We start from the raw sequence: 71,311 nt of genomic DNA on the forward strand, positions 1-71,311 counted from the left end.
TGGAAAGAAGTGAAATGACCATTGGGAGGGAATGGGTTTAATAAAATTATGGTGAAGTCATTCAGTGGAATATTATGCAGCCCCCTAATGACATGAGGCAGTTCCCAACAATAATGACAAAAGTACTAGGAAAATCCTTCCTCCATATGGAAAACGTTTGGTTGATAATTTAATTTGGGGGCAAAAATGAAGATTACCGCTCACATTGCTATAATGGACCAATTCCTATTCAAACTTGTCTGATATTTTTATGGTACTTAAATATGATGATCAAACATCCCAGTTCACCCAGAACTGAGGGGTTTCCCAGGACACAGGATGTTAAGTAGTAAAACTAAAAAAATCTCAGGCAAGCAGATGAAGTCATTCTCCTATACTCAGCAAGTTAAGACTGTTTTAGAAAGAATAAGATCTTTACTAATTTTAGCCCCCAGTATATTCACAAATAAAATTGAACCAATATTTGTTTTATAAATAGAAGGGCAAAACTATGTGGATTAATATGGAATGTGGAATCATTGTAAGATGCTGTGAAATGCAAAAAAAAGCCAAAGTACAGAACATTGTGCTAAGTATGTTCCCATTTTATATGTTTTCTCTCTTTTTCTCTTTTGTTTTTCCTAAAGTTCAGGGTCAGAGAGCAGTAAAGGATTTATCTGTATAATATAAAAATGAAGTTTATAACTTCTTGTCTATTTGTGTACCCCATTGTAAAATGGCTGGACTGATTCTTACCAAGTTTTGAGAATATATTTGGGAGGGTCTGACTTAAAATATACGCTTCCCGGGTGACTTAAAATACAGGTTGCTTGGCATACAAAATTTTCATTCTAGGGGTCCTTGGTGGTTTGGTGGTTGTCACTAAGTTGTGTCCAACTCTTGTGACCCCATGGACTGTAGCCCACCAGGCTCCTCTGCCAATGGGATTCTCCAGGCAAAAATACTAGAGTGGGTTGCCATGCCCTCCTCCAGGGGATCTTCTGACCCAAGGATTGAACCTGCATCTCCTGCATTGCAGGTGGTCTCCTGCGCTGCAGGCAGATTCTTTACCAATAGCCACCAGCGAAGCCCCAGGGGTCCTTGGGGGGGATGTCACAGAGACAAGCAGTCTCCAGAGAAGCTGACTCTGGTTAACAAGAGAGGCCCACAAAGTCACTAATTGGAAAAGATGCACCAGATGGGTTCAGATCCACTGACAGAACGAAAAGCGGCTTCCAGTCAATGTCCAAAGTAAAGAGCCACAAGGTAGACTCTCCACGTGGAAGGCCGTGGTGTGCAGGCTGCTTCCCATATAAGGAATGGGATCTGATGTCCATGCATGTAAGGATGATTGTTCCCAGTGGAGTTACTCTTTTGGATCTTAAAGCCTGCATTTGCAGACTACTCCTGAAAGACGCTTATGAAATTGGTGGTGATCAGTGTCCCCAAGGAAGAGAACCACAGATTTAAGATGAACTGGATGCTCATTTTTCATTGTATATCCTGTTGAACTGTTGGCAGTGTTTTCCATGTTTATATATCATCTTTTTTCTTTTAATTTATGAGCTATTACAAGCACACAAAGAAAGTTTAGAGAATAGTAAATCAACATCTTTGTATGTACCTGCTGGCTTTAACAAATTTAATGTTTTGCCATATATGGTTGTATAGAAAAGCTTATAGTTTTCTTCCTGTGTCTTTCTCCTTTACTGTCACACAGAACACTTTCTTTTTTTTTGCCAATTTATGTTTGAAATATAATTGATTTACGATGTTGTGTTAGTTTCAAGTCCACAGCAAAGTGATTCAGTTATATAGATATATATATTCTTTTCCAGGCTCTTTCCCACTATAGGTTATTACAAGATATTATTGAGTATATTTCCCTGTGCTATACAGTCAGTCCTCGTTGTTTACCTATTTTTTTCTATGTATAGCGGTTTGCATCTGCTAATCCCAAACTCCCAATCCCTCATTCCCACACCTACCCTCACCCTTGGCAACCGCATATCTGTTGTATATATCTGCGATTATGTTTCTGCTTCATAGATATGTTCATTTGATATTCATTTTATTCGTATATACTGTTCATTTTAGATTCCACATGTAAGTGATAGCATATGGCGTTTGTCTTTCTCTTTCTGATTTTGCTCAGTATGATAATCTCTTGATTCCTTTATGCTGCTGCAAATGGCGTTATTTCATTTCTTTTTATGGCTGAGTAATTTTCTGTTGTGTATATATTCCTCATCTTCTTCATCCATTCATCTGTCTATGGACATTTAGATTGTTAGAATATGTCTTGGCTATGACTTGTGAATAATACTGCTATGAACATAAGGGAACATGTATCTTTTTGAATTATAGTTTTGTCTGGGTATATGCTCAGGCGTGGGATTGCTGAACCATATGGCAACTCTGATTTTTTGAAGAACCTCCATGCTTTCTCCAGAGCTACACAAATTTACATTTCCACCAACAGTGTAGGAGGGTTCCATTTTCTCCACACTCTCTCTAGCATTTGTATGCTTTTTAAAAATAACATTTATTTATTTATGGCTGCATTGGATCTTTGTTTCTGCACGTGGGCTGCTCTCTAGTTGCCATGTGCAGGCTTCTCATTGCAGTGGGTTCTCTTGTGGAGCATGGGCTCCAGGGCTTCAGTATTTGTGGTTTGCAGGCTCTGGAGCAGAGGCTCAGTGGTGTGGTGCATGGACTCAGTTGCCCCATGGCATGTGAGTTCCTAGTCTGGGACCAAGGATTGAACCTGTGTCCCCCGCATTGGTAGGCAAACACTGGACCACCGGGGAAACCTCTGTACTGTAGACTTTTTAATGATGGCCAATCTGACTGGTGTGAGGTGGTTAATCTTAACAAATAAGAGGATCAGTCATTTTTTATTTTATTCTTTAGTTTCATTGTAGCATGTGGGAACTCAGTTCCCTAACTAGGGATTGAATCCATGCTTCCTGCAGTGTAAGCATGGAGTCTTAACCACTGGACTGCCAGGGAATTCCCGAGAGAATCAATCTTGATAGCAAAGTGCTGGGGGCCTGGAACCTCACCATCTATTTCTCTTTCCCCTGAAGCACCTGTAGGAACCTTGGGTTTCCATAGAACACAGTGTGAAATTACTGATCTAGTCCATGGACTGATAAAATTTCTCTGCAAAGGGAAAGATAGTAAGCATTTTAGACTTTGTGACAATCTCTGTTGCAACTATCCAACTCAGCCATTGTAGTGAAGAAGCAGCCACAGATAATACATCCAAGATGAAAATGTGTCCATGGAAACTACTTAGTGAAAGAAGCAGGTTACAAAACATCAGCACCAATAAAATTATTAAAATGATTATTGAGGGCTTCCCTGGTGGCTCAGTGGTAAAGAATCCCCTTGCCAGTGCAGGGGACATGGGCCTGATCCCTGATCCGGGAAGATCCCACATGCAGCAGGGCAACTAAGCCCGTGTGCTGAAATTACTGAGCCTGTGCTCTAGAGCCCAGGAGCTGCAACTACTGAGCCCACAGCGTCCCAGAGCCCACGCCCTGCAACAAGGGAAGCCACTGCAATGAGAAACCTGTGCACTGCAACTAGAGAGGGTTAAATAAATAAACTAGTGGGTTAAATAATTTGCCAGTAAGATATGGAGCTGGGATTTAAACGCACACAGTCTAATTCCAGAGCCTGAGTTTTGAAACACTACAGTATATTGCCTTTTATGTTTATATATATATGTATATGTTTATGGGGCTTCCCTGGTAGCTCAGTGGTAAAGAATCTGCCTGCAATGCAGGAGATGCATCAGATGTGGGTTCGATCCCTGTGTTGGAAGGATCCACTGGAGGAGGATTTGGAAACCCACTCCATTATTCTTGCTTGGAGAATCCTGTGGACTGAGGAGCTTGGTGGGCTACAGTTGCAAAGGGCTGGACATACTGAGCAATTGAGCATGCATGCACATAAATATTTACATAAGCACCAAAAAGATGTAGAAAGAAATACACCAAAACGTTACACAGACTTTCTTCATCATGTAGAGATTATAATGCAGGGATTGATTTATGAATAGGATGGTTTTATTTCTGTATCATCATCATAACTTAGATATTTCCATTATGAGGCAGTAGGAGTTTTTCTTTCTAAAGAGCTGTCCAGTTCTAACATTCTAGAATTCCTCAAGGCCTCTGCTACCTCTGGAGTTTGGTGTGTGGAGGAGGCAGAGGCAGGAGGTGGTGATGGAAGGGTCTGGGAAGCTTGTCTCACAGCGCTGGAGGGCATTTGAAGCTCTTAGAGGTTCTGGGCTGCTTCCCCAGCCTCTAACCTTCCACCTCTCCTTCTAGCCCTTCCTACCATCTCAGTGGCTTTTCTGGCCTCTGTAATTGCCAGGAACACAGAGGGAACCACAGCTTCTGTTTAGACCAGAAAAAAAAAAAAAAAAGGAGTTAGATACCCACCAGTGGCTGCTTAAGGGAGGATGGTTTCCAAACTGGGCCCTGGGAGTGGCAGTGACTGAGCAGGGGAGGGGTCAGGTCTGAGATGGGCAGCGGCCTGACCGGGTAGCCTCAGGCCTGTTATGGAGCCATAGGATTCAGGAACCCACTCCCCAAAATGTCAAGTGGAGTGGGGTAGGGGATCCGCTTCCACATGTGCCGGGTGCCAGGAACCGTATGGGTGGGCCTAGGAGCAGTGGGGGCCCAGGGCTGCTTGGCCCTCTTGTGTTTTCTTGGCTTCCACTATCAAAAGGGCATCAACAAGGACTTCCCTGGAAGTTCAGTGGTTAAGACTCCGTGCTTCCACTGTAGGGGGCGCAAGTTGGATCCCTTGTCAGGGAACTAAGATCCTACCTGCCCTGAGGTACAGCTAAAAAAAAAAGGGGGGGCATTAACAAGGAGGCTGGTGACCAGGTGGTCTGATGACTCCAGCTGTGTTCCGGAGGAAGAGCTGAGGGGGTGGGCCAGGTGCCACCATGGGGGTGCTGGACTGACGCCTGAGTATCATGATAAACCTAGCCTCCATTGTGAGAAGTGCCAGGGAGGTGCATGTGGGCTCAACACCAGAATTTCCCCGCCGCCCAGAGCTGTCCGGAGTTGAGCCAGTTGCTTGTAGAGCTCTCTCTCAGGGCTGGTGTGCAGGCCAAGACTTGGGGGCCCACCACTGGGGGGAGGCAGGGTGGGGGGTTGTGTGGATATTGGACTGGACAACCAGCCATCTTCTTCCCCAAAACCCTGCAGTGATGATAACAGTAGCCAGGCTGAGCACCCACTGTGTGCGTGCATCACCTCATTTCACTGTGAAAAAAGGCATAGTTATTATTTTACAGATGAGAAAACTGAGATCCCGAGGACAGTTAAGCAACCTGCCCAAGCCCATGCCATCAGGAAACAGCCAGGCTGGCACTGAACCCATCTGTTTGTCTGCAGAGCCTGCATTCTCATCTAAGATCCAGCTGGCTTCTAGCTGTCTGGGGATTTTTAGTCCTAAAAGGACTAGGATGCTAGGAGCCCAGGAAGAGCAGACCAGTGGGGGATAACATCCTTGTTTCTAGAGGCTTTGATATTCTCTTTCAAAGTTCTGACTGGCAGTCATGAGACCTGCAGACCTTTCCCTTCCTGGGGAGCAGATAAGCACTCTCTCATCCACTTAAACGAAGTGACCACAGCCCCGAAAGACATGGAAATCTAAAAGCAGCTCTGCGGGACACTCCCCAGAAATTACAGGCTTGTGTTTTTGAAGAGACCATCCCTAATTAAAGGAGAATGCCACGGAGAGGGCTGTGACCTGAACAACCACCGCTCTCCTCCTACTCAGCGCAATGCTTGAGGGTCCATTTTTCCTTCTCGTAGTCTGCAGGGTTGAAAGGACCCAGATCTGTAGGTCTGCAAATTCTAGTTTTCAAACTTCAAATTGTATAATGGTGAAACTTTTTGTTCAAAAGACTTGATTTGTGGAATGCCACCATCAAGTATTAGGCATTCTTATTTCAGTCTCAGAATCTTACGTAAGCCACCTTATATAATCTCACAATAGCCAGCTGAGGTAGATATATCATGATCCCCATTCTACAGATGAGGAAGTGAGTTGCACAAAAGAATCCGTTACTTTCCCCTCAAGGCCATGCAGTTAGTACGCAGTGGAGGTAGAATTTGAACCCAGATCTGCTCAAGTCCTGAGTGTGGCTCAATACCTTGGCTGTAGGAGGGAGCTGGGTAGGTAAAACTGTATGTCAAGCTGCCTTGGTTTGGCATCTGCCTTGGTTTGGCATCTGCCTTGGTTTGCACACTCCTGTGTCCTGTGGAGCCGCTGTGGAACCTGGCCAGCACCAGAGAGTAGTTTAAAAAACTGGAAACAAGTCCAGTGTCCATCAGTGTTGAATGAATAATACTTTGTGGTATGGCCATACAACGGCATACTACTCAGTGATAGGAAGAAATAAACTATTGAGACCTCAATAACATGAGTGAATTTCAAAGTCACTGTGGTGAGTGGGAAAAGCCAGACAGAAATGAGTCTATTCTGTATGACTGTATTTATATAAAAGTCTAGGAACTGAAAACTGATTGATAGTGGCAGAAAGCTGATTGGTGGTTACTTGCGGGTGGAGGGAGGGGTGGAAGGATTACCAAGGAGTCTGATGAGTGTTTCCCAGGTGATAAACATCACTCTCTTGATTGTGGTGATAGGTCCATGAGTGTGTCTACATATCCTTCAACAGTATATATAGGCTTAAGTTGTGTGCCATTTATCAAATGAAGTTATACCTCATTAAAGTTGTTTAAAAAAAAAAGTCAAAAACTTGTATTTAACAGGAGACATGGATAGGAGATGACTTGTTCAAGCTCGCTCAGAGTCGAGGGGCTCCCTCTGTGGACTCTCTGCTGCCCTCTCCCAAGTCCAGTCACTGGACTCTGCTGGGGCTCTGCCTCCAGCACCATAGGGCCTGTGTGGCTTCTCTCCAGCCCTGGGGATGTCAGCACTGGAAAAGGTAAGGCTTTGGCCATGGAGGACATGGGGGGAAGGTGCACAGAGGCAAAGGTGACGGGAACCTGGAATAGTGAGCCCCAAGAGGGGCTCCAGACTGCTGTATTCACACAGGGACCTTTTACAAAAATATAAACCTGCTAAAAGGATCAGATCAGGTAATTTCTGCCTCCGTAAGATTAACTCAAAGAATGCCTCCCACACATCTACCATGTCTGAGTCGAGTCTGTCCTGGTCCACTGTCTTACAGGGACCAGATAAAAATGAATGTCATATTATTAGAGACATGCAAATCAAAACTACAATGAAATATCACCTCACGCCAGTCAGAACGGCCATCATCAAAAAGTCAACAAGCAATAAATGCTGGAGAGGGTGTGGCGAAAAGGGGAATTTCTTGCACCATTGGTGCAAATGTGTATTGATACAGCCACTATGGAAGACGGTATGGAGATTCCTTAAAAAACTAGGAATAAAACCACCATATGACCCAGCAATACCACTCCTAGGCATATACCCTGAGGAAACCAAAACTGAAAAAGACACATGTACCCCAAAGTTTATTGTAGTACTGTTTACAATAGCTGGAACATGGAAGCAACCTAGATGTCCACTGACAGATGAATGGATAAAGAAGCTGTGGGATATATTCACAATGGAAGATTACTCAGCCATAGAAAGGAATGCATTTGAGTCAGTTCTGATGAGGTGGATGAACCTAGAGACTATCATGCAGAGTGAAGTAAGTCGGAAAGAGGAAGATAAATATCGTAAACGAACACATGTATATGGAATCTAGAAAGACGGTACAGATGAATCTATTTACAGGGCAGCAGTGGAGACACAGAGAACAGTCTTATGGACACAGGGAGAGGGGATGGGAGGGAGAGGTGTATGGAGAGAGTAACATGGAAACTTACATTACCATATGCAAAATAGATAGCCAATGGGAATTTACTGTATGGCTCAGGAAACTCAAACAGGGGCTCTGTATTGACCTAGAGGGGTGGGATGGGATGGGAGATGGGTGGGAGGTTCAAAAGGGAGGGGACATAAGTACATCTATGACTGATTCATGCTAATGTTTGACAGAAAGCAACAAAATTCTGTAAAGCAATTATCCTTCAATTAAAAGATAAATTAAAAAAAAAATGAATGACATAAACATAAGGGCAGGATGCACAATAAACGGCCCCCAAATAGCAGCCATTACACATCCAATCAAATATCCCCACTGTGCCTGCTTTCTGCACTGAGGGAACAGATGTGTGGCCTGATTGTTGAGGACAGGAAAGACACGTGGATGAAAAGCTTTGCCTCAGCCCTGAAGCTAGGAGGATAAATGCTGGGAGGGCCAAGAGGAGAGATAAATTACTTCCAGTTGTGGAGGTTTCCTGGAGGCTGTGGTATGCAAGGGAGGGAAAGGAATTTGTACGTGGAGACAGGCAGCAGGGGGAGGCGGGCGAGATCATTCCATCTGGAGGCAGTGTGAACAAAAGCAAGGCAGCTGGGAGATGCAGCTGGCTGCAGAGAGGGCTGGGAAGCCTGGGCAGGTGGGCTGGGGTCAGGCACTGGGGCAAGCACGGGGTGACATGTGGACACATTTGCTCCCCACCCCCCAACACACACACACACCCTGCTGTGAAATCTCATTGGCTCCCGCTGCTTGCGGTGTTTAAGAGCAAAACCTAGGGTCTCAGCTGGAAACCTGGATTCCAGCAGGGAGTGATAGGGTGGAGAAGAATCAAAGGAAAGGAACTCCTCCAAGGACCATTCGCCCCAAGAGGCACCAATGTCTCCATCCTTGGGCGTTCCCAGTGGGCCAGCCAGCATCAACCAGGTCTCCTGGGAAGCTGTGAAAATGGAAAAACTCAAGTTTGTACTCCCAGAGTCCACAGAAACGGTCTTCATCTCCATGGATGGTCAAAGCCAATGAAGAGCGCCATCTTGTGGCCAAGACACCTAGATACCTTGAAGGCTGGGAGAGGCCCTGTGCCCCTAAGGGACCACAGAGGCAGAAATGGATGAGACTTGTTTTAAAACTCTCATAATGGGGCCAGAATTACACCAGCACACAGTTTAGAGCTGGCAGAGTTTTACTTAAGGCCCCTGAGGTGCAGATATTGTGCACTGCACGGACGAGGAAACTGCTTCTGGGAGAGATGAGGTGACTGGTCCAAGGTCACAGGTGGCTGAAGGCAGAGCCAGGTCTCATCCCAGGTCACTGATCAAAGCAGTGATGTGGTTCCCAAGACTTTTCAGTAGGAATGCCAGGTCAAAACTGCTCCCACCAGATGCCTTTTTTTTCTTTCTCTTACAATCACGCAGTGAAGTTTCCAGGATCTAAATGCTGTGCGATGACCTCATCTCGCCCCAATGGCTCATGGGAGATGTGCTTATGTATTCTTGCGTTTCAAACATTTGTTTTAATTTCTAACATGGCATAACCCACATAACCATAAACTCTTTGAGACACTCAGAAATGTTCAAGCATGTAAAAGGGTCCTGAGATCAAATAGTTTAAGAGCTGCTGCTTTAAAGTATTTTTAAAAAGTAAATAAAGCTATACAAATGAAAACATCCCCTTTGTTTTGATATAACTGAATCAACTCCGTGAGGCATTAACTTTTAGGTTGACTGGGATTCTAGTTGCCATCTCTATAGATATTTGATTAATTAAATACACACCAAAAAAATGTACGTGAATAGAGAATGTTTACTGAGTGATTTCTAACTGGCAAGCACTCTCTAAGTGATTTACATGAGTCATTTAATCCCCACAACCACCATTTGCAAGAGATGCTGTTACGTTTTATGCCTGTGGACATCAAGAGATTACTGGGAGATGTGGAGCTTAGACTGTATCCCAGACAGTCTCTCTCTTCCCATTATTATGATACACAAGCACATCTTCCCATTATTATTCCCACTACCATACAATTTTACGTCCCTTAAATGCATTCACTTGACAGACAAAAGTTTTTCAACATATGGAGTCTAAGAAAGTAGTGAAAAGAAACAGGATCACCAACCTAACCCAACACCTTCACTTACAGATGAGGAAAAGTGAGGCCCAGAGAGGGTAAGTGATCTGCAAAAGCTCACACAGCCAAGATTCAGGATCCACTGGACCTGGGAGCTGTCAGAACGCCAACCCAAGGAAGCACTGTAGTTATTTCCTTCACAGCAACATGTGAGCGGCACAGCACAGCACGTAAGCAAGTGACAAGACCAGGCGAGAGACAGTATCGCCAGCAAAATCGGCTTGACTTTATTGCAGGGAAGCTACAGAGGAGCAGGGCAAGTGAGGGTCTCCGCAGGAACTACCATTGGTGAGCGGGATTGCCAGGTCCTAGGTCTGTCTGGAAGGCAGGAGAGGATCAGCGTCCTGGAAGAAACGAGAAGTGAGGTGGAACACTGGTGCCATCTGCTGTGCACATGGAGACACTACAGAAGCAGTAAAGATTCACTAAGAGGCAGTTGCAGGGCGGAAAGTGGGAAACCCACGTGCTGAGTAGGACTAAGAACCCCATGTCCAGGCCTGCACGCCGCTCCTACAAGAATGCCTTGACCTTGCTAAGCCGATCACTGCTGAAGCCCTCTTCCAGGCTCTCCCAGGGCTGCTGGAGCTCTTCCTCTGTCTTGTTTCAACTTATACTGGGATGGCAACAGAAAAAAGCCATGAGCAAACAAATCTGCTAAGAGCCAGATGATCAAGGAGACCTCATAACCAATAAACATTCATCGTCTGGTTCCTGAACCTGGCTTCGAATCAGTCACTGGGGAGCCTCTTAAAACAGATTCAGGGGCAGATGCTGCCTGGTGTGTGGGAGTAAAACTGGCTTGATCAGTGATCCTCACCCAGCACTGTGGCATGAACCTCCAGGAGCCCCTTCATACTACACATCGTTACTGACAGGTGTGCAGACCAAACTCTATGATGCCTGAATTTGCTGTGAATACAGGGGTGGTGAGAGTGGGCCATGGATGAAATGATGCCAATGACTCGATAACTGATCTGGGAGGTGGGCATGTGGAGATTCATTTTACGACTCTACTTGTATAGTTTTGACAGTTCCTATAATTAAAAAAAAAAGCTAAAATAGATAAATTAGTGAAAACTACTATGAGAACTATCTAGTCATTGAAAGGAATGAAGTACTGATACATGCTAAGCTTGAGTGAATCCTGAAAACATTATGCTGAGTGAAAGAAGCCAGACACAAAAGGTCACGTAATGTTTCCTTTTATAGGAAACATCCAGAATAGGTGAGTCCAGAAGGGCAGAAAGCAGACTTGTGGTTGCCAGGGGATGGAGAGAGGAGGCAGTGGGGAATGAGTGTGAGCTTAAATGGGTACAGGGAGTCTTCCCAGTGGGATGAAAGTTTTGAAATTAGAGTGGCGGTACAACACTCTGAATACACTGTAAAGGCCCATGAGTGGCACATATGACAATGGTCAGCTGAACGTTATGAGAATTTAATCTCAATTTAAAAAGAGCCTACTATGAGAAAAAACACACATTAAGCTATACATGGTTTACAACTGGCAGGTATTTTTATTTATTCATTTGGCTGTGTTGGGCTGTCTTGGTTGCAGCATGAGGGATCTAGTCCCTGACCAGGGACTGAACTTGGGCCCCCTGCATTGGGCATGCAGACTGTTAGCCACTGAACCACTGGACCATCAGGGAAGTCTAGGTATTAATTTTTTAGTTAAAATTTACATGCTCAAGTCAGGAGTTTCCAATTCAGTGTGTCTACACTGGGGCTCCCCCATGTGTGGAGCCACTGAGTAACTTTTCCCTTCCTCCATCCATCCTTGTCATAGAGACTTTTATAAACACAATCTTATACCCAATATAAAATAGGGCTACTTAGGTTAGATGGAGGGGCCCAGGGTCCCACCCTCCCTCCCAAAACCGCAGGGACACAGGAACCCCCATGATGAACACTGGTATGGTGGAAACGTTGCTCTCCCTTTAAAAAGCATCCTTCATATTCAGAGGGACGTCATAGCAACCCCCACAAGGCAGGAAAGCAAGGTAGAGGTTACAGCCCCATTTTACAGGAGGGAAGACTAGGTCTCAGGAATAAAAGAAAAATGTCCAAAGTCAGAGTGTGAACTGAGGGCAGAGCTAAAACCAGACTCCTGGAATACCGATTATTCACCCTGGGCTCATTCCTGAACATGGCTGTATCTGTGGGCAGAAAGGGGAAGAGGAGACAGGCACACCTGGCATCTTGTGATCTGCGTGTGATGTCACCAGACACACAGGACATCACCACAGCGCAGATTCCAACACCTACCCTTAAGAAGGAGGCTGCGGCTGAAGGTCACTGCCCTGGCCCGCCAGGCAGTTGGACACCTGACTTGCAGCCTGCTCCTGGCACTCATCTGTGTGAAGCTTTGGTCAAGTCACTTCCCTTCTCCAGGCCTCGTGTTTCCTGATTACAGTGAGAGCCCTGGCCGACATTAGGGACGTCATGATTGTTGTCATCCACGCGTTAGAGATACTCAGGGCCGGTGAGCCCTAGGAGGGCTGTGCTCTGAAGGGTTCTGAGGCTGGGACTGGGCACAGAGGGAAGGAATGCTGCACGGATGACTGAAGTCTGCCCTGGCTCCACAGTGAAGGGTGCTGGCACAGTGCCACTGGCCTTTCTGGATCATGTAAAATCAAAGGGAACAGCCAGCTTAAACACGCTGCTGTGGTTTTTGTTTTCACCTTGACAGCTTTATTGGGGGTACACTGTCATGTTATACACATATTTTAGTGTACAATGTGATGACCTGTAACATATCAGATGAATACACCCACATGGAGAAGGAAATGGCAACCCACTCCGGTATTCTTGCCTGGAGAATCCCACGGACAAAGGAGCCTGGTGGGCTACAGTCCATGGGGTCGCAAAGAGTCGGACATGACTGAGCGACTAACACACACACAGCCACATACCCTCACCAGACTAGTTTTCATTTTTCTAGAATTTCCATAAATGAAAGCATACAGTATGTTTCCTTTCCTTGGCTTCTTTCACTCACTCCTTTTATATGTGAGATTCACTGGAGTTGTTGCGTGGACAACAGTATTCAATTATATGGCTATACCACAGTTTGTTTACTCCCCTAGTGATGGACACTGGGTTGTTTCCAGCTCTGGGCTATTACAAGTCAAGCCACTACCAGTATTTACAAGTCTTTGTATGGACAGTGCTTCCCATTTCTCTTGTGTAAATACTAGGCAAGGAATGGCTGGGTCATATGGTAGGCTTTAAGAAGCTACCAAACTGATCACACTGTTTTTGCACCAGTCTGGGCAAAGGGCATGTTTGGGAAGCTGACAACAGTTCCAAGTGGGGTTGGAAGCCAAGGTGAATTCACTTACCTGGTCAGTGAACAAAGCTTAGGGAGTATGTGAAGTATAACACCTCTGAAGGGACCATTATATGACCAAAGTAAAAGACACACTGCCCAGGCCCAGATGCTTACACTTAAACCCTGTTGATCACAAACTATGGCCCAAAGTCACAGTGGGGTCCCCGGGATACATCGAGCAGCGCTCGGTCTGCTCATGGGAGACTGGAAGGAGTCCCTGAGCTTGTGGTTTGCATTGGGTAATGACATATTTGGTGGCCATGTCAGGGCCTCACCCACCTGCCCATGCTGGTCCATCCTGCAGGCTGCTGGACGGGGCCTCTCTACTTGGGGCCAAGGTAGGAGACAGCCTTTCCTGTTTTCCCCAGGGTCTCCAGCAAAGTGTCCACGCTGTGCTCAGAGTTGATGCAGACCTTTTTGTTGGGCAGGTCAATGTCAAATTGAACTCCTGCAGGAAGTAGGGTGGGGAGGACAGACATGTACCCTGTCAGGCTCTTAAACTGTTCACCCCACTCTTTCCCTCTCCTCTAGACCAGGGATTGGCAAACTTCTGTAAAGGGCCAGAGAGCCCGTGGTTTAGGAACTGTGAGCTGCACAGACTCTGCCCCATCGTCTTCTGTAGATTGTTTGGTGGTGTTGTGGCTTCCCTGCTGGCTCAGGGGGCAGGGAATCTACCTGCAATGTGGAAGACCTGGGTCTGATTCCTGGGTTGGGAAGATCCTCTGGAGAAGGGAAAGGCTACCCGTATTCTGGCCTGGAGAATTCCATGAATTGTATAGTCCATGGGCTCACAGAGTTGGACATGACTGAGCGACTTTCGCTTTTGTGTCTGACTCTTTTGCGAATGCATGTATTGCAGCCTTGCCCATGGGATTTCGCAGGCAAGAATCTAGAGTGGGTTGCCATTTCCTTCTCCAGGGGATCTTTCCGACCCAGGGATCAAACCCATTTCTCTTGTGGTTCCTGAATTGGTAGGCAGATCTTTACCACTTGAGCCACCTGGGAAGCCCCCCATATTGTTTTATAAGCCTGAAAAAGTGTAAAAGCCATTCTCAGCTATGCAATAACAGACTGTGGGCCCAAAGGCTATAATTTGTCCATCTCTCCTCTAAATAAGGGCTGTAAAAATGTTTTTTCTTCTTAATTGCAAAAGTAATACAGACATACCTTTTTTTTTTTTTTTTTTTGCCACATTCTGTGGTTTGTGGGATCTTAGTTCCCTGACCAGGGATCGAATCTGTGCCCCTGCAGTGGAAGCATGAAGTCTTAACCACTGGACTGCCTGGGAAGTCCCTAGATACACCATTAAAAAAAAAAAAAGACAAGCATTTTTGAATATAATTTGAAATTGTAAGGGCTCCTACTATTTCCTGCCTCTAAGAATCACTGAACAATAGGACCCATCCAGTGTTTCTCCTAATGGACAAATGAAAAGTCATTTTCCAAAGTGGCATCATACTCTGTAAACAAGTTACTTATATGTCACTTTCCAGTGTCCAGGACACCTTGCCATATAGAGACGTACTTCATTCTTTTTGACAGCCACACCATATCCCACAGTGTTACTGTATCACAGGGCTTCCCAGGTGGCCCAGTGGTAAAGAATCTGCCTGTCACTGCCGGAGATAAAAGAGACTCGGGTTTGATCCCTGAATCAGGAAGGTCCCCTGGAGGAGAGAATGGCAACCCTCTCTGGTATTCTTCCCTTGAGAATCTTATGGACTGAGGAACCTGTAGGGCTACGGGCCATGGGATCACAAAGAGTTGGACACAGCTGAGCAACTGTGCACACACACCATCCGTCTACTCAGTCCCCCTCTAAGAGACACTGAGGTTGCTTCCAATTTTTCACTATGATGAAAACAATGCAGACATACTTGAACATATCTTATAAAACTTGTGAAAATATTTCTATAACATGAATTCATAAAATGGAAAGTGTGGGGCAAAATACTGGTGTACTTTAAATGTTCACAGATATTGCAGAACTGCCCTCCTAAAGAGCTGTGTCCATTTAAGGACCCTTGCTGGCATATGTGAGTAGGTACAAACGGGTCTTGTTGAAATAACAAAGGCAGAGTCCCAGGCTTGGCTTCACCACTGATCGGCTGGTCCTGCCCATCACAGGCCCCAGTCTCCCCATTGGAACATGAAGGAGTTGGGGCCCTTGTGGGCACTCCAGGTCAAGTATGCCACTGATCTGTGATTCCTCACGCCCAGCACTGCTCATCTGTGGCCTGACTGACTCAGAAAACCCTTCTGACTCTTAAGTGGCCACCCAAGTGGGAACAGTAGTGAAAGGTGGGAGACACCTGCCCAAGCTCAGAGGCAGGTCCTCAAGCACCAGTGAAGGGGCCTCAAAAAGCACATGGCACAGGATTCAGTCCTAACCTCTAACTCTGGACCTACTGGTCACCAGGGGCTGAGGGCAGTGCATCCTGGCTACACTCTGGGTTTTGTCTTTTGCTTCAAAAGGGCCTCCCTCCTCTTTAGAGAAAATATTCTGGTGGCATCATAGAGCTGGAAAACACTCGGATCATCCAACCCAGTGGATTTCAAAGCTGTGTTTCTGGCAGCCCAGGTCCCCAGGCAGGTGTTCTGGAGCTGGCAAGAGTGAAAGCAGGCCGGCCCTCACTTCATCCAGACCTGCAGCTTGTATACAGGGGCTTCCGAGCAGGGTTTCACTCTTTTAAAAAAGAAAAAAAATTATTTATTTTTGGCTGCGCTGGAACTCCGTTGCTGTGCACGCTTTTCTCCAGCTGTGGTGAGTGTGGGCCACTCTCCAGTCGCGGCGCCCAGGCTTCTCACTGCAGTGGCTTCTCTTGTTGCAGAGCACAGACTGTAGGGCACATGGGCCTCAGGAGTTGCGGCACGTGGGCTCAGGCATTGCAGTTTTCGGGTTTTAGAACACAGGCTCAGCAGTGCACGAGCTTAGCTGCTCAGTGGCACGTAGGACCTTCCCAGCCCAGCCCAGGGATTAAACCCATGTCTCCTGCACTGGCAGGCATAGTCTTTACCCCTGAGCCACCAGGGAAGCCGTGGAGTTTTACCTTAAAGCATCCAGAGCAAAGCTAAGAGACTGACATTGCCATACCACAGCTGGGGAAAGCCAGGCCCCAGAAGAGGAGGCCATGGTCCCACAGGAAGTTAGTGGTCAAGTTCTTTCCATTGTTTCAGATTTTTTCAAGTTCAGGTTCCAGTTTACAGTCCAGAAATTGCAGAAATTAGCCGTGGACTCACTATGAGACTCTGGGCAAGTCACTTCCCCCTCTGGGGCCTGGTGTCAACATCCCCATTCCACAGATGGAAAGTATAGCTAAGAGGACTGTTTTAAGTGCTAACAAGATGACAACCCCATGAGAGCCCTTGGAAAACTGAGTGTTATTGTTGTGGGAGGTCTGATTCAATGGACATGAACTTGGGCAGGCTCCCCGAGATGGTGAGTGACAGGAAGGCCTGGTGTGCTACAGTCCATTGGGTTGAGAAGAGTCAGACATGACTTGATGACTGAACAGCAATAGTGGGAGTTGGGAGGAAAGTTTAAGAAGGAGGAGCCATATGAATACCTGTGACCAGTTTATGTTGATGTATGGCAGAAACCAACAAAATATTATAAAGCAATTATCCTTCAATTAAAAATAAATTAAAAAAGAAAGAAAACTGGGTGTTTTATTATCCAGGGTTTTAGAAATGAAAATCTTAAAAGACAGATTGCCCCCAGGACCCTGATCACAACTCTGTCGTTATCTCATGGAACCCCAGGACCAGACCCTAGCCCACTCTGGGCCTCAGTTTCCGCAGATGAGAATTGAGGGGACTGGAGAATGGTTTTCTAAATAGACCCAAAAGGGGTGCTTTAGAAGTTCTGCCTGGAAAATCCCATGGACGGAGGAGCCTGGTAGGCTGCAGTCCATGGGGTCACTGAGGGTCATACACGACTGAGCGACTTCACTTTCACTTTTCACTTTCATGCATTGGAGAAGGAAATGGCAACCCACTCCAGTGTTCTTGCGTGGAGAATCCCAGGGACGGGGGAGCCTGATGGGCTGCCGTCTATGGGGTTGCACAGAGTCGGACACGACTGAAGCGACTTAGCAGCAGCAGCAGCAGCAGTTCTGCCAGCATGACTGATTGAAAGTTTGTTTCTTAGAATGTTACAACTTTTAAAATCTTAATAGAAGATGATACTCCAATGTATCACATAACAAAAATTACCACAGTGGAGATGAATGTAACATAGTAACTAGTCCTGCAAGGGCGCCTCCAGGCCAGATTTACTGGCTGAGTCATTTACTGGCTGTGTGATACCAACAGATCATTCAACCTCTTTGAACTTCAGTTCCCTCCTGCTGGCAACAGAGATGGTCAAAGAAACTACCTGAAGTTGTTGTGGTGAGGATTAAATGACATGATCCACAGAGGCCATGAGGCAGAGTACCTGGCACATGCTAAGTAACTCAGTATGTTTTGGTTTCACTGTTATTATCAGCTTAAACTCAAGATTCTCCTGCTCCATGCCTGCATTCATTTAATATAAGTGTACCAGTCTCCCCACCCCACCCCCAACCCAGGGCCACTCACTCACCTCCTAGCTTGTTGAGGACTCGAGTGACTGCGTTAGAGCAGCCTTCACAGGTCATATCCACGGAGAACTCGTGCTTCTGAAACAGACAAAGGGGACCATGAGCCAGGTCCTGCAGAGGGACCCCCACACCCACTAGCATGCAGGCCCATTCAGGGCCCCAAGACAGAGGGCAGAGAGAAAGGCAAGATCGGGCTGTCATCAGACTCATCAGGAGCCTGAGTCTCACTCTACTAAATTGTATAGTGGAGTAACTCAGGGTCTCTGTATCTCAGAGGTGGTTGTGTTAAAGGACAGAATCCCTAGAAAATTTTTAGCAGTATCTGGCACACAAGTATCAAATCACCTGGGAAGGAAGTTGAAAATGCTGGTTTCTAGTCTCACCTTCAACATCCTGATTTTTCAGTTATGCGGTTGCCTCAGGATCACTAGTAACTCTGGTCGGGGGCGAGGGGCATGCTCTGAGCAGTGCTGATTATCACTCTCTGCGTTAGAATCACCTGGGAGCTTATTAAAAACTAGAGGTTCTGGTCAGCAATCCAGAGGGCTGAGGTGTCTATTACCGCCAATAAGCTTCCATGGTGATTCTGAAGTACAGAGACCATTGTCACATTCCAAGTGCCTCAGAGGCAGCGCCTAAGCCCTAGAAAGGGAGAGAATCTGCCTGGGTTCCCAGTGAGCTAAAGCTGGGCCAGTAGAAGAACTCAGGTTTCTGGACTCTCCATGTGGGCTCAGTCATGGCTACAGTCACCATCTGCAGTGATTTTGAAGCCCTCCAAAATAAAGTCTGTCACTGTTTCCCCATCTATTTGGCATGAAGTGATGGCACCAGATGCCATGATCTTAGTTTTCTGAATGTTGAGTTTTAAGACAACTTTTTCACTCTCTTCTTTTGCTTTCATCAAGAGGTTCTTTAGTTCCTCTTCCCTTTCTGCCATAAGAGTGGTGTCATCTGCATATCTGAGGTTATTGATATTTCTCCTGGCAATCAGGATTCCAGCTTGTGCTTCTTCCAGCCCAGCATTTCTCATGATGTACTTTTCATATAAGTTAAATAAGCAGGGTGACAGTAAACAGCCTTGATGTACTCCTTTCTCTATTTGGAACCAGTCTGTGGTTCCATGTCCAGTTCTAACTGTTGCTTCCTGACCTGCATACAGATTTCTCAGGAGACAGGTCAGGTGATCTGGTATTCCCATCTCACTAAGAATTTTTCACAGTTTGTGGTGATCCACACAGTCAAAGGCTTTGGCATAGTCAATAAAGCAGAAGTAGATGTCTTTTCTGGAACCCTCTTGCTTTTTTGATGATCCAATGGATGTTGACAATTTGTTCTCTGGTTCCTTTGCCTTTTCTAAATCCAGCTTAAACATCTGGAAGTTCACGGTTCACGTACTACTGAAGCCTGGCTTGGAGAATTTTGAGCATTACTTTACTAGCGTGTGAGATGAGTGCAGCTGTGCAGTAGTTTGAGCATTCTTTGGAACTGCCTTTCTTCAGGATTGGAATGAAAACTGAGCCTTTCCAGTCCTGAGGCCACTGCTAAGTTCTCCAAATTTGCTGGCATATAGAGTGCCACACGTTCACAGTGTTAGCTTTTAGGATTTGAAATAGCCCAACTGGAATTCCATCACCTCCACTAGCTTTGTTTGTAATGATGCTTCCTAAGACCCACTTGACTTTGCATTCCAGGATGTCTGGCTCTAGATGAGTGATCATATCATCATGATTATCTGGGTCATGAAGATCTTTTTTGTACAGTTCTTCTGTGTATTCTTGCCACCTCTTCTTAATATCTTCCGCTTCTGTTAGGTCCATACCATTTCTGTCCTTTATTATGCCCATCTTTGCATGAAATGTTCTCTGGGTATCTCCAATTTTCTTGAAGAGATCTCGTCTTTCCCATTCTATTGTTTTTCTCTATTTCTTGACACTGAGCACTGAAGAAGGCTTTCTTATCTCTCTTTGCTATTCTTTGGAACTCTGCATTCAAATGGGCATATGTTTCCTTTTCTCCTTTGCCTTTTGCTTCTCTTCTACGATCTCTGCCTCTTGGTATTTATGCCCTTGAGTAGTCTCATCCCACAATGTCTCAGGGTTAGCCTGTATGTCTTGTAGAACATGGCTGAAGTGATGTTAGGGGACCTTGGAGGCTAACTCATAAAAGACATGTGTTGTCTGCCTTACTCTCTCTAGGATCATTCACTCCAGAGGAAACTGAGCCCTTCAGCCAACAGCCATGTGAGGGAGCCCTCTTGGAAGCTGATCCTCCTTCAGAGGGCCACAGCCCTGGACAATACGGTTACTGCACCTCCCAAGAGACCTTGAGCCAGAAACACCAGTAAACTGCTTCCAGAGTCCTGACTCTCACAAACTGTAAGTTAATGAATATTTGTTGCCTTAAACCACTAAGTTTGGGGGGTAATTAATCAGGACTGATAGATAACTAGTATGTTAGGTAAAGAGATTGAAGCCTAGTAGTAGGTTCCACTGGGGTAAAAAGTTAGCTATCAGGGACTTTCTTGGTGACCCAGTGGCTAAGACTCTGCAGTTTCACTGCCAAAGGCTGGGGTTCAATCCCCAGTTGGGGAACTAAACTCTGTGGTGTGGCCAGAAAAAAAATAAAAAAAGAAAGTTAGCTATTCTGATTATTATTGTTATTACTTTATTCCACTTCCCTCTTTTCTATCCCTTAAAAAGAAGAAAAAAACAAAAAACTATGGCTACATTTTTCATGGAGTATTTCAAATCTGTTACCTTAATAGGAATTCTGGGCATAGCACTGTATCTTACTGGAAGACCTCAGGCAAAATCCTTGCCCTTAAGGGCCCCAGTTCCCTTATCTAAACCATTAACCAATTAAGTTTTCTCAGCCTCAGTGCACATAAGAATCACTTCGGACCTTGGGGACCAGGCAGGTCTGCAGGCTGCCTCAGTGGGCACTGTGGCTCTGGGTGGGCCCTGGGACCCTCCATTTTTAACCCACTGAGGAGAGACAGACAGAATGTGGTCCACTGGAGAAGGGAATGGCAAACCACTTCAGTATTCTTGCCTTGAGAACCCCATGAACAGTATGAAAAGGCAAAATGATATGATACCGAAAGAGGAACTCCCCAGGTCAGTAGGTGCCCAATATGCTACTGGAGATCAGTGGAGAAATAACTCCAGAAAGAATGAAGGGATGAAACCAAAGCAAAACGAATACCCAGCTGTGGATGTGACTGGTGACAGAAGCAAGATCCGATGCTGTAAAGAGCAATATTGCATAGGAACCTGGAATGTCAGGTCCATGAATCAAGGCAAATTGGAAGTGGTCAAACAAGAGATGGCAAGGGTGAACGTTGACATTCTAGGAATCAGCGAACTAAAATGGACTGGAATGGGTGAATTTAACTCAGATGACCATTATATCTACTACTGTGGGCCAGGAATCCCTCAGAAGAAATGGAGTAGCCATCATGGTCAACAAAAGAGTCCGAAATGCAGTACTTGGATGCAATCTCAAAAACGACAGAATGATCTCTGTCTCCAAAGCAAACAATTCAATATCACAGTTATCCAAATCTATGCCCCAAACAGTAACACTGAAGAAGCTGAATGGTGCTATGAAGACCTACAAGACCTTTTAGAACTAACACCCAAAAAAAGATGTCCTTTTCATTATAGGGGACTGGAATGCAAAAGTAGGAAGGCAAGAAACACCTGGAGTAATAGGCAAATTTGGCCTTGGAATGCGTAATGAAGCAGCGCAAAAACTAATAGAGTTTTGCCAAGAAAATGCACTGGTCATAGCAAACACCCTCTTCCAACAACACAAGAGAAGACTCTACACATGGACATCACCAGATGGTCAACACCGAAATCAGATTGATTATATTCTTTGCAGCCAAAGATGGGGAAGCTCTATATAGTCAACAAAAACAAGACCAGGAGCTGACTGTGGCTCAGATCATGAACTCCTTATTGCCAAATTCAGACTCAAATTGAAGAAAGTAGGGAAAACCGCTAGACCATTAAGGTATGAACTAAATCAAATCCCTTATGATTATACAGCGGAAGTGAGAAATAGATTTAAGGGCCTAGATCTGATAGATAGAGTGCTTGATGAACTATGGAATGAGGTTCGTGACATTGTACAGGAGAGTGGGATCAAGACCATCCCCATGGACAAGAAATGCAAAAAAGCAAAATGGCTGTCTGAGGAGGACTTACAAATAGCTATGAAAAGAAGAGAGGCGAAAAGCAAAGGAGAAAAGGAAAGATATAAGCATCTGAATGCAGAGTTCCAGACAATAGCAAGTAGAGATAAGAAAGCCTTCTTCAGCGATCAATGCAAAGAAACGGAGGAAAACAACAGACTGGGAAAGACTAGAGATCTCTTCAAGAAAATTAGAGATACCAGGGGAATATTTCATGCAAAGATGGGCTTGATAAAGGACAGAAATGGTATGGACCTAACAGAAGTAGAAGATATTAAGAAGAGGTGGCAAGAATACACGGAAGAACCATACAAAAAAGATCTTCAAGACCCAGATAATCACGATGGTGTGATCACTCATCTAGAGCCAGACATCCTGGAATGTGAAGTCAAGTGGGCTTTGGAAAGCATCACTACAAACAAAGCTAGTGGAGGTGATGGAATTCCAGTTGAACTATTTCAAATCCTGAAAGATGATGTTGTGAAAGTGCTGCACTCCATATGCCACCAAATTTGGAAAACTCAGCAGTGGCCACAGGACTGGAAAAGGTCAGTTTTCATTCCAATCCCAAAGAAAGGCAATGCCAAAGAATGCTCAAACTACTGCACAATTGCACTCATCTCACACGCTAGTAAAGTAATGCTCAAAATTCTCCAAGCAAGGCTTCAGCAATACATGAACCGTGAACTTCCAGATGTTCAAGCTGGTTTTAGAAAAGGCACAGGAACCAGAGATCAAATTGTCAACATCCTCTGGATCATGGAAAAGGCAAAAGAGTTCCAGAAAAACATCTATTTCTGCTTTATTGACTATGCCAAAGCCTTTGACTGTGTGGATCACAATAAACTGTGGAAAATTCTGAGAGAGATGGGAATACCAGATCACCTGACCTGCCTCTTGAGAAATCTGTATGCAGGTCAGGAAGCAACAGTTAGAACTGGACATGGAACAACAGACTGGTTCCAAATAGAGAAAGGAGTGTTTCAAGGCTGTATATTGTCACCCTGCTTATTTAACTTATATGAAAAGTACATCATGAGAAATACTGGACTGGAAGAAACACAAGCTGGAATCCTGATTACCGGGAGAAATATCAATAACCTCAGATATGCAGATGACACCACCCTTATGGCAGAAAGTGAAGAGGAACTAAAAAGCTCCTTCATGAAAGTGAAAGCGGAGAGTGAAAAAGTTGGCCTAAAGCTCAACATTCAGAAAAAGAAGATCATGGCATCCAGTCCCATTACTTCATGGGAAATAGATGGGGAAACAGTGGAAACAGTGTCAGACTTTATTTTTTTGGGCTCCAAAATCACTGCAGATGGTGAATGCAGCCATGAAATGAAAAGACGCTTATTCCTTGGAAGGAAAGTTATGACCAACCTAGATAGTATATTCAAAAGCAGAGACATTACTTTGCCGACTAAGGTCCGTCTAGTCAAGGCTATGGTTTTTCCTGTGGTCATGTATGGATGTAAGAGTTGGACTGTGAAGGCTAAGCGCTGAAGAATTGATGCTTTTGAACTGTGGTGTTGGAGAAGACTCTTGAGAGTCCCTTGGACTGCAAGGAGATCCAACCAGTCCATTCTGAAAGAGATCAGCCCTGGGTGTTCTTTGGAAGGAATGATGCTAAAGCTGAAACTCCAGTACTTTGGCCACCTCATGCGAAGAGTTGACTCATTGGAAAAGACTCTGATGCTGGGAGGGATTGGGGGCAGGAGGAGAAGGGGACGACAGAGGATGAGACGGCTGGATGGCATCACTGACTTGATGGACGTGAGTCTGAGTGAACTCTGGGAGTTGGTGATGGACAGGGAGGCCTGGCGTGCTGCAATTCATGGGGTCACAAAGAGTCGGACACGACTGAGCGACTGAACTGAACTGAGGAGAGACAGAAGGGTAAGGCCACACACCTGAGAAAAACTGGTCTAAGTGGCTTCTCAGGCTCTCTCCAAGTCTCAAACCATCTTGGGTCTGGATTATCATCATGCTGTACAAGGGAAACTGAGGCCAAGAGTGAAGTACTTCGGTTTTTCAGTGCTGAGTTATATAATCATCATTTGCACCATCATTACACAACCAGCAAACCACTATTTTACTGAGGCCAAATCTGCAAAACTTGCCTTAAAGAAATAGTCTTCCTTTTCTTCTAGTTAAACACATTTGATTCTTTCAGCTAATTTTGTGACCATTCAGCAACAACCACAACAAATTCTGGAAATAAGGATTTCTAGTGGGGACTCCAAAATCTTGCCTTTAACAGGTGGCTTTCAGTATCAGCATCATCTGGGAACATGCCAGAAATGCAGACTCTCAGGTCCTACCCTCAGGCCTCCTGAATCAGAATCCTCGGTTTTTAACAAGACACCCAGCTCATTCCTGCCCACATAATAGTTTAAGATGCTGCTCCAGCACACAAACTGGCAAACTACAGCCTGCCTGCAACCTGGCTTTGTAAAGTTTTACTGAAACACAGCTAAGCTCATTCATTTACTTTCACACTAGAATGGCCGAGTTGAGGACTTGTAACAGACCATATGGTTCATGAAGACTTAGGTATTTACTGTCTGGCCCTTTAAGAAAGTTTGCTGACTCCTGCTCTAGAGTACGGAGAAGGCAATGGCACCCCACTCCAGTGCTCTTGCCTGGAAAATCCCATGGACAGAGGAGCCCGGAAGGCTGCAGTCCATGGGGTCACTGAGGGTCAGACACGACTGAGCAACTTCACTTTCACTTTTCACTTTCCTGCACTGGAGAAGGAAATGGCACCCCACTCCAGTGCTCTTGCCTGGAAAATCCCATGGACAGAGGAGCCTGGTGGGCTGCAGTCCATGAGGTCACTGAGGGTCGGACATGACTGAGCAACTTCACTTTCACTTTTCACTTTCCTGCATTGGAGAAGGAAATGGCACCCCACTCCAGTGCTCTTGCCTGGAGGATCCCAGCGACAGGGGAGCCTGGTGGGCTGCCGTCTATGGGGTCGCACACAGTCGGAGACGACTGAAGCGACTTGGCAGCAGCAGCAGCAGCAGCTCTAGAGTAACTGGTAATCAAGATTAGTCGGTGGGGGTGGGGGTTTCCCTGGTAGTCCAGTGGTTAAGACTTAGCCTTCTAATGAAGAGGTTGCAGATTCGATCCCTGGTTGGGGAGCTAAGATCCCACATACCTTATAGCCAAAAAACCAAAACATAAAGCAGAAGCAATATTGTAACAAATTCAATAAAGAGTTTTAAAATGGTCCACGACAACAACAACAACAACAAAAGATTGGTCAATAGCTTGCATCTGTATACCAATCCAAAGCTTTAATGGGTTTGCAAGACCAACATAAAACCTAAATCTGTTGAGTACCCACTACGTGAAATGCTCTTTATATAGTATCTAAGTCAGTCCCCACCCAGCTTGGAAAGGGAGCTAGTCACCCTACTATACTTAGGAGAAAACTGAGGTTCCAGGGGTTAACTAAGCTACCCAGTCACCTGGTGGGTATATATGGAGGTTGGGACGTGAATCCAGGTTTTCCTGGCTCCAGGGACACCTTGCTGGTTCTGGACCAGCAAATGGGGCTGCAGAAACCCTGAGATGGGGACACTTTGGGAAGAAGCACAAGGTTTTTGCTGCCCGAGGACCTAAAGTCAATAGATCTCTAGAGCTTTCTTTTGTTGGCTATGAAGGACAGGTCTCTTTCCATCCTGCACAGTACAGAGGTCAGAAGCCAGCAGACAGGCAATCGTTATTCAGGGCTCTCTTCCAGTACCTCTGAGTTGCAAAAGTAAATATGGGGGTTGTGGAAAGACTCCTTAATGAGTAGAGTAATCCATTCTTTACAGAGAATCCCAGGACTGGCCCCACCACTGAATGCTTGACTTTGCAGAGTCAGCCCCTCAGCGCCTCTGCTCTGCCACCTATAAAACAGTTTCTGTAAAGAAGATGAAAAAGCCCAGTCATCTGTGCAATCCTTTAATAGAATCTCAGAACTGGAAGGGCGGGAATGGAATGGAGTAATACTATCCAGATGCCTCCCAGAGGCGAAATGCTTTCTCAAATATCCAGAACATTCAGTCTTTGAACACCTTGATGATTGGGAATTTACTAAGATAAGAGTGCCTACTATGTGCCAGGCATTGTCCATGCATGTCTTTGTTTAATCATCACAACAACCCCACAAGATAGGCCTTAGTATTATCACTTCTTGACAGCTGAGGTTAGGTCACTCACTCAGGGTGACAGAGAACAGCCACTGTGGTGGTCCTTGTTAACACAGGGTTGAAACTTGCCTGCTGTAGTTCTACCCAGTTTGTTCTAGGTCTACACAAGAGCTACCATTGCTTCAGGACTATGTCAGTGGCTGAGCTACGAATTTAACTGGCACTTTTCCTGTTACTACTAATGATAGTCCTGTGAGGTTGCAGTTTTTATCCCCATTGTATGCTGAGGAAATCAAGGGACAGAGAGGTAAAGCAGTGTGTCTAAAGTCACCAGCTGGCAAGGGTGGGGGTTGGGGCACAGCTTTTTCAAAGAAGTTTCGGAGATTCCAAGTGTTTGTGTGAGAAGCCTCTCAGGTGACTCATTGTTCCCTTTCCAGCTTTGGTGTGAGTCCCTTGGTTAATACCCTTCTTCCTTCAGTTGTTCATCTCGTGATAATACTGCCAAGTGCCCTCTTCATTCTGATCATCCACTCTGGTCTTTTGTCAAAATCCCCAGAGGTATAAAAAATAAATTCCCAGAAGTGAACCTAGAATAGAGCCACCCTCGAACTGGCTTTTCCCTCATGCCACCCAGCCACCAAAACCTGGTAGCCTCCACTATCCCAGACCCAGAGTGATTAGTGCTGTTCTCTGACACTGTCACAGGCAGATTTGCTCAACCGGGAGGGCTGGTTCTGTCAGGTTCTTTGTTCATACTTAGAGTTGTCTGAGGATTTGTCTCAAGGTGCCTGGCAAGACCCAAGGGGAATGACACTTGAGATGTTTGTGACCTGGCCCGGAGGAGTCTCTAGCTCACCTGTCAGCTCCCCAAAGCTAGGCTGCTAAGACACAGGGCATCTGTGGGATACCTCTGGGTACCTACTTGGAGCAGAGCCATAAAACCAGGCAACCCTGGGGAAAAGTGTTAAGCACCACAAGACACCAGCCAGAAGCCCCGAGATCAGATCAGGAACAGAACTTCCTCCCAAGCCAGCATGACTACTTTTATTGAGCAATTATCATGTGAGACCAGGAGAGACTTGGACCCTGAAGATAAGGGGCTTAATCTGAGCGCACCCATTTCTCAACACCACCCTGAATAAATCAGTGGACCTTTTTTTTGTAATTTGAAAAAGGCCTTAAATTTTTACCTACAAAATGAGACTATGAGACTGAGTCAGTTGCAAAGGTGCCCTAAGACCTGCTCTGGCCCATCCCAAACTCTGCCACTGAGCAACTGGTGACTTTGGGCAGGACCCTGAACCTCTCTGGAGCCCATGGGTTCAGGTTCATAAAGTGACCGGTAGGAAAGGGTGAAAGCACTCTTTCCATTCATTATGGCTCAACCTGAAACTCAAAAGTGGCCAGGGGAAGCGAAGAAAAACACAGATCTCTGAACACCTGTCCTATATGGGAGGCAAAAGCCACCGCAAACCCCTCTTTCAGGCCAGCTCTGCCAGAAGAGACATCCAGGTGGGACACGCAGAGACCAGCCATCCCCGTTCCTGATAGCCACCTGTGTGATCTCTGCGACTCCCTGCCCCTGTTGGGGTGGTCTCAGTTTCCCCGTCTATGCATGAAAGGTTCAGGCTTGTAATCGCATGAAGGTTAGGAGCTTCCATATGCTGAAGCCTGACTCCCAGATAAAATTCTTTTGGGGATCCGATTTTCTGGAGGGTCGCAGAAGCTGTGGGGAGCTAGGTGGGAGGGGCAAGATGTGAGGCGACAGTTCCGGCCGCTGCCAGGCCCCTTGAAGAGGGACGTCTGACCCAACGGCGGTGCAGCCGAGCAAGCCGGAGGCCGCGGGTCTGCGCGGGACGGGGACGGCGCGACCACTTACCGGCATGATTGAGGAGGAGGTGGTGGCTGCGGCGGTGACTACGCCTCCACCGGCTCTGAGCGCTGACGCGGCCGCGCTTCCGGGTGTGCACGCCACAGGAGCCGCCCTCTGGTCCCGGCCCCGCCCCCTCCGGTCCTGGCCCCGCCCCCTCCGGCCTTGTGGGCTGGCAGCCACCTGAAGGCCATTGGCCTCTTCGCTGACTTCCGCCCAGGACGGGGTCCTTGGACGCCAGCCACGTCTGCGCTAGGCGGTGGGAGGGACAGCTCGGCTAGCTTGCCTTGCTGGTTGGTCATTTTTAGAACGCCTGCTCAGTGTCAGGCTGATATTAGGGGCTGGGAAGACTGGGCCCCCCACTGTGAGCAGGCCAGACACAGCCTCCACCCCACCCCCGTCCCTCCCTAGAGGGACAATCTCAGTTACTTACTTAGTATTTGCTGATTGCCAACCGTGGGGCGGCACTAAGCTAGGCATCCAAGATGCAGTACTGGAAAAAGACAGCCTAGCAGAGAGCCAGGGAAGCAAGAGGATGATGCAGGACAATATAAGTGTTAAAGGAGCTTGTGCCTTTGGAGCCATGAAAGGATCTCTCGCTCAGACGGGAGGGGATGGGGACGGTTCATGAAGAGAGGAGGTTTGCAGAGGAGGAAGTCTTGCTTCATCTCAAGATGGAAGATGGACCCACTGGGGAGGAAGGAGACAGAACAGCATGTGAAAGTTGAAAGGGGGACGTCCCTGGTGGTCCAGTGGTTAAGAACCTGCTTTGCAAGGAGAGGATGTGTGCGCTCAGTCCTGTCTAACCTCTTTGCAACCCATGGACTGTAAGTCCACCAAGCGTAAGTGTCCACAGTCAAATAAGTATTAAATTTTAAAGGTGTTAGAGGGCATGCTTTGGGAGGCCGAGATATTTAGACTGAGAGGCAGGCACAGAAAGAGATGGGGAAACAAGCTACAAAGACATGATACCCATATCCATGAGTGAAGACACACAGAGGCAAAGCAGTTCTAGTATCTTACAAAGAGGTGTGCCAAGACCCAGGACTTCTCACTCACACACACACACACACACACACACACACACACACGCACAGTACCAGGCTGGTTCTATCCTTGTAATATCCAAGGGGCTCCACCGTCCAAGTTAGTAGTGTCAAAGTTCTCTCATCAGTCAAGCTGCTTGGAGAGCTTATTAAAAACTCAGATTTCTAGCCCTTCCCTTAGATATACTGTCCCTTAGTTTCCAGGTGTACTTATAGTCTCCTTCCTCCTCCTGGTTTTGGGGAACCACGCTGAACAAACTATAGACATTTTCTGTTTTTTTCTGCTATGCTGCACAGCATTCAGGATCTTAGTTTTCTGACCAGGGATCGAATCTGTGCCCCCTGCAGTGGAACCACAGAGTCTTAGAAACTGGACTGCCAGAGAAGTACCAAACTATAGTTTCAGTACATACATGAAACCCTTTTGAGAAAGTGCTGGTTGTTGATTTATTGTCTCAGTTCCAATTCAAACTTTTTGCCTGCTTGTGAAAATCTGAACCATTTAAACATTGTTTTATTGCCTAATGGCACGATATTAAGCATTGCCAATAAAGACCCTGGAAAGACAGTGGAGGAGAAAAGGTTTTCCTTTCTGATTCTGGTGTGCTCCTTCTCCAGGCTCTTGCAGAATGAGACAGTAATTGGTCTCTGTTTAGCTTCTGAGGATGCCTTCCCCAGCACCAGGCTCCTGCTGTGTAAGGGACCTGTAACAGGACCTAGCAGCCAGCAGCTTCCCCCAGGACCTACCCTGCTTATGTGCTTTCATACAGTAACTGGGGTGAGATGATTTTCTATGAATAGCTTTCTCCAGCATCCTAGTGGATAGTTTTCCAGCCTATAGGGTGAATTTCTAACAAATTCCACCAGCATGGTACCATAGCCACTCCTCTGCCATTCACAAGGGCTGGATCTTAGCCTGGGTGTGTGGGGTGCAGGATTCTTCATTGGGCACAACCATTGTACTATTTTAGCCCTATGGCTAGTGGCTGTGCCCCAAATCTGCTACTCCTTTATTCTTTCAAGTTCTCTTTACTTCTCAGTGGCCAGTCCCTCTTTACTCATGTTAGTTGCTCAGTCATGTCTGACTCTGAAATCCCAGGCTCCTGTCATGAAATTCTCCGGGCAAGAATGCTGGAATGGTCAGCCATTTCTCTGAAAATATTTTATCAATTGCAGAAAAAATAAGAATAGGAGCATCTTGGATGATGTCATTAATGATTTAAATAGATTTCTATTTACATTAATTTATATTGATCTTATATCCCACACAAATATATTCAAAATTTTGTATCTCATACATTGTTTTTTTTTTTTTTTCTGGTTCGTAGCTCTTTTTTTTTTTTTTAATTTTTAGTTTTTTATTTTTTAAATTTTAAAATCTATCTCATACATTGTTATTAGATATCCATTGCCGGGGGCCAGTGTGAGGAACTCCGCCCACGGCAAAGGTCATGAGGAAGGAGGCTTGGCATACGCAAAGGCGTGATCAAGCCTCAGGAAACCCCCTGTTCCCGAGCATCTAACCCCAAAACCAGAGTCTGTTTTATGCTCTCACCTACACCTCTGACTTTACGGGGGGCTCTCCCCCATAACCGTTTCTCTCGGAGAAGGAGTAAACGTGCAGCTCCAAGGCAATAAAAATTCCTGGGCGTGACAAGAGTGTTTCAGCTTACGGACTCCTCTGAAGGTTATCTAGCCCACCTGTATAGGTTCGTCCGGCCACATGTGATTGTTTACAGCCTCCCAACCTGAGAGGCATGAGATGTTTTAGACTTACTAAAGGCAAAATCTTTTGGGGAGTTGGAAATTATTAGTATAATGGGTTGGTTAGGAATTATATTGGTGAAGGGTTCTTCATTTGTTGTGTCAATAATTGCTGCTAATTCCCTGCTCTGGGTGGGACAAGGGTGTCTCAGGTCAAACCTCTCTGCTGACAGACTAGCTTGTGTGACAGGATTATCCATACTCCTGCCACATGATTGTTTACTACCTCTTAACCATAAACAGCACAGAGTTTTGGAGTATTTTGAGAGTCTTAATTAGCATAGGGCTTTTCCTTCTTGTTGAGTCAATGATTGCCCCCAGGCCTCCATATCCTTAGGCACCTGGGAATATATTAATCAATGTATTTGGAATATAGCAAAGGAAATACAGTAGTTTTTGATGTTAGCAATACTAGACTTTTTGTTAATGGATTTTTCTCTTTTGTAATAGATCACTGTACTTTGTTATAAATCACTGTGTCCTTGCTATGTAAAAATGTTACTTTATCATATCTTAAGACTAAATAGATCTTAAGGGGAACATTGGTGAAAGGATTTTCATTTGTTGGGCTGATGTTTGCTGCTAAATCTCCATGTTCCCTACCCTTATAATGAATATAACTAACATATAGGAGAAATAAGTATTAACCTTTAAGCATATAGGAGAAATAAGTATTAACCTTTAAGATTAATCATGTTAACCTTGGGTTAAATAAATTCCTTTCTTGATTGTAACTCACTACACCCTCACCCTATAGGAATGTAACTTTATTTGGAGGGTGGTGCCTGGTTTAAGAAAAAACACCCTTGGAAGAAATAAGTTTTTTGGTTATCAGAAAGAAAGGATCATAAAATGTCAGCAGGTCTCACTCATGGCCAGAAGATGATGTAATATCCCTAAGACCTTTTTTTATACATTTATGTGAAGCACCTGATTTTGATAAAGGTCAGGACTGCTGACCCCCGCGTGACTCTGTATTCATCCCTATGTGTAACAAAAGGTATATAAGCAAACCCCAAAATAAAGAAATTGGATCAGTTTCCGGAAAGACTGATTCCCCCATGTCGCTTCTTTCTTGCTCCCGTTTTTCTGGCTGAATTCCCATCTGGAGCATGGATGCTATTCCACGTAATCCAAGTTATTCAGCCTCTTTTTCTCCACTAATCTTCCTACTACACTATCCATTTCTAATCTCTCTATATCTGTGATTAAATATGTATTTTTCCAAAGACGCCGACTCTGTCCCCACCTTCGAATCACCCTGGATCCACCGGGGCTAGACCCCGGCAATCTATCAGTTCAGTTCATTTCAGTTCAGTTACTCAGTCGTGTCCGACTCTTTGCGACCCCATGAATTGCAGCACGCCAGGCCTCCCTGTCCATCACCAACTCCCAGAGTTCACTCAAACTCACATCCATCGAGTCAGTGATGCCATCCAGCCATCTCATCCTCTGTTGTCCCCTTCTCCTCCTGCCCCCAATCACTTCCAGCATCAGAATGTTTTCCAGTGAGTCAACTCTTCACATGACATGGCCAAAGTACTGGAGTTTCAGCTTCAGCATCATTCCTTCCAAAAAACACCCAGGACTGATCTCCTTTAGGATGGACTGGTTGGATCTCCTTGCAGTCCAAGGGACTCTCAAGAGTCTTCTCCAATACCATAGTTCAAAAGCATCAATTCTTCAGTGCTCAGGTTTCTTCACAGTCCAACTCTCACATCCATACACGACCACTGGAAAAACAATAGCCTTGACTAGACGGGGACCTTTGTTGGCAGAGTAATGTCTCTGCTTTTGAATATGCTGTCTAGGTTGGTCTTAACTTTCCTTCCAAGGAGTGAGCGCCTTTTAATTTCATGGCTGCAGTCACCATCTGCAGTGATTTTGGAGCCCAACAAAAATAAAGTCAGCCACTGTTTCCACTATTTCCCCATCTATTTCCCATGAAGTGATGGGACCAGATGCCGTGATCTTAGTTTTCTGAATGTTGAGCTTTAAGCCAACTTTTTCACTCTCCTCTTTTACTTTCATCAAGAGGCTTTTTAGTTCCTCTTCACTTTCTGCCATAAGGGTGGTGTCATCTGCATATCTGAGGTTATTGATATTTCTCCCGGCAATCTTTGATTCCAGCTTGTGCTTCTTCCAGCCCAGCGTTTCTCATGATGTACTCTGTATATAAGTTAAATAAGCAGGGTGACAATATACAGCATTGACTTACTCCTTTTCCTACTTGTCTATAGGACATTAGAGAAACTGGTAAAAAGATATTACTAAATTTCAAAAAGTAGAATTCTTTTTTTGTGTGATTCAGTGATATTCTGTGTATCATTCTTATCCTTTCCAATATTATAGGCGATTTTAATTTCCTTTTTGAAACTTTCTTTTGTCACATTTTAATTTTTAAAATTTTTCTTGGTTTTGGCTGTGCTGGGTCTTTGCTGCCTGGGCTTTCTCTAGTTGCAGCAAGTGGAGGCTACTCTAGTTGTGTTATGCAGGCTTCTCACTGTGGTGGCTTAAGTTGGTGTGGCTCACAGGCTCTAGAGCTTGGGCTCAGTAGTTGTGTGTATAGACTTAGTTGCCCTGCAGCATGCGGAATCTTCCAGGACCAGGGATCAAACCTTGTCCCCTCCGTTGGCAGGCAAATTCTTAACCCGTGGACCACCAGGGAAGCCCTTGCTATATTTTCTATAAGGAAAATGTATTAAAAGATCACAGGGAAAAATATTTTTAAAAAGCAGACTTCAGGACTGCCCAGTAATCTCATTACTAGCCTTGTCAACTTGGGTAAGTCACTTCATCACAAGCCAGTGAGCCTGGGAAGTGGGCCCTTTCTGACTGTTGCGAGGATAGGAATGTATAGACTATAGTCACGTGTAGTGGTGAGTGGAATCAAGATTGCCAAGATTTCAAGGAGAAATATCAATAACCTCAGATATGCAGATGACACCACCCTTATGTCTTAAAGTGAAGAAGAACGAAAGAGCCTCTTAATGAAAGTGAAAAAGGAGAGTGAAATAGTTGGCTTAAAACTCAACATTCAGAAAACTAAGATCATGGCATCCGGTCCCATCACTTTATGGCAAATAGATGGGGAAATAGTGGAAACAGTGGCTGACTTTATTTTTCTGGGCTCCAAAATAACTGCAGGTGGTGACTGTAGCCATGAAATTAAAAGACGTTTATTCCTTGGAAGGAAAGTTATGACCAACCTAGACAGCATATTAAAAAGCAGAGACATTACTTTGTTAACAAAGGTCCGTCTAGTTAAGGCTATGATTTTTCCAGTGGTCGTGTACGGATGTGAGAGTTGGACTATAAAGAATGCTGAGCACCGAAGAATTGATGCTTTTGAACTGTGGTGTTGGAGAAGACTCTTGAGAGTCCCTTGGACTGCTAGGAGATCCAACCAGTCCATCCTAAAGGAGATCAGTCCTGGGTGTTCATTGGAAGGACTGATGTTGAAGCTGAAACTCCAACACTTTAGCCACCTGATACGAACTGACTCACTAGAAAAGACTCTGATGCTGGGGAGGATTGAAGGTGGGAGAAGAAGGGGACGACAGAGGATGGGATGGTTGGATGGCAGCATTGACTCAATGGACATAAGTTTGGGTGGACTCTGGGAGCTGGTGATGGACAGGGAAGCCTGGCATGCTATAGTTCATGGGGTCACAGAGTTGGACACAACTGAGCGACTGAACTGAACTGAGTGGAGGGTGGGTTCTCAGACATTAATTGGTGCTTTCTTCCAGGAATACCCTACCTCTAAACTCCACTTACTTGTAGTGACCCTATGGCAGATGCTGGGGTTTGTCTGTGTCTGTTAAAGTTGCTCAGTTGTATCCAACTCTTTGCCCACCAGTCTACAGGCCGGAATACTAGAGTGGGTAGCCTTTCCCTTTTCCAGGGGATCTTCCCAATCCAGGGATAGAACTGGGGTCTCCTACATTGCAGGCAGATTCTTGACCAGCTGAGCTACCAGGGAAGCCCTACGCTGTGGGTTAAGCTTTGCAAAGAGAGACTTTTGTAGCTGCTGTTTACTCCCTCTATTAGACCAAGTGTCTATTTTCTGTGTTATAATAAAGGTATGCACTAGCTGCTTCATTGCTTTATCTACTGAGGAACACTTAGCCTAGATTCAAAGGTTCTGAGCTGAAAGGGCCTGCAGAGAAGCCCAGGCGTGAGAAGAGAGGGGGTATGAAGCCAAGGCAGCTTGGGCTGCAGGCTTGGGAGGGGGAGCCTAGCATCTGGCAAAGTTTCAAACTGACTCAGTCTGGCCTGTAGACATATTTTATTCAGTTCCAAAAGTGTTCAAAACATTTTTGGAGTAGCTGACCACATTTAAGAACACTGAGTGTAGTGGAACAACTTTGTGAATGTGCTTCATGCTACTGGATTACAACTTTTAAAATGGTCATATTGGTAAATTTTATGTTCTGTGTATTTTACCACAATTAAAAACAAATCTACTTTAAAAAAAATCTACTTGTAGAATGGCATGTAAAATTAGTTGCTTCTTTGTTACGAGCACTGAGAAGCATTTTTTCTTTTTTTGGGGGGGGGTGGGGCGCTGTGCTAGGTCTTTGTTACTGTGCGTGGGCTTTCTTCAGTTGCAGTGAGCAGGGGCTACTCTCTGAGGTGCGAGAGCTTCTCATGGCAGTTGCTCCTCTTGTTGCAGACGGGCTCTGGGTGCTTGGGCTCAGTAGTTGTGGCACATGAGCTTAGTTGCTCTGCCACATATGGGATCTTAGTTCCCAGGTCAGGGATGGAACCCATGTCCCCTACATTGGCAGGTGGATTCTTAACCACTGGACCACCAGGGAAGCCCAAGGGACACATTTTAAAACTACTAAAATTCCAAAAAAAGTTTTAAAAAAGAATAAATTAAGTTATAGTCCTAGAATATTTCACTGCATTTTTTAAAGTGAGAGCAAAACAGTTGTATACCATTAATAAAGCATTAAGAAAAAAAAAAAAAGAACAGAGTGATGTCATATGATGACCCAGATTTGAGTATCTCCTGAAAAACTGGAAGATCTGGAAACCTATCTGTAATTGGCAGGATAGGCCAGGTAATGCTGTGGTATTAATAATAACAAACATTCCCCAAACCTCAAAGGCTTGAAGCACAGATTTCTTTCTTGCTCATGCATTTTGCCCATCAGAGATTGGGAACCTTGGAGGAATGGCTCTGTGCCAAATGTTGTTGCCCAGAGATCGAGGTCGATGGGGATTATCCATATGGGACAGCATTGAATACTGGGATGAGTGTGGGTAGGGAAGACCTTGGCAAACGATCACCAGCTCCAAAGACTTCATTCCAAAGGGAATGGCTACCCACTCCAGTATTACCAAGTACCAAAGGGTACTTTGAATGAATGAAAACTAAGCCTTTCTCCCACCTGGCCCAATTTCATCACCCTGATGACTGCTAACTCCAAAATCACTGCAGACGGTGACTGCAGCCATGAAATTAAAAGACACTTGCTCCTTGGAAGAAAAGTTATGACCAAACCTAGACAGCATATTCGAAAGCAGAGACATTACTTTGTCAACAAAGGTCCATCTAGTCAAAGCTATGGTTTATCCAGTAGTCATGTATGGATGTGAGAGCTGGACTATAAAGAAACCTGAGCACCGAAGAATTGATTCTTTTGAACTGTAGTGTTGGAGAAGACTCTTGAGAGTCCCTTGGACTGCAAGGAGATCCAACCAGTCCATCCTAAAGGAGATCAGTCCCGGGTATTCATTGGAAGGACTGATGTTAAAGCTGAAACTCCAATACTTTGGCCGCCTGATGGGAAGAACTGACTCATTTGAAAAGACCCTGATGCTGGGAAAGATTGAAGGTAGGAGGAGAAGGGGATTCCAGAGGATGAGATGGTTGGATGGCATCACCAACTCAATGGACATGAGTTTGAGTAAACTCTGGGAGTTGGCGATGGACAGGGAGGCCTGGTGTGCTGCAGTCCACAGGGTCACAAAGAGTCGGACACAACTGAGCAACTGAATTGAACTGAACTGATGACTGCTGGGGACTCTTTAGACAAGGAACAAACTCTTTGGGCCACCACAGTCCCCAGCATGCTTGAGTGGACTCCGAGCACTGTGGCCAAAAGTAAAGAGGATGTGTCAGACACCCTCCCTTTGTCCCTTTGTTGTTGTTCAGTCCCTCAGTCGTGTATGACTGTTTGTGACCCCATGGACTGCAGCACGCCAGGCTTCGCTGTCCTTCACCATCTTCCGGAGCTTGGTCAAACTCATGTCCATAAAGTCAGTGACGCCATCCAAGCATCTCATCCTCTGTCATGCTCTTCTCCTGCCTTCAATATTTCCCAGCATCAGGGTCTTTTCTAATGAGTTGGCTCTTCGCATCAGGTGGCCAAAGTATAGGAGCTTGTTCCTTTACTCTCTGCCAAACTACTGTAGGCTTCTAGGATTTAAAGCTGTGTTCCATGAGACAGTCCAGACAAACCTGTGTTCAATTCCTGGCTGTTTTGGACAATTAACCTCTCCAAATCTCAGTTTCTTTTCCTGTAAAATAAAGATAATATTAATAATTTGACCTGTATTCATAGTGCTGTTGTGAGAAAAAAGACAGGGCTCATAAAATGCTCAGTTTAGTGCCTGGTACATAAAAGCACTCAAAACCTCCTCTTAGAGTTATGACAAGCTAATTTTAAAATTACATATTATAGGAAAAGTTTCTTAATGTAAAAAAAATTGAAAAATAATACAGATAAAGTGAAAGTCTCCTTCAAATTCTTAGGTCACTGTTCTCCATAGAGTTAGTAACTGATCAGATTGCTGCACATCTTTCCAGATAGTTTCCTATGCATTTACAAACACTGATAAACACATGCAAATAATAGTCATTGTTATTTTGTTTATTTATGGCTGTGCTGAGTCTTTGTGGCAGTGCGTGGGCTCTTTGTTGCTGTGCGTGGGCTTTCTCTAGTTGCAGAGAGTAGGGACTACTCATTGCTGTGGCTTCTCTTGTTGCAGACCACAGGTTCTAGAGTGCACAGGCTTCAGTAGTTGTGGTGCATGGGCTTAGCTGCCGTGCAGCATGTGGGATCTTAGTTCCCAGACCGGGGATCAAACCTATGTTCTGTGAGCTGGCAGATGGATTCTTAACCACTGGAACACCAGGGAAGCTCTAAGTTTTGGTATTTTTTAAGCATACACGACATACTATACGTAATTTGTGAGACGCTCTTTTTTTATTAATATCCTCTTGAGATTTATGCTATATATTATTGTAGCATATACTTAAAATATGAATATTATGAATACAAATGCACATATATACATAAACTAGCTCAATCTTTAAAATCACTGCATAAAATCCTTTAGTATGTATTTATTATTATAAATTTAGATATTCTCTTATTGAGAGATGTCTAGATTATTTTTCAGTATTGCAAACAATACTGTAATGAACATCTTTGCTCACTGTATACATGTGGTAGTGTTTCTTCAGAGTAGGTGTAGAAAAGTAGAAGTTCTGAGTTATAGGGCTATGAATTAAAAAAAAATTTATTTTATGCAGTATAGCTAATTTACAATTAGTTTATGGTACAGCAACGTGACTCAGTTGTACATACTTAATAGTTTGCATTTGCTAATCTCAGACTTCCAATCCATCCCTACCCCATCCCCGGTGGATTTTAACAGTTGCTTTGAAATAGCCCTCAGAATGGTTATGCTACCTTATATTTCTACGAATAGTATATGAAAGTAACTCTTTTCCCACACCCTGGTCAACATTTTTAGAAAGTATTTATTTATTTATTTATGGCTGTGATGGGTCTTAGTTGTGGCATACGGGCGCTTTAGTTTTGGCTTGTGGCCTTAGTTGTTCTGCGGGATGTGGGATCTCAGTTTCCTAACCAAGGACTGAACACTTGTCCGCTGACTTGGAAGGTGATTTCTTAACACCTTTGTGAGGAGCAACTCAAACATGGTGCCTAGAGCACCATGCCTATCACACAGTAGGTGCTGGATACATGCTATGTTATTTGCATTTCCAAGATTTGGTCCCTCTTTGAAGCCACAGGAAGCAAGGACATGGAAGTCTATAGATGGTACCAGAGTGTGCTCTTTTTGCAAAAAGCTTTGGCTGTAGCTTACAGGGATTTGCTGTGGATTCAACTCTGTCTACACAGCAATACCTGGTGCCTTGCCTGAGAAAAGGAAAGAAAATCCCAGCCTCTCAGGGGTTTCTGAGGAGGTCCTGCCTCCTTTCTCTACCTGTGGCTGCTGTATTGTCCTTCCCTGGGCAGTACTCACAAGTGGGTAAAAGAACATGGACTTGAAGTCAGAGAGTCCTAGTTTCTAGACTTCGGTGTGTGACCTTGGGCCAGTTGCTTACTCTCACTGAGCCTGTTTCTGAGATAGGGTTGTTGTGACTACTAAATGAGATGATTTTTATAGAGAACATTAGCAGGATGCCTGGCTCATGGTCACAATCTGAAGATGTGATGTGTCTGCAGACAGTCAGTAACAAAAGAGACAGGGATTCAGTTAGGCATGCATTTTTAAGCTAGTGAAGGGTCTTTGGGATCTTTGTATGATTTTTGTAAGGTAAGGGGGAAAAGGAAAAGAGGTTAGCAATCTGGGAGAGAGGCAGATTAAAACTTTAGTGTCTCATTTCCAAAACACCTTGTATACCTAAAGGGGTAGAGTATTCCATCCTGTTTGTTTTAAAGATCAAAGTTTTCATATGTGTAGTTCCTCATATCACTGTTATGAGGTTCCTCATATCAATGTTAAGTAAAATCCATACTTAACATTGAATTTTTGAAAAATACATGCACATGTTTTAAAAAAAATTAGGGCTTTCCTGGTGCCTCAGATGTAAAGAATCCACCTGGAATGCAGGCGACCTGGGTTCAATCCCTGAGACAGGAAGATCCTCTGGAGAAGAGAATGGCTACCCACTCCAGTATTATAAAGTACCAAAGGGTACTTTGAATGAATGAAAACTAAGCCTTTCTCCCACCCTGGCCCAATTTCATCTCCCTGTTAGCAACCATTAACAGTTTCTTATGACTCCACCTTCAAGATATTACCTGTGCATGTACAGCAAAACCATTCAGGATCGTGCATGGATAACTATAGCAATACAGAATATCTTAATAGAAATAATTGTCCCCTTAATAATGGTCCCCTGCCGCCCTTTTCTTCCTGTCTTCACTTACATCTCTTGGAGATCTTTATAACCATATACATAGATCTGCTTCATTTTCTCTATGGCTGCTGGACAGTCCACTGTAAGAGTGCATCGTATGGTTGTATTTTATCCACCTAGTCTCATAAATTCCATATTTAGGTGTTTCCTATTTCTACTGCAAGTAATCACCGTTTCTGAGTAATTAGCTATGTTTGGGAAATGCTGATTCAGTTTTTTAAAAACATTGCACCAGGTCTTAGTTGCAATACACTTCAGTCTTTGTTGTGACATGCAGGATCTCTAGTGTGGCCTGCAGATTTTTAGCTGTGTCATGTGCCCAGGCCCCCTGCATTGGGAGCTCAGAGCCATAGCCACTGGACCACAAGTCTTGGACATACTCATTCTGATGATATTCTTAGGAGCATTCCTTACCTAATACACCACCCTTCCATTCTCTCCACAAAACTGTACTTTCTGGGGTCTTGACCATGCATCTTTCTGTTACTCTTAATAAATAGAAGTTCATGTGCCAGATGCACAGTGAGGCTAATCAATCTGAAATGTTGAAGTTTGGAGCAGTTCAGTTCAGTTCAATCGCTTAGTCGTGTCTGACTGACTCTTTGCGACCCCGTGAATCGTAGCACGCCAGGCCTCCATGACCATCACCATCTCCCGGAGTTCACTCAGATTCAAGTCCATTGAGTCCGTGATGCCATCCAGCCATCTCATCCTCTGTCGTCCCCTTCTCCTCCTGCCCTCAACCCCTCCCAGCATCAGAGTCTTTTCCAATGAGTCAACTCTTCGCATGAGGTGGCCAAAGTACTGGAGTTTCAGCTTTAGCATCATTCCTTCCATAGAACACCCAGGGCTGATCTCCTTCAGAATGGACTGGTTGGATCTCCTTGCAGTCCAAGGGACTCTCAAGAGTCTTCTCCAACACCACAGTTCAAAAGCATCAATTCTTCGGTGCTCAGCCTTCTTCATAGTCCAACTCTTACATCCTTACATGACCACAGGAAAAACCATAGCCTTGACTAGATGGACCTTAGTCGGCAAAATAATGTCTCTGCTTTTCAATATACGATCTAGGTTGGTCATAACTTTTCCTCTAAGGAGTAAGTGTCTTTTAATTTCATGGCTGCAATCACCATCTGCAGTGATTTTGGAGCCCCCCCAAAATAAAGTCTGACACTGTTTCCACTGTTTCCCCATCTATTACCCATGAAGTGATGGGACTGGATGTCACGATCCTCATTTTCTGAATGTTGAGCTTTAAGCCAACTTTTTCACTCTCCTCTTTCACTTTCATCAGAGGGCCATGCATGGGGAATGGGTGAGTCAGGTTAAAAAAAAAAACCCAAACTCCCTGACTGTTTTCAGTGTGAGGTTTTAACTGGTAAAATTTGGGGTGAGGGTGAAACTGTTTACCTCAGCTTGGGACTTGAATCCAGCCAAAACCCATGGTACCTGGTTTTAGGACCTAATGAAGCTCAGGTTCTTGAAGTCTCATTGCAGAAAGAATTCAGTGAGAGATAAAGTGATAGGTAACAAGTGGATTTATTCAGATTCAGAGAGAAGCACACTCCAGAGACAGTGTGGGCCATTGTAGTGGGTGAGTATTGGCTTGAAATGTGGCATGGATAGTTTTTATAGGCTGGGTAATTTCATATGCTAGTGAGTGGGAGGATTATTCCATCTATTTTGGAGAAGGATGGAGATTTTCAGGAGTTGGGCCATGCCTACTCCTTGGTCTTTTGAACTGTCATGGCGCCTCTGGGTGTGTCATTTCATTTGCTGATTGAGGATCAAGGTCTAGTCTTGTCTGCCATCTAGGTCTCATTTGGCCACCCTCCCCCAACCCCGTGACTTTCTTCTGACTGGTTGGTGGTGAGGTAATGGGATGGTTCTAGGGATTTTGACTCTCAGCCTTAAGTCACCATCCTCCTCCTGGGTGGGGCCCTTAGTTCCTGCAGAACTCAAAAGATATTGTTATGCATATTTCTTAAGGAGGAACCGGGACCCTACCCACAGGCTGCACTATCCTTTCTTGATTGCTCCTCCTTTGTCTCTGCATCTTCTCCCTTCCCTGACTAGCAACAATTTGAACCAGCCCTTTGGAACTCAAGGAGGGTCAAGGAGGCTGAAGTCTTTTTCCGCCCAAAAATATGAAATAGGCCATAGAACGGATATGTACCTGAAGAGTCCCACAGGATCTTGCTCTGTTTCCTTTCCACCCTGTTTCTCAGAGCTTTGGGGAGAACTGGCAGAAAAAACAGGGTGAAGTCATGTTCTGAGGGGTTTGCACAATTTGCTTACCAGTGGAAAGACTAGGAGGAGGGTGGGTACTCTCCCTTAGATGATTAGGTCAGAGTTTCTCACCTGGGCACTATTAATTCGGCCGCCTTCATCAAAGGGCTCTCCTGGGCTTCCCTGCCTTGCACCCGTTAGATGCCAGTAGCCCCTCTATGTAGTTGTGAAAAGATCATGTCTCCTGAGGGCAAAATCTCCCGCATCTTGAGAACCAGCACTCCAGACACTTCCAGGGTGGTAAATTATTCGCTGAACATTTACTAAGTATCCAGCATCTGCCTCCTGAGGGTTTATGATTCCAGTACAGAAATGACCACAGGAAGATGCCAACTTGCTCTCTCCTGTGGAATATAGTCACAGCCACCTGAGGGGTCTTATCCACATTCTCTCTCTGGTAATCTATTTCCCCTTCCTTTCTTCCTATAGACATATTAGACAAAACCATAGGGCAAAACAGTAACACTTCCAAGTAACATTATCCTTGCCACTCCCAACCTAGGGGAATGACTTGTTTTAAATCCCCTCCCCCCTTTCTCCACACTTACATACCTATTTAAACACAGGGAAATCAAGAGTTCTGGTTTTTCATTTTTAACATAAATTGGAACTCATTGTATATTTTGTTCAACTTGATTTTTGTCAGTTAATCCAATTAACAACTGCAGATCAGCTCATATCAGTATAGTTTGACCTCATTCTCTTCTAGTTTTTTCTCATTCTCTTTTAAACTGCTGTACAGTAGTCTATATTATGGGTGTATTACCGGTTAGTCCGTTTGCAAATTCATGAGTAGTTATGTTTTCAGTTTTTAAATATCATAACAAAGTGGACAGTGCTGTAATGAACACCAAGTACATACCTCTTGGTAAAGCCACATGGCTTTCAAGCAAGAAGGGAAATAAACACAATTTTAACAGACTGCCAAAAGTCCTACAAAAAGAACTGTCTGTATCACTTAAAATTCGCTCCAAATGTGATCAGGAATAGCCTGGACTCCCCATCTCAGGCCAACTGGGTTAAATTACCAATCTGTGAATTTTAAGGGTTGCCAACCAGCTCTCATTAGCTTTTCAATTTGGAAAGTTGTCTTGTAAAATGCAAAATTCTTAGTCCACCCTCTTAAGAAACCTTTCGGGGGCTCTCCACCGCTCTCAGAATAAAGCTCAAATTTCTTAGCAAGGTTAACACGATCCTGTAGGTTCCTTACTCCAGAAAACCTTTAGCAGCTTCTGCCTGAGCCGAGTTCCCTCAGGTGCCTCCAGAGCCCCACACACCGGTTCCCCAGTTTGGGGAGCTCTCGGCGCGGCGTCGGGGCTTGTTGAATGGATGACAGCCAGCAGGGACAGCGTCTCGATCGTCTCTGATCCCAGCCGCTGAAGCCCAGTAAATGCTGAATGAGCCAAGTCGATGCTAGATGGGGCTTAGGGAGCCAAAGGGATGCTCCCGCTTCGCTCCTGGGGCCGCACCTCCGACTTCACCGGCTGCTGTCCGCGCCCCCTTGTCTCCAGTAGAGAGGCTCCACGTGCTTCATTTCCAAATTTGCAAAACTTAACGCGAGCCCCTACTGCAGGGTTACACGCCTGGAAGGAGAACGGGACCGAGGCGTGACCCTGTGTTTCCATATAAAACCGCTCATGGTGACCAATAGAGGGCCCAACAAATCAGTAAGAGACGTGGACAGGACCAGTCTGGTGCACCACTTAGCGCCTGAAGTGTTTCGCGAAAGCTTCGGGGTGTTCACAAAGGAGTTTGACAAGCTACCTTGTCAAGACATAACGACCCGAAGAAATAAACCCCCACAGCCACAGCACTGGAAATCTGAATGACAATGGTGGTGACGCCCTGGATGTTGCAGGAAGGCCCAAGCCGTTAGGAGAATTTACAGACTCCCGTTTCTGGATGGACGCGCACGAGTGACCTGCAGCAGCACTTGCAGAGAACCGCGGGGTGGAAATATGTCTTTAAACTCAATGCTCTTCACGTGAGACTTTTTTTTTTAAAAGAATAGGATCTTAGGTACACAATGGGAGTTACTTTCCCCTCTGGTTTCCCTGAATAGTTGTCCAATAGTGCTGACTAATGGTGGGAGCCACCAAGTGCCCTTAGGCGGCCACATGGAAATAAAGTTGGTATAAGAAAGAAACAAAACAACCAAACAACGGGAAACTTTATCACCTGGTTCCCCTGGTATCAAACTGTGCGGAAAAGGTGGGATCAGGGGTCTCAGGGATCGCACCCAATGAGTCAAAAAAGGAAAGGAAAAAGGAGACAGAAGCAGGGACCAGTAGAGCCTCAGAACCGCCCCAAAGGGCACGGCGACCCGGGGCTCGGTCTCCTTGGTGCTGTCCAACCCCCGCGTCAATCAGCTCCTTCCCGCGCTGCGATTGGCCAGGGGCTTCCTTGGCCATCCTGGCGCCCACCTCCTAGTTGCTTGGGGTTTACTTCCCCAAAGTACACGGGCCCCACCTTGTGGAGCAACCGCTCCTGCAGGGAGAACTGATCTCCGCCCAGGGGAAGACGTTTTAACGAATGGGAACGGCCCCACATATTTATTGGCTACAATGGACATCGATCAAGTAACTTCCCTCCCTCCCTCACACCGTACCCTTCACTTATTGGCCTCTCTCAGTGCCAATTCGTTACTAGGGAAACGAGCTCCTCACAGTCTCATAGGCATGAGTTAAAGCCAATCAAGAGCCACGCCTTCATCCTGAGTCAGTACCCAATTGCTGCTCGAAGAGCTCAGAGGACGCAGTCGGGATTGGCCACCAGCCTGGCCGACCTGGCCGCAACAAGTTAGGCTGAGTCACCGTTATATAGCCCGGCGACGGAGCACGCGTGTGTGCGGACGCAGTTGCGTGAGGGGTTTTTTTACCTTTTGCCGTGCCGTGGAGCAGAGCTTGTTCCTCTCCCGCTCAGCCGCGCAGGTAAGCTGGAGCGTGGGCGGGGCTGGGCGGCCCCAGGACGCGGACTAACTGGGGCTCTGATGGGAGGGAGGAGAAGTCCGAACGGCGACCGCGCCAGGCGCGCCCACCGTCCCCCCCCTTCCCCAACGGCCGCAGGCGCGCGCGGCGGGCGCCCGGGCGCGCGGCGACTCTCCGCCTCCCGCCCCCACTGGCCCGGCGCGCGTGGCCGTGTCTGCGTCCGCCGCGTGCGCGTGCCGCGCCCAACGGCCACGCGGGGGGAGAGCGAGCCGCGGCCGCCGCCCGGGCCCCAGGGTGATCTTGGGGGCCTGGGGCCCCGCGCGGCCGGATCGTCAGCTTTTCCCGCTCGCTTTCCCCGCGCGCTAGCGAGGCCTTCCTCCTTTGGTGGGGGCTCCTCCTAGACCAGAGGAGGCTTTTCTTTGATGGTGGTGGTGGTGCGGGAGGGGGAAGGTGAGGCACGAAAGTGCGGTGAGAATTTTTCGACACTGGAAGCCGAAATGCTGCTCCTAGGTTTTCGAATTTTTTTACAGGGAGTAAAGGGGCAGCGAGTTTATGGGTATTGAGTGATGATAATAACTAACATTTTTCTAAGCCCTCACTATGTGCCAGGCACTGTGCGGAGCAACTTGTGTGTTTCTTCTTTACTCCTGAAACGCCCTGATGAGGTAGGTACGGTGATTTTCCTATTTTTACAGCCAACTCGAAGGCCCAGAGGTGGAGTGACACGGTCAGAGGTACACAGGCCATGAGGGGCAGGTATTTGTTTGAACCCAGGCCTTCTGACTCCTAGTCCCCGAACCTGCTTCATTCTTTGTTCCAGCGCTCTGTGCGGCCACAGGGTATCTTTGCCCCCAGAGCTCTAGTCCCTGGGGACAACCGCAGCCTCGGAAGACCGACTGCAGAGGCATTTATTTGTACTTGAGCCACTTGCAGGGTTTCCAGGGAGAAGAGGGTTGGACGTGGGATTATGACAAAGGGTAAAGGGTTCCTTTCTGCACATCTTCCTACAGGTTTGCTGCCCTAAATGCTTTTGGGGAAAGTGTAGAATAAAATCAGTACGTCCAGGTGATCCTGGACAGTGTTCCTCCTCGGATTTGATCCTTATAGCCTGAGGATGGGAAGTTATCACCAGCAGGAAGTTAGGCTCTGATATTAGATCTTGAATCTTTTTTTCCCTCCATTTTTTAATTGGAGCAAGGTTTTGAGAAAGACCTTCCACAAGATTAACTTCCTCGTTTTATGTAGTTGAAAAAAATGAGGTTGCAGAGCGGTGAGGTTCAGGTCTGGCCAGCATGTGTAAGTGAAATTTTGAAATTGGAGTGGAAAGCTTGGTGCCCACTTACAGTACAGGCTTGACCCTCTGTGGAGCCTAAGCTGGATGAATTAGGGGTGATTGCGGTAAACTTCTATGGGTGAAAAGCTTTTGTCTTAATACATTTATTTAGTATTCTGTAGACGCTCCCATTATATGCAAAGAAGACACCTTCAAAAACTTGAGTGTAAATTTTTCTAGTAGAGTTACATTTGAGATTTTTCAAAGCTAGTTTATTCCTTGGCTTAATGAAATAATAAATATTCCTGTGTTGCAGGTCTGAATCATTACTTGGCATCACAAATGTCTCTACTTGAGCTAAAGCTGCAATGAGTTTTGGAGCTAACTGTTCCGATTTAATTTTCATTGAAATGACTGTCAACCTTTTCCTTTCTCTTTTTAAAATCTATTTTGTGTGTGCAGACACTTTTTAGAATTGACCTTTATATAAGAATTTTTTTGCTGCTAAGTGAAGTGAAAGTCGCTCAGTCATGTCCGACTCTTTGCGACCCCATGGTCTGCCAGGCTCTTCTGTCCATGGAATTCTGCAGGCCAGACAATTGGATTGGTAGCTGTTCCCTTTTCCAGGGGATCTTCCCAACCCAAACCCAGGTCTTGCACATTCAGACATTCTTTGCTGTCTGAGCCACTAGGGAAGCTCTTATTTTGCCACTAAAGGGAGCACATGATTCACATCTTTAGAAGTAAATTAAAAAGCTTTGAAACACTTTTGTGTTTCCATTTACCCAGTAATTTCCATATTTCTTAACCGAAAGTAGCAGTAAATACAGGATCAAAATATCTTATGAATAGATTGTTAACCTTTGTTGGTGTTTTCCTGAATGGCAGATAGCTTGGAGTAGAACATTATTTTCCTTGGAACTTGACTGTTTTTAAAATTTATATATTAAAATTTTTTTTTGCCTGTGCTGGCTTAGTTGAGGCATGTGGGATCTAGTTCCCTGAGGAGGGAGTGAACCTGGGCCCCCTACATTGGGATCTTGGAGTCCTAGCCACTGGACCACCAGGAAAGTTCTGGAACCTGCCTTCTTGTAACAATTACAGTTACCTGCATTTAGACACCAGTTAATTAGTAACATTTTAAGTTATCGAATGTTGAGACACTGATGACCAACATTTAAACTGTTAATTTGAGTCCACTAATTGTTACTTGAGGTAAATATCAGACTGAAAGTTTGTGCATTAAATGAGGGAAATTTTTGCTAGTTTCCCCTTTAGATATTTTAAAAAAATCTCTTGACTTCAGGCAAATAGGTTCCAGTGGGTAGGAATATGAAAATGTATTTCACAGATTGGTAGCCTCGTTGATGACTTGTGCTTTCATTTATCTGGAGCAAATTAATTGAAGCAAATTGTGATAATATAAGACTTGTCTGCCTTCCAGTCTCTCATCCAAACTAGAGATTACTTTTGTTGTTAAATCCTTTTAATATAAGCTTTTGTACCTCTTCTAACTGGTAGAAAAGTAGGTAGTTCTTTGTTCTTTTATTCAACTCAAGTTTGCTGTTCTCAGCTGACAGTCTGTTAAGGGAACATTAGATTTGGTAATGTTTCTTGGTGACCTACTTCACAGCAGGTTTTGGTAATTTACATTTTAAATAATTTGTTTTAGTATTTTGCCTAGAAAGTAAAGGGCAGAAGTTAAGTTTTAAATTTTTATAGGTTTGTGAACTGTCTATACTTAAGATGGATGGGACAGTGTTAAAAGATGAAATTTGGTATAAAGCCTGCATGTGTGCCCTAAACCAGTTTTTCTTTTTGCCAGTTTATAACATTAGTCCCTTGATCACTCAACATTTTGCAGTTAGATTTGTTTTTTAAAATATTTCAAAATTCAAGTATAAATTGTATATTCATTTAATTGTGCTTTAAGACTGCCTTGGCAAGGTTTATTGATTTTAAAAAGGAAGATGATTGTTAAAGTAGGTAGGTAAGAAAAGGTTTTTTTCCCACCTCTGGCTAGTCAGTTTTTAACAGCTATAGGACATTTAGTACAATACTGTCCTTCCAGCCATGGAGTTAAATTTGAGGTTCAGCAACTATAATCACTTGTAGTTGGTGAGCATTCTGTGGTGAACAACTACATTTATGTTTTTAAATCTCAAAAAATCAGCATTCTGTTTATTTTTATCCTTAGTCAGGCCATCTGGCTTTGGTTGGGAAAACTTAATTGCAAACCTGATGATTAGATGAAGAGGGTGAAGAGTTAGGAAAAATTTGCACTTGAAGACTGGGAAGAGGAAGCTTTACAGAGCAGAAAGTAATTAAAAGTTCTCTTGAAGACTGTGGTCTTTGTAAATAAAATCAAGGCTTTAGATGACATGAAGTGATAGGTTTCCACGTCTGACCACTGGCCAGTCTTTTATGTCATATTGCTTAGCTGTTTAGCCTGTGTGATGTATTTCAGATAGTTAATAAAAAGCAAATACTAGATATAGTTCATAGAAAAAACTGGCTTCTTGCATGGGACCCACTTTGACTTGGTAGGAATGTCATCCTTAAGTGGCTGTGTGGCAGCATCGTTGCTTGTTTGTATGACCCTTTATGTATTTTTGAAGCTGTTTCACACATTTTTAGGTGTTCTTATGTGTTTGCTTGTAAGACCTAGAGCCCTGTAACCCAAGTAATTGTCTTAAACTATTTTGTAAAGCTTGTGGTATACCTAGTAGAGATATGTGCTAGATATATTTCCTTATTTAAAATTTCAAGGTTTTAGAATCTTGGAAGGCATCAGTGGCACCTGCCTTTTTTAGTTTTTTTTTTTAACCTGCCTCAAGTATACCCCATGTTTATCCACTGTCTTAAGCTTACTCCTGGCTTACATTCACCTTTTATGAGATCTAAAGCATAGGAAATTCATGTTTAAGGAATTTGATAGACGAAGTGTTATAAAGGTATTTTTTCATCTTAGGCCAGATTTTTGCTTAATTGTAAATCTAGTTGACTGGGTTTTACTGCTGGATTGTGGGAGGGATATTAAAAACCAAGAAAAGTTAGTGAATTAAATTTCCCAATTCTTAAGTTTTTTTCTCTTGGGGGTAACTTGTTTTTGAGGTAATTTTAGATTTACAGGGGAGTTGGAATACAGACATGTCTTGTATACCCTTCACTCATCTTGCTTGTTAGCATCATACCTAATCATGATGCATTTATTGACAGTAAGAAATTGATGTTGATAAAGTCCTGTTAACTAAAGGACTGACCTTACTTGCATTTCCTTAGTTTTTCCACTGGTGTCCTTTTTTCTGTTTCAGAACCCAGTCCAAGTTACCACATTGCAGTTAGTTCTCCAGTCTCCCTGGTTTCGCTCCTCTGATCTGTGCCAGTTTGTTGTATTTTCTTTGTGTTTAATGACTTTGACACTTGATCTCAATTTGAGTGTACTTGGTGTTGGGTAGACTAAGGTTATAGATTTTGGAGAAAATACCAGAGGTGATTGAGCCTTCTCACCACGTCCCAGGGCACATAATATCAATTCTGGTTGACTTTAACCTTGATCACTACCTGGTGGCTACCAGGTAGTATTTCTTTCCTTTGCATTATTTTCATTAGAAGCTAGTCACTAAGGAAGGAGAGCCTTAGAATTTGTGAACATGTATTAAAGCTGCCACTGTAGGTAACTGAACATTTTTGGGGGAAAACACTTAAGCAGATACTCTGTTTCTCTAGTTTCCCTGCTAAATTTTCTCATTTTTTAGTAGACGTTGCCTGCAGCTCTTGAGGTGTTCTCATGGTGATTCTATATTTCCCTTGTTTTTTCTACGTTTAAAATTCTTTTGTAAGAAAAGTGTCTGTTCTCATTTAAAAAAATTACTTATTTGGCTGTGCAGGGTCTTTACACAGGATCTTTAGTTGTGGCTCTGAACTCTTCATTACGGCATGTGGGATCTAATTCCCTGACTAGGGATTGAACCCACGTTCCCTGCATTGAGAGCACAGTTTTAACTGGTGGACCACCAGAAAAGTCCTGCTGTATTTTTTAAGAATGTCATTTTCCCATTTTTTAAACACTTTACCCATTAATTTTTAGATTTTTAGTTATTTTAGGGGGTTGTAATCCAGTGTTCTTCTAACTTATTTTTGCTTCTTATTACTTTATTGCTTCAGTTGTTCTAGTTTTGACTTGTGTCCTTTTGATTGCCCTTTTTTTTTTTTTTTTTTTTAAGCGTTTCCTTTGTCAGGTACTTCAGACTCACCTGGTATTTTTGCCTGTCCCATTTCTCTAATGAGTTGTCAGGAAGAGCTTAAGAAGGAGGGTAACAGGTGGTGAATGTGAGGAGTTTGGAAAGTAGATTGAACAGTAGTAAGTTCAGTGATGGTTATGCTGCTCTTGCTGTGAGCTAGAGTAGCTTGGTTTCTGCAGTAGTTTCTCTGGTTCCTGGAAAGCATTTTTATTTCTCATGGTTAAGCCAGATTTCATGTGTTTGAATACATAGCATAGCCTTGCAGCAAACTTCACAATAGTTTAGTACACTTACGTTAGTAGACAGAAACCCTCACTGTTTATTTCTTCTTAGTGTTTTTGATAGGTATTACAATAGAGTAAAAAAATTCCTTAAATGTCTCTATCTCAGAATTGACAGTTAATATTTTGCATCACTTTTTAAAATTTGCTGACTTTCCTATGTAGGTTCCCATTCTGCTCTCTTCTTGTGAGACAATCTTTGGTCTTTCCAAGCCGTTATATTAGTGGGTTAAAAAATAGCTTTATTGAGGTATGATTGACATACAGTAAACTGCACATACTTCAAGTGTAGAATCTGACAGCTTTTGGTGGTGTTTATACCCATGAAACCATCACCACAGCCAAGACCGCAGTGAAAATAGCACTTATCCCCCAGAGTGGCTCGTGTGCCTTTGCCTTCTCTCTCTCTCTCGTCCACTCCCCCTCCTCCTCTGCCCGCAGGGATCCCTTACCTGCTTTCTGTCACTGAAGATCAGTTTATACTTTCTAGAATTTTTATATAAATGGAATCATACAATATGTGCTTCTTTTTTTTTTTTTTAATTGCTGACTAAGGCACAGAGGAGCCTGGTGGGCTGCCGTCTCTGGGGTTGCAGAGAGTCAGACACGACTGAAGCAACTTAGCAGCATTGACTGTTCTGGTCTGTAAATATACAACAATTTGTTTATCCATTCACCTGCTGGTAGAAATTGGTTTGTTTCCAGCTTTTGGCTATTACAAACAGAGCTTCTTAAGAAACTGCCTAACTTTTCCAAAGTGGTTGTACTGTTTTACATTCCTGCCAGTAGTATTTGAGTGTTCCTTTTCCTCAGTATCCTGGCCAACACTGTATGCTGCTGCTGCTGCCAAGTTGCTTCAGTGGTGTCTGACTCTGTGCGACCCCATAGACAGCAGCCCACCAGGCTGCTCTGTCCCTGGGATTCTCCAGGCAAGAACACTGGAGTGGGCTGCCTTTCCTACTCTGCAACACTGTATAGTCAGCCTTTGAAGTTGTCACCCTGACAGATATGTCAGTGGTACTTTACTGTGGTTTTATTTTGCATTTCTGTAATTACTGATATTGATGTTCAGCATTTTTCATAATTTCTTTGATGAATTGTCTCTAGGTCTTACACTAATTTTTTATCAGGTTATTCAGCTTTGAGAGTTCTTTATATATTCTGGATACAAGTTGCTTTCCAGATATTTACTGCAAGCCTTTGCCTTTTCATTCCCTTAATAGTCTCTCTTGCAAAGTGAAAACATTTTTGGCCGCATCACCCAGTGTACAAAATCCCAGATTCCTGACCAGGGATCAGACCTGCACCCCCTGCATTGGAAGCAGTGAGTCTTAACCACTGGACCTCTAGATAAGTCCCTGAAAGGTTTTAATTTCAATGGGAGTTCACATTATCAATCTGTCTTATTATAGAATACATTTTTGTTATATCCAAAAATGACCCGAGGTCATTAAGATTCTCTTTAGAATTTTTATAGTTTTTTAGGTTTCATCTAAAACTATTGAGTTAAATTTTAATATACTGTGAAGCTTGAATTGAGGTTGTCTCTGTATATATGGATATACAGTTATTCCAGCACGATTTGTTGTAAAGAATACCCTTTTTCTACTGAATTGTCTGCCCTTTTGGAAATCATTGTCTATTTATGTGTGAGTATATTTTTATTTCCAGACTATTTAGAAAATATATTTACCTGTGTATCTGAACAATGTACTATTTTACATATACTGAATACACTTAAATGTTTCAGGGCTATCATATAAGTACGTATTTGGCAAGTGACTGTGTTTCTTAGATATAGTTCTTACTGACTTAATATGACTGCTGTAAATAGGGTGACTTTATATTGTAGTTTCCCAGAAATATCAATTGTGTCACTTTTTAATCTTTTAAGTGCCTATGTGACTATCTTGGGGCTTCCCAGAACCTGCCTTCCAGTGCAGGAGACACAGGTTGGATCCCTGGATTGGGAAGATCCCCTGGAGTAGGAAATGGCAACCGACTCCAGTAATTCATGCCAGGAAAATCCCGTGCATAGAGGAACCTGGCAGGCTATAGTCCATGGATACAGTCCATGGGGTGGCAAAGAGTTGGGCATGACTGAGCCACTGAGCAAAAATATACATGATGCTTTGTTTATATTTTTTAAAGAGTAGAAATTTTTACACTTAACATAGTGTGAACACACTAAAATCATTTTATCTTCACGATGTATGTTTTAAAAATTAAGATAACTAAGACGAGCACTTGATTTGGTTTTACAGTTTAATTGGACCAGTTACATTCTGTGGGCATACAGGCGAGTCTTCCTATGTGGCATTCATGAGTGGAACAGTGTTGTCATCAAGTCAACCTAGAAGTTCAGTAAAACATAGTTTTATATTAGGTGCTTGGGCTTTTTGTAGTCCAAGGGTATTCTACAAAATTATTCTTAAAGGAGATAATCCTGTTTTTATTTTGCTAGCAAAATGGTTAAGGAAATAGTCTTCTGGGTGACAGAAAATGGTGGAATGTAGAAATGTTTTCTTTTGTTACAGTTTATAGTTACAATATCAATATATTGTAACAGTTAATATTAAGTGCTTACTACCATACACTTAGTTCTTGCAGTTATGATTTTAATTTTATGTATTTATTTTTATTTTTTTTATGATTTTAATTTTAGAGATGAAAGAACTGAGGGGCACTAGAGAAATTGTTTCTAGCTCAGGGATACAGTAGTGGATATATTTCTAAGTGGCCACGTTTTCCTTTACTTCTTTAGAACAAGAACTGTTCTGTAATTCCTCTTTCTCTAACCTAGGACCTTTAAAGTATTTCTTGAAAAAGTAAGAGAAAGTATAATTTTTAAAATACGTTTTTCTTATCGCCTATACCCCTTTTGGCTTATTATGACATATGACAGTCACAACATTACAAAGTTGGATATAAAATTAGTGGAATGTAAACTTGAATGGAAGTGAGTGATTTCTTCCCTTTCCCTTTATTTTTGCCAGGTCCTGTTTCTTTCATCACTGATCTTTCTAGACTACATTGATTTCCGAGTGATTTGTAATATATGCCCCCAAAAGTTTATCCTTTAGATCTGAAAGCAGTGTTAAAAGAGAGTGATCTCCAAATTAGATATATTTGGAATGTTCAGCAGACTTACTTATTTAGTCTTGGGAGAGTGGCATGTTATATTTTAGGAAGTCTCCCAGTCTTCACATCAGCAGGAGGCAGGAGGATTTGCTGTTGATAATTAACAAGGATAAGACTGTCTAGTTTAACAATTTCTGATTGTGGTACATGCTTCATAGTCCAACCAGTAATGTATCCATTGGCTTGTGCTGTTATATAGGTAACAACCAGAATCCATAATCTTCTAAATTTGCAAAAGCTCTTCTAAAAGGACATAGTGTTTCAGGAGTATTTAATAAATAAGGGAGGATCTTGAGAAATTTTTAGCCTATATTTTCATTGGTATGCATAGTTTCTAATTATAATAGATCAGGAACTGATAAAACATTAATTTTTCTGAGAAAATGCAATTTGATTTTGTTTGCTTTCATTATTTTAGATAGAATTTCAAAGAACTGAGAGTTCTAATGAACCAGGGTGAGACTATTCTCAGAAGGTACGATGTTAACATATTCCTCATAGCTTCTGTTTTATGTTTGAACTATAAGTGAAGATGGAGATTTCAGAGAGCTAATTTACCAAATAAAATTTTTCTGATGAGAATTGATTGAGTCTCATATAGACTAAATCTTTTGGGTTCAAATGCCAAAGTTTTCTTTTTTAAGTTTATTTTCAGCTGGGCTGGCTCTTCTTGCTGCATGTGAGCTTTCTCTAGTTGCAGTGGCTTCTCTTGTTGTGGAGCACAGGCCCTAGTGCATGCAGGCTCAGTAGTTGTTGGCTCGCAGTCTCTGGAGTGTGGGACCAGTACTTGGGCCCCACGGGCTTAGTTGCTCCTCAGGATGTAGAATCTTCCTGGATCAGGGATCGACCCCGCATCCCCAGCATTGGCAGGCAGATTCTTAACCTCTCTACCACCAGGGAAGTCCTATAGTTTGTTTTTTACTGGAAATGCTGACATTATTCACAAAACTTGCAGAGTATGGTCTTAGATTACTGAAGAACTTCCCCAAACATTTCGTAGTCATTGGTGCTGTTGGGTGTTCAGTATTCTTAATTACTCTACAACATTTTATCCTTTCAAGATTTTTTTTTTAATGTGAAAACATTTTTATTTAAACTTTTGAGGCATAATTTCCAAACCACAAAATTATAGAATTTAAAAGTTCAATTTGAAAAGATTTTTAGTTTTGTACAATAAGCCATCACTCAAATGCGTCGAGTCCTCTCATCCCGGGCAGTTCCCCTCAGGTCCTTCCCAGTCTGTTCCCTCTCAGGCAGCTTAGATTTTTTTTTTTCTAAGTATCTTTGCTTAGTTTTCTCTTTGACTTTTTCTTAATCATTGAAAAAAAAATGTTTCTGCTGTCATAATCTGAATTCTGGACAACCTTGACAGTTCAGCCTGACAAATGGATGATCAAAAATCTGCTTTGCTTGTATAAAATTCTAACCAAAAAGAAAAAAAGAAGATAAACCTCTTTTGTGATGAAAATGATGAATGAAAGAAAGCTTTTTATTCATGAGTGTGTCAGATACAGTTTTGGAGCTAGAAAGTTACCTAAGAAATGGTCTCTTAAGAAACTTAACTCCTAAAGGAAGCTTGCAGCCTTCTTGCAAATGTTTTTATCTGACCATGACTTATGTAGAATTCTTGAAGCCATTTGCTATTTTAAGAATCAGTCCCCCCTCTTTATTTTAAGCATTGAAGCAATATAGTTTCTTAGCACTAAAATAATGTGTATTCTGTTACTTTTTCTTTTTTTCTCAATTATTGAGATACAATTGACAGAAGTATTATTTTTAAGTACTGCTACCATTTCGCTTGAACGGATTGGTTAATATTTATTATAGATGAGCTTAAAGGAGAAACTTGAGCTGTAGTTTCTGATTTAATGGAACCACATAGTGCTTATAGTGTGAATATCATCTTTGGGAGTCTGCAAGACTATGTGAGGTAATCCTGAAATAAAGTATCATCTATTTGAAACATTTAAAAATGCTAATTGAGCCCTAGTTTGCCAGATACTCAATTCTATAAACTGTTAACTAATAAGAAACTTGGTGAATAATAGAGATTTTTCTGAGAAGCTTCAGAATTATAATAGTTGAAGGAAAAATAAGTCACAAATGAAGTTAAGATCAATTTGCTATATAAATATGAATATGTTTCCCTTTCTTGGTTTTATGGCAGTGACCTAAGATAAAACATTGATGATAATGGTGTAATCAAGCTGATGGAGTTATTATTATTTTTTTCAATTTGAATTATCTAGATAATCTCAAAGGGAAAGGAGAAGTTGTAGATGTGGTCTGTAAGTTTTTCTTTTTCTTAACCTTTAATTTTGTAACCTGGAGGATTTTCATCATTTTGCGTGAGAAGATTGAATGTGGTAAGCAGTATTTGATAAAGTATTATTTAGAAATTTATAATGAAACTACTTAGCAGTATCAAAGGATACAGTTAGATTGATGTTATTAGTCTAGTTTCGTAGAGTTTGGTGAAACAAGTAATAAAGGGTACATGTAATTTAAGAATAATGCTGTCATAGACTAGTGAAGGATAGACATCTCCACATCCTGCTTGTGCAAGAACCAAATTCAATCCATTTTGCCCATTCTTTAAGAAAACTGTAATGCAATTTCTCTCATTTCTTCTTTATGCTGTAGTTAATTATACATACCTCTCTTTGCCTTTATGTTTATAAAGTTCAGGGTGATTTTATGTCCTCAAATGAAAAATTGGGTGATCTCGTGCCAGATACTTTTTTGAAAGGGTTTTTAAAAGTAGTGAGCGACAGTATTTGAAAACTTACCATGTGCCAGGTGCCTTTTAAAATATTCCAGTGCAGTCAACTTAAAGTCTTAATTTTGAGATGGCAGGGATTATTTTGTTGAATAAAAACATCTTGCTTGTTACTTTTTGCCTGTTTTCATATTTTGATCTTGTTATAAAATAAACTAAGCAAGTTAGAATTTTTTAAAGGTAGTAAAATCTCTGATTTAGACTAAAAATGTGATATTGTGTATCTGTATTGTCGCACTTGAACTTAATACTGTCACAGTAGTATGTTGTAATGTTACAGGTGGAACACTTTTTTCCCCAAGTGGAACCCTCTTAATTGAGTTTACTAGCTTGGGAAAGTTGAAATGCATGTTGCAAATATGTACCTTTGACGTTGTTATGTTCAGTTTACAAAAATTGAATATTGGGAATAATGCTGAGTTAATTCTTCGTAGGGATATTTTTTTTCCTCATAGCATTTGTCTGATTACAGTAAATTTGAACGTATAAAATCTCACTGGTCTGTGTGGGTTTGCTTTGTTTCTTACAATGTTTATTCCTTTTAAAATCCAAGAATTGCTGAAGTGATCGTTTTGGTCTATTGAATCAGTCTCAGCTAAATGATTCAGTCTTCGCCCCTGCTCCTTTCTCCCTATAGTTGATCTATCAGGTAGAACATACTTGATTTTTTTTTTCCCAGGTTGAATTGACCAAAGCAATGGTTATGGAGAAGCCTAGTCCCCTGCTGGTCGGGCGGGAATTTGTGAGACAGTATTATACACTGTTGAACCAGGCCCCAGACATGCTACACAGGTAAAATTTTTTTCCCTGAGTATCACCTAACTCTGTGTTTTAATGAGTATTTAAGATGCTCTTATTCCCTCAAGAGGGAGGAGACATATGTATACCTATGGCTGATTCATGTTGATATATCACAGAAACCAACACAATATTGTAATTAACCTTCAGTTGAAAATAAAAAGATTCTCTGATTTATTACGTGCTTTCTAGGGTTGTTGCATAAAAATGCTTTGTAAGTACCAAAAAGTGATGGGTATTCAAATTGTATAATAGTAGAATATGTAAATATTTGAAAATTAGACCAAGTTTCCTATATATTTTCAGAAGAATAATGCTTTAAATATAAATATATTTGTACTTTTGATTTATTTATTTTTTTGCTTATTTTCTCTTGGTGAACCATGAATTATTTAGTTATGAATGTATTGAAGGTATAAGACTGTTTGTTTTCTGACATATTTTTTGTGTTAATATGCTTTAAAAAATTAGGACGTACTTTTTTTGTGGAAACGATTTGTTGTAAATTAAATGTATGAAATAAACATGGGAGTCTTTAGAAAAACAATGCTAATTTTTCTGTGTAGATGCAAATATTTTTATTATGCTGTGTGTTAGCTATAATGTTATCTTACAAGGATAGTATATGTATCATTAATTTTAATATCCATGAAATTTTTACTTTCTAAAAAAATTGTTGTGTTACTTCACTAATGATGAATATATAAGTTGCTTCCAGTATTTCTTCCTATAAACAATGCTGCAGTGTAGAAAACTCAGTCTATTTCTGTGGAATTATTAGACTACTTTTTAGAAATTTCAAAATGTATGTGTAGTTGTTGGACCAGAACTAATTTTTCTCCTTTACCTTTCTTGATCTTTAAAAAAAAGGCAGCTCTTAGTGTAAGGTCTTGGGGAATAATTACCTTCAATTCACAGGTAAAGACACTAAGGGCTTAAAAACTTGCTGGTATTTACAGGACTATTGAGTGAAAGAGTAAGTCTTTAAACCATAAATATCCCCCTTTTTTGTTATTTTTTGGTCAATTGTATTCTTTGCTTTTAGTAGTTAGATACATTCAGAATTTAAAATGGAGTAGGAGTTGAAACTAACCAAATATATTTCTTGTCACTGTTGTTACTTATTGATTCTAACACATGTATTTTTTCACATTTAATCTCTGAGGTACATTTTAGATACAACAAAAAGTGGATTAGCCAGCAGTGAACTAAGTGGCTGGCTGATGTGGAGCCTTTTAATAACTTAAAAAGTTGAGAGGTAGTTTGGGTATCCCTAAGGGCCCAGATCTGTCCCTTTTTTGGGGAGCAGGGGGGAAACAGTTAGGATAGAGAAAAATATGGGTTGGTTTGTGAAAGATTGTTTGTCTAGAATACAGGTGCCAAGAAATCCTAATAGTGATTATCCCCGAGTTAAGGCATTGCGTGTGTGTGTGTGTTGGCAGGGCTGGGGCGGAAGTTGTTGGCACCTTCCTAATTCAGTATTGATGTAATGAAAACAAAACAGTTGAAGAAATAGGTGAATTAAAGGTATGGAGAATTAATTAAGTCTGAAGCTCCTAATGCATCAGCAAAAATAGAACTCCTTAAACCCTTCTGCCTGAGTTACTGGGTTTTAATGGGAATTCATCACATGCATTCTCATACAGAAAAGGATTCTCCAAGACTACGGAGAGAATAGCTGTTTAGTCTTGTCCAGATCTTGCGACCCTTTGGATTGTAGCCCACCAGGCTTCTCTGTCCATGGAATTCTCCAGCCAAGAATGCTATAGTGGGTTGCCATTTCCTTCTCCAGGGGACCTTCCCCACCCAGGGATGGAACCTGAGTCTCCTGCATTGGCAGGTGGATTCTTTACCACTGAGCCACCAGGGAAGTCCATAGATGTCCTTATCTATATCAAGACTACCTCTCTTCTCCATGAGTGAAAACAGGAACTTGAGTGTTATGTGGCCTTCCTGAGGTGCACTACAAGATCCCTTCCAACACAATCATTCTTTCTTGAGACCTGGAACATGTGACTTGCAAAAATTCCTTGATCAAATTCATTCCCATTCAGCAAATGTTATGAATGTAGGGGGTGGATGCATACAAAGATGAGAAAGAAAACACATTCGTGCCTCCAAGAATGTACTAGTGAAGCAGATGGGTTCAAACATGAACAGTAAATAGCTGGTCTTAGGATGCTTACAGATGACAAGTATCTTTCTGTTTTACAGGTTTTATGGAAAGAACTCTTCTTATGTCCATGGGGGATTGGATTCAAATGGAAAGCCAGCAGATGCCGTCTATGGACAGAAAGTAAGCATAACAAGCTTTATGTAGGCCATAGAATTGAGGTGGATACATGCTTAATGTTTGTTGATATTTGAAAATTAAAATTATCAACATCTATTTGGAAATTTAGATCTTCAGTAACTACTTGATTTATTAGTTATTGAAAATTTTTTTGTTCATTTGGTGTGATATATTCTGAAGTTTTTTTATGTTTGAAGATAATTGGTTTTAGCATGGAGATCACCTATTGTAAACATGTTTAGATATGTTAATTAAAGACAATAATTTTAAAAAGTCAGGGTGTCACTGGAAATATAGTATACGAAGACAAATTACAGTGGGGTCTCTGTAGTTTGTAATTCAGATGTGCACAGATAAATGCTCTTTGTTGTGTTAGAAAGTTTTTGGTTATTCTTGGAGATTCTGCATTATCTCTTGCCTTGATTCCTTAGGAAATCCATAGGAAAGTGATGTCACAAAACTTCACCAATTGCCACACTAAGATCCGCCACGTTGATGCTCATGCTACTCTGAATGACGGTGTGGTGGTCCAGGTGATGGGCTTGCTCTCTAATAACAACCAGGCTTTAAGGAGATTCATGCAGACCTTTGTCCTTGCTCCTGAGGTATGAAAAAAAAAATTATAAAAATTTGTACATGTCTTTCTAAAGACTAATTTTTGAAATTTTAAATTTACAGAAATAGTACAGTAGTAACTCCTACATGTTATCTTACCCAGAGCCACATTTGTCTACATATTTATAGTTCTATTTTTTGATATAATTCTATTTACCTTGTGTTTTAATTCTAAACTGTTTGAAAAGTAAATTGGAGACATTATGGCTAGTCATCTTCAGATACTGAAGTGAACATTTCTTAAGAATGAGCACTTCATTTTTTAATCAAAGTCAGGAGGTATTTATGGGATTTCCTGGTGGTCCAGTAATTAAGACTTCCCTCCCTCCCAGTGTAGGGGGCCCAAGTTTGATTCCTGAAGGTCTCCTGGAGAAGGACGTGGCATCCCCCTCCAATATTCTTGCCTGGAGAATTCCATGGACAGAGGAGCCTGGCAGCTACAATCCATAGGGTTACAAAGAGTCAGACATGACTGAGCGACTAAGCAGCAGCAGGGAACTAGATCCCGTGTGCCGCAACTAAGACTTGGCACAGCCAAATAGATAAATAAATATAATATTAAAGAAAATTGTGATACGGCTATTCATCTATAGTCCATATTTAAATTTTGATTACTGTTCCAGTGATACAAAGAATAGTATTTTTTTTCCTTATCCAAGATTCAGCTCATTATGACACATTGTGTTTAGCTGTTATGTCTTTTTAGGCTCCTTTAATCTGCTGTAATTCATTAATCTTTTGTTTATCAAGATGTAGACTTAGCAGCAGCAGCAGTAGACATTTTTAAAGAGGACAATCAAGTTACCGTGTAGAATGTGTCAGTTTAAATTGTCTGGTAGTTCCTTATTAGTTTTAGGTTATATGTGTCTTTCAGCATTTGTTATCATTTAGTCCTGTTATTACCAGAGAAGGCAATGGCAACCCACTCCAGTACTCTTGCCTGGAAAATCCCATGGATGGAGGAGCCTGGTGGGCTGCCGTCTGTGGGGTCGCACAGAGTCGGGCACAACCGAAGCAACTTAGCAGCAGCAGCAAAAACACATACTGGTTAGCAGTGGAATTAAGAGAGTTGCAATAACTCTGAAGGACGTGAGATATTAGTTGCTCAGTCGTGTCTGACTTTTTCTTTTTCAGGGGGTCTTCCTGATACAGGAATCAAACCCCAATTCCAGGCAGATTCTTTACCATCTAATCCACCAGGGAACTCTACAGTTTTCTAAAAGGAGAGATGAAGGAGAAGAAAAGAATATGTGTGTGTACATATATATATATATAGCTTATATATATATATATAGCTTCCCTTGTAGCTCAGTTGGTAAAGAATCTGCCTGCAGTGCAGGAGACCCCCGGGTTTGGTTCAATCCCTGGGTTGGGAAGATCCCTTGAAGAAGGAAATGGCAACACACTCCAGTATCCTTGCATGGAAAATCTCATGGACAGAGGAGCCTGGTGGGCTGCAGTCCATGGGGTCGCAGAGTGGGCACGACTGAGCGACTAACATTTACACTCAGTCCTATTATTAGTATTACTTAGCTAAGGTGATGGTCACCAGGTTGACATGTAAAGTTAATGTTCTGAATTTTATCATCAGAATGTAAATAGTGCCTGCTTCTTTTTTATTTATTCTATTTCTGGCTGCGCTGAGTCTTTGTTGCTGTCTACCTGTGGGCGAGCTGGAGCTACTCTATTACAGTGGCTTCTCTTGCTGTGGACTTAGGCTCTTGGTGCGTGGGCTTCAGTAGTTGTGGCTCATGGGCTCAGTTGCTCCAGGGCTTGTGGCCTCTTCCCAGACCTGCATTGGCTCGATGGGTTCTTACCCACTGCACCACCAGGGGATTCCTCGTGGGCTTCTTTGAGACTGTGCATGTACTTATGTTCTTCATCAAACTTGTTAGGTATTAGTTTTAAGCATTCATGAATTCTTGCTACTCTGATGGGTGCAAATGGTGATCATCTACATTTTTTTTTGTCTATTCGTTGGCATTCTACTGTAAGTAGCTTTACCTTTTCTCCTATCTATCATGGGATCTTTGTTTAATAGACTTAATTAATAACTTTTATCGATTTCTAAAATGTCCCAGATCTGCTAAGTGTGAACCCTTTTGAGTGGGTTTGGTTTTTTTGTTTTTTCTGGGGGTTTTTTGGGAACAGGGCACTCCATGGCACAGGAGGTTTCAGGATCACCTTGCATTTTCCCTGCTCTATCCTCCACTCCAGTTTTGGAATCAACTGTTTCTTCAAGGAGTCCTGTGTTTTTTTTTTTTTTGTAGTTATCATGAAAGGACCACAGGTTTATGTTAATTAATTTGCATTTGAAGTTTCTTCTCGCCTGGTCCAAAATGAGCAAAGTTAGGAATCCTGTCTGTGATCTGTGTGAGCATGTGGAAGGGGCTCATGATGACTTGCTCGCTGAAAGTTTTCTCTAGCATTACCCTTAAGATAATTTTCTGTTGAAGGACAGTGAATCTAAAAATCCCTGTCATTTTACTGTTTAAATATAAAATAACTCAGTTTGTTTGAAAAATCATGTGAAATCAGTTTTGTCATGATTTCTTGAGAAGGCTTAGATTATCTGTAGTGTTAAAATTGTTGATTGACTTAAATATGCAAGAAATCATGGGATATTAATAAATTTACTTCTTATCTTTCAAGAGGAAGATTTCAATATTACCTTAGTATAATGGATTGTTTCATAAACTGTCTCATTTAATAATCAAAACTCTAGTATGAGTTCGTATCCCTCATTTTACAGGTGAAGAAACAGTCTTAAAAATCGAATGACTAGTAAATGACATAGATTTCAGCATAAGTGTGTCTTATACCTAGGGTAGGCAAACCTTTTTAGCTATACCACATTTGAGAGCTTGTGTAAGTATTCTTGGATACAGATTTAGGGGATTTTAAACTACATAGTTGGTAATAATGTATTTATTGTTCAAGAAATGATTTGAGATTTCGGCTTTGGCAGCTTAAATAATTGGTCAATTTTTAGATATTCATCTGGTGGTATTTTAAGCACTCGGTATATATGAGTGCTTCTTAACAAACATGTTAAGTCTTAAAATCTTGGAGATTTTAACCTATTTGAGGGTAGAGCAAGGATCTTTTCCACCTTGACTTAAAATTTGAGCCTGGATAATTTTGTTGTCAGGGCTATCCTGTGTAATGTAGGATGTTTAGCGACATCCCTGCCCTCCACTCAGTAATTTTCAGTTCTGCTCCTTGGTGGGAGAGCTGAAATGTCTCCAGAAGTTGCCAAATGTCTGTTGGGATGGGCAATACTGCCATTAGTTGAGAACTAATAAGTCCCTTGGACTGCAAGGAGATCCAACCAGTCCATTCTGAAGGAGATCAGCCCTGGGATTTCTTTGGAAGAAATGATGCTAAAGCTGAAACTCTAGTACTTTGGCCACCTCATGCGAAAAGTTGACTCATTGGAATGGACTCTGATGCTGGGAGGGATTGGGGGCAGGAGGAGAAGGGGACGACAGAGGATGAGATGGCTTGATGGCATCACTGACTCGATGGATGTGAGTCTGAGTGAACTCTGGGAGTTGGTGATGGACAGGAAGGCCTGGCGTGCTGCAGTTCATGGGGTCGCAAAGAGTCGGACACGACTGAGCAACTGAACTGAATGGCCCAGGGTAATTTGGTGTAGGGTAATTTGGAGTTTGAAAAGCCTACTGATAAGTGAAAACTTTTTGTTGGTATTACAGGGCTCTGTTGCAAATAAGTTCTATGTTCACAATGATATCTTCAGATACCAAGATGAAGTCTTTGGTGGCTTCATCACTGAACCTCAGGAGGGTAAGTTACTTGTCTAAATTTTTCTTTGGATGGCAACAGTTTGACTTGGAGAGAGTGTAAGTTTCTTGAATGTTTTCATAATTCTCTGTATTTTTCATTAGTAACTTTTAGTTGTTAACATATAAGAAATCTCAGCAATTTTAATCTACTTGAGGCTAACCACTTAGTCTAGGCCACTGGTATTGATGGGACGCATCGAACTCCTAAGTTAGTAGACAAGTTATGGCAGCAGTAGTAGCATCTTGGTCACAGTTTGTGTAGGACTCTGCAGAAGTTTAGATGGTACCTCCACCGCAGTGGGTGTGTTGCTAGAGTGGAACCCTAAGTTTTAGGAATTGAAACCTTGTAATGGTCAGCATATATAAGATGCTCTGGAGAGAGACTGTATTTTAGTGTTTTCTATATGACTGAGAATTCTAAGTACTTTGTATTTATTTAAGGCTGTAATACAACAACTTTACAGATAAGTACGTTACGTACTGTTGTTCCCATTTAATAAACTAGGGCACAGGAGTCATTTGCCTGATGTCATATAACTAGTTAGGTGGTAGACCATTTGTTGGATTACCTCAGATTCCATGCTTGTAATCCAGACATTAAAATAGCCTTAATTCTGTCCTTAAATCCTGTCTCATGATTTTATCCAGTTGCCCTATTTTCTTTATCTTTTATGTGTATGTACTCGTATCATTGCCTTTTTTTGTCATGATGAACATTGTGAAAGTGAATATATTTGAATTAAGTGAACCACAAAGGTGTTAAATTTTTTTTTCTCATTTAGAATCTGAAGAAGAAGTAGAGGAGCCTGAAGAAAGACAGCAGACACCTGAGGTGGTACCTGATGATTCTGGAACTTTTTATGATCAAACTGTCAGGTAAGGAAAACTTTGTTCATTTGTCCAGAGCTGCATGAAAACTTGGGTTGTGTAGTCTTGTTTGCTGGAGGGCAGCCATGATGCTCAGAGTTGTCTCAGTGATAATTTCCCAGAAGAAAGGTTTTGCTTTTGGTGTCTAACATAAATATATAAAGCATGTTTAATATAGATTGCACTCTGGGGCCTACTTAAATAGTATCCATAAGTAGCTTTTTGGTTCAGTTTTTTTCTTCACTGTAAGTGGAAATAGATTTGGGATTTATCAAGTGTTAATACATAAAGGCATAGCATTAAGTGCTTTGAGAGAACTAGAAGCTGTGACGGGACTGACTTTACTCACCTGGGTTGCTGGTTGAAAATGAAGATTCATTATCCTGCCACAAGCCTACCAAATTAGAAGTTCAGGAGGAAAGCATATGCAGTTTTAAAAAACTGTTCCTATGACTTATGTGGAAGTTTAAGAACTATTTTGAATTACAGCTGATTTTTTTTTTCCTCCAAAATTCCTTGTGTTTTTGGCGTGAGAAAATGTTTTGCTTGTAAAAACCACATGACATTTTAACCATTTTCAAGTGTACTTTATAGTAGTGTGAAGTATATGCACACAGTTGTGCAACAGATATCTAGAACTTCTTATCTTACAAAACTGAAACCATACCTATTAAGCAGCTCCCTTTCCCCCCTGCCCACTGCCTGTTAAGAGTTTTGTGATATGTGATAGGTAAATTGTGATAATTTGAGATTTTGAGAAACAGTGGTCTAGTTCCTTTTGATATGGTTGATGCATTTACTTAATCAGAATCTAGCAAATCTGACTTGCTCATCGAGGGCTTTTCTGAAAAGTTCTCATGTTTAATACTCAAATACATAATTTGTAGATATTTGTGGGAGGAGGGAGCTATTTTTAGGTTCAGGTCTCTGTAGGAATTTCTTGCTAAATCAATGGAAGCAGAATGATATTTCTCAAATTTTACTGTGAAAGCAATGACTTAGAAGAACATTTAGAAGAAGCTGTTGCTGAACCAGAGCCTGAACCGGAACCAGAACCAGAGCAGGAACCTGTATCTGAAGTCCAGGAGGAAAAGTCTGAGCCAGTATTGGAAGAAACTGCTCCTGAGGATGTTCAGAAGAGTTCTTCTCCAGCACCAGCAGACATAGCCCAGACAGTGCAGGAGGACTTGAGAGTATGCAGCATGTCTTCAGTTTTATTCTGCTTCTTTCTGTTGTAAAAAATCTCTCTTCTCCTTTTTTGTTGCTAGGATGACTTTTGTAGGTGAATTTTTGTATTCATTTGGGGAAATTCTTCCATACTGAGCCATACCTTAGATAAGATGCATATTGCTTTATAAAGTCAAAAGTAGTTTTTTTCTCTCCTCTAAGGAAATTTGAACACTTTCAGACAAGAAGTTTTGGGTGCTATATTGTTGCCATATCAACAAACTCTTTTTAATACTACATTCAAATTGCATGTTACTCTGTGCTTGTTACACAAAAAAATGATAGTGTATCTTCAAAAAAATAACATGGCACAGCAGACTTTTCCTGCCCTTTTCTGTGAAACCTAATTGAGGACAACTTTACAGTAGAAGTAGAAACTAATTGTAATACGTTCTAATTAGAATAACTGATTTCAGCAGTTTGAAGCTTCTCAGTTACCTCTCATGAGTCACACCAGGATGACACTGGCTGAACTCACAGAGCCTTTACAGCTGATGCTCTGTGAAGGAGTGTGTTAGTGCTGTATTTATGCGGCCAGGGTTCTTAAACTGTTATTTGTCTAATTAAGTGTCTTGAAATTTTCTGGGCATTATTCTGTGGGAACTGTCAGTAACCTCCCTGGTTTGTAGTTTGCTGCTCTGTATAAAATAGGTGTGTAGGTGAGTAGTAAAGAGGAATGGTGACATGACTGTAGCTTGCAGGTGGAAAATGTTTATTGGAGTGAGAGTAGATGACAAGTTAGGTGATTTAACTGTAGTAGTCCTGGAAGAGGTAATGACATCTTGGATTAGGGTCATGGCAGTGAAGATGGAGAGATAAGAGGTAAATAAGATCTGGTGATTTTGGTACTGATTGAAATTTAATTCAAGAAAATTCTAAAGGTGGTATAATTGGATCACAGAGTGAGAAAATCAAAGGAGGAAGAGCTGGCTTTGGAGGGGGAATTTTCTTGGATTCACAGACTTGAAATTGAGTGGAAGTAGCTGCTCATATTTTGCTGATGCTTGATAAGTCCTAAGGAATTTTAGTACTAAATTTTAAGTGGTGGGGCAAGGAATCTCAAGTTACTTATAAACCATCTTGCCTCTTGAGAATGTGATGCACATATAATGTACAAGAAATCAAAAGCCTAGAACTTTTATATTGTTTTGCTAAGTATTATAACAATTCATGGTGGTGTTCCCTTAGACCTTTTCTTGGGCATCTGTGACCAGTAAGAACCTTCCACCCAGTGGAGCTGTTCCAGTTACTGGGATACCCCCACATGTTGTTAAAGTACCAGCTTCACAGGTGAGTTTATAATTAAATTTGCATGTTAGGCAAATTTACTTATATTTTCACGTAATGTGAATTTAGAGAGGTTTAACAGATAAGACAGGGTTCCCTGGTGGCTCAGTGATAAAGAATCCACCTGCCAGTGCAGGAGACACAGGTTCGATCCCTGGGTCGGGAAGATCCCCTGGAGAAGGAAATGGCCACCTACTCCAGTATGCTTGCCTGGAGAATTCCATGGACAGAGGAGCCTGGCAGGCTGCAGTCCGTGGGATCTTGAAAGAGTTGGACATGACTTGGCAACTAAAGAACAGCAACAGCAACAGATAAGGCAGAGGAGAATGGGTACAAGGTGATTTTTAATGTGTTTTTATTTTTGTTTGTTTGGGTTTTTTGGGGGGAATGGCGAGAGAACTCAAGAATTGTCATTTTCTAGTTCTAAACCTTATTGTTCATTAGAACACTTAAAAAGGAAAAAAAGATAAACTTGCTTTAATTTTGATGCATATATTTTTCAGCCTCGCCCGGAGTCTAAGCCTGAATCTCAGATTCCACTTCAGAGGCCTCAGAGGGATCAGAGGGTGCGAGAACAGCGAATAAATGTTCCTCCCCAGAGGGGACCCAGACCAGGTGAGAGCTCAGAAGGGCTTCTCTCCGCTGCACATGTTGAGGATGAGAGCTTGTTTTGTGAGGGCAGTTGATATTTGTGGGTACTTAGATTTAAAAATACACTGCAGAGTGAATTGAATTATCTGTGTTTAGGGGTAGAGAGAAAACTGCTGAATGGGACAGTTACTGCAGGGTGTCTTCGTTCTCATTCTTTGCTGGTTTTGTTTCCTCTTCAGTCCGTGAGGCTGGTGAGCAAGGCGATGTGGAACCCCGAAGAATTGTGAGACATCCTGACAGTCACCAGCTCTTCATTGGCAACCTGCCTCATGAGGTGGACAAGTCAGAGCTTAAAGACTTTTTTCAAAGTAGGTTATTAAGGGTTTTTTTTTCCATCTTTGTTTAAGACTTAGTTTTAATTGGAAGATAATTGCTTTACAATGTTGTGTTGGTTTCTGCCATACAACAATGTGAATCACCCCTAGTATACATAGGCAGCCTCCCTCTTGAACCTCCCTCCCACTCCATGTTGAGTTTTCAACGCTAGATTCATCTGCTCTCCAATAGAAATAGAAGATAGTCACACATGTAATTTTAAGTTTTCTAGTAACACTTTTTTTTTGAGATATATTTATCTACTTGACTGCGTTGGGTCTTTGTTGCTGCACTTGGGCTTTCTCTAGTCGTGGTGCACGAGCTTCTCTGCAGTGGCTTATTGCGGGGCACCAGCTCTAGGGTGCTCGGGCTGCAGTGGCTGTGGCACACAGGCTTAGCTGCTCTGCGGCACGTGGGATCGTCCCGGACCAGGGGTCAAACCCGTCACCTGCACTGGCAGGCAGATTCCCAACCACTAGATCACCCTGTAGTTACACTTTCAGTTCAGTTGCTCAGTCGTGCCCGGACTCTTAGAACTGGACAATTAAATTAGTATTTCACTTAACCCAGTGTGTCTAAGACATCATCTGAATATATATAAACATGAGCTATTTTCCATGATCCTATTGTAAGTCTTTGAAATCCTGTGTGTGTGTTGGCAGACAGGGCATGTCTTCTTTCAGAGTAGCCACAGTTCACATTCCCCATAGCCACACGTGCCTAGTGGCTGTTGGTGGACAATGTGCATGTAATATTTTTTAAAAGTGTTCTAACTTATTTGAGAATCTGTGTTTCACTTGCAGATTATGGGAATGTGGTAGAACTGCGTATTAACAGTGGTGGGAAATTACCCAATTTTGGGTTTGTTGTGTTTGATGATTCTGAGCCTGTTCAGAAGGTGCTTAGCAACAGGGTAAGCAATTTTTCATCTTGTATTTTTTTTTAATCTTAATGTATTCATCCATCATTAAAACTGTCTTACATGTAAAGTACAATTTATTCCAACCTGTCTGAGTAATATTTTTCATCATGTTTAACCATTATTAAAAGAACTGCCCGGGAACTTAGCAAAACAAAACTATCATATAAATAGTTTTTGCCTAAGTTGCGTGATGGAGAGTGAAGTGATTGTGGTTACCAGTACACTGAGATTTATGCAGTTCCTTTATTCGTTGTAAGAGATGAAGCACTATGTTACTTTTAGCTAAGAACTTAGAATCAGTTTGTTTATCAGGTATACTTGCAATTTTCCTATATAACTGTTTGGGTATAACTATGAGGAGCATCTCCTTTTGTTCTTTAACTTGTCTGGATTTGGAGTCAGTCTGCCTTCTCCAATAGTAGAGGAATTTGTAGAATTGGAGTCTTGTTTCTGTGTCCTTACAGAGTCCTTCCCCCACATCTTTCATTAGCAAAAAAGCTCTGTAGTAGTAGTCGTTGTAGAGAAAAACAAAGATATAAATACTGTTAATTTACTGAGATGGGTGTGGGAATTTTAAGACCTCACTTTTTTTCTTCCTTTATTTATTTATTTATTTTTTAGTTTTTTTATTTTTTTAATTTTAAAATCTTTAATTCTTACATGTGTTCCCAAACATGAACCCCCTCCCACCTCCCTCCCCTCACTTTTTTTCAATTGAAGTGAAATTCACATAACAAAATTAAACATTTTAAAGGGTACAATTCAGTGACATTTAATACACATTGTTGTGCAACCATCACCTGTCTAGTTGCAAACAGTTTCATCAAGAGTAAGTCCCTTACCCATTAAGCAGTCTCTGCCCATATCCTCTCTCCCCAGCCCCTGGCAACCACTAGTCTGTTTTGAGTGTCTGCCAGTTAAAGGGTATACATTTTATTAACCATGTTAGTTAGAAATGGTGCAGATCTTTATTTTCCAGTGGTTCTCCAGAATGTCTGATGTTCTCCAGAATGTTAGTGGATATATACTAAAAGTTGAATGCTGTGGTTATAAGTTAGCCTTCATTTGGAAATGTGCATTATCTATCAAACTGTTTGACCACTATTTTTGTGAAGCATCTCCTCCGAAACACTGAGAAATGTGGAGAAAATAATGGCTTATCTCACCCAGGACACAGGAATACTGAACCCAGAAATGTCCTGTAGGCCTTGTTGTAAATTCACCATTAAGCATGTGATAGTTCAGTGGTCATACTTTTTGGTGCAGCCTTGAATTTGTATTTTCTTCAATGGTGTGATAATCCCAGTGGGGCCAAACAAGGTCAGACCTGATTGCTTCCTAGTTAATTATCCAAGAGGAGGGCTTTGGTGTTTTGTTGACGGCATGTGGGTGAGTCATGGTATCTTTAGGCATAAGAATTGTTAAAGTAAAGTTCCTCAGAAAGGGGTGTGTGTCTGGTACC

General features: G+C 42.7%; 2 protein-coding genes across 6 annotated transcripts in view; one reads left to right on the forward strand and one right to left on the reverse strand.

Moving 5' to 3' along the window:
- Positions 1-4,033: 4,033 nt before the first annotated feature.
- Positions 4,034-28,370, reverse strand: ATOX1 (antioxidant 1 copper chaperone). 2 transcript variants are annotated; one of them, XM_069592465.1, is made up of 4 exons: positions 28,141-28,348; positions 17,918-17,993; positions 13,612-13,780; positions 4,034-5,267 (listed from the first exon to the last, which is right to left on the reverse strand). In XM_069592465.1, exons 1-3 carry the CDS (start codon positions 28,144-28,146, stop codon positions 13,656-13,658), a joined length of 207 nt encoding a protein of 68 aa, XP_069448566.1. In that variant the 5' UTR covers positions 28,147-28,348; the 3' UTR covers positions 4,034-5,267; positions 13,612-13,655. The 2 variants fall into 2 exon arrangements, with proteins under 2 accessions (XP_069448566.1, XP_069448565.1); XM_069592464.1 differs by lacking the exon at positions 4,034-5,267 and adding an exon at positions 10,206-10,345 and having other exon boundaries at positions 28,141-28,370.
- A 16,697-nt stretch (positions 28,371-45,067) lies between these two features.
- Positions 45,068-71,311, forward strand: part of G3BP1 (G3BP stress granule assembly factor 1) — a 29,315-nt gene continuing 3,071 nt past the window's right edge. The window contains exons 1-13 of one of the 4 annotated variants that reach the window (XM_069592451.1): positions 45,586-46,015; positions 54,708-54,764; positions 56,539-56,655; positions 57,748-57,860; positions 60,081-60,162; positions 60,591-60,764; positions 64,491-64,581; positions 65,363-65,456; positions 66,439-66,640; positions 67,863-67,964; positions 68,465-68,576; positions 68,792-68,920; positions 69,731-69,840. In XM_069592451.1, the coding sequence (XP_069448552.1) occupies positions 57,766-57,860; positions 60,081-60,162; positions 60,591-60,764; positions 64,491-64,581; positions 65,363-65,456; positions 66,439-66,640; positions 67,863-67,964; positions 68,465-68,576; positions 68,792-68,920; positions 69,731-69,840 (1,191 nt within the window). In that variant the 5' untranslated portion in view covers positions 45,586-46,015; positions 54,708-54,764; positions 56,539-56,655; positions 57,748-57,765. Of the gene's footprint in view, positions 45,354-45,381; positions 46,016-54,707; positions 54,765-56,538; positions 56,656-57,747; positions 57,861-60,080; positions 60,163-60,590; positions 60,765-64,490; positions 64,582-65,362; positions 65,457-66,438; positions 66,641-67,862; positions 67,965-68,464; positions 68,577-68,791; positions 68,921-69,730; positions 69,841-71,311 lie in introns of those variants that run through there. The other 3 variants (XM_069592453.1, XM_069592450.1, XM_069592449.1) reach the window with 3 other exon arrangements.

This window comes from Ovis canadensis, chromosome 5 (genome assembly GCF_042477335.2).
Source record: "Ovis canadensis isolate MfBH-ARS-UI-01 breed Bighorn chromosome 5, ARS-UI_OviCan_v2, whole genome shotgun sequence".
NCBI classification, from domain to species: domain Eukaryota; kingdom Metazoa; phylum Chordata; class Mammalia; order Artiodactyla; family Bovidae; genus Ovis; species Ovis canadensis.

What these genes read in the sequence shown, in the direction of transcription:
- ATOX1 (XM_069592465.1), bottom strand. An exon ending in AGTCCTCAACAAGCTAGGAG is followed by an intron (nt 13,781 to 17,917) that starts GTGAGTGAGTGG and finishes TACTTCCTGCAG; the next exon opens with GAGTTCAATTTGACATTGAC.